The sequence below is a fragment of the Arachis stenosperma genome, chromosome 9 (genome assembly GCF_014773155.1).
Source record: "Arachis stenosperma cultivar V10309 chromosome 9, arast.V10309.gnm1.PFL2, whole genome shotgun sequence".
In the NCBI taxonomy this organism is placed as follows: Eukaryota; Viridiplantae; Streptophyta; class Magnoliopsida; order Fabales; family Fabaceae; genus Arachis; species Arachis stenosperma.
The window spans coordinates 10,971,649-11,036,995 of NC_080385.1; the positions used below are offsets into that span (position 1 = coordinate 10,971,649).

At 30.5% G+C, this 65,347-nt stretch overlaps 3 protein-coding genes and 1 long non-coding RNA gene across 4 annotated transcripts; 3 read left to right on the forward strand and 1 right to left on the reverse strand.

Moving 5' to 3' along the window:
• The first annotated feature begins 26,380 nt into the window (after positions 1-26,380).
• On the forward strand, positions 26,381-27,786 carry LOC130950626 (uncharacterized). The gene is made up of 4 exons (XM_057879178.1): positions 26,381-26,557; positions 26,923-27,117; positions 27,219-27,282; positions 27,441-27,786. Exons 2-4 carry the CDS (start codon positions 26,960-26,962, stop codon positions 27,723-27,725), a joined length of 507 nt encoding a protein of 168 aa, XP_057735161.1. The 5' UTR covers positions 26,381-26,557; positions 26,923-26,959; the 3' UTR covers positions 27,726-27,786.
• Positions 27,787-35,637: 7,851 nt separating this feature from the next.
• Positions 35,638-37,483, forward strand: LOC130947467 (uncharacterized). Its single transcript, XR_009072686.1, has 3 exons — positions 35,638-35,768; positions 37,050-37,090; positions 37,258-37,483. It is a non-coding gene; the product is annotated as an uncharacterized LOC130947467 (long non-coding RNA).
• On the reverse strand, positions 35,682-46,746 carry LOC130947465 (kinesin-like protein KIN-14D). Its single transcript, XM_057876170.1, has 21 exons — positions 46,665-46,746; positions 43,608-43,805; positions 42,914-43,071; positions 42,708-42,818; positions 42,109-42,307; positions 41,450-41,577; positions 41,262-41,345; positions 41,014-41,091; positions 40,831-40,923; positions 39,106-40,746; positions 38,933-39,014; positions 38,740-38,835; positions 38,480-38,656; positions 38,210-38,316; positions 37,921-38,099; positions 37,649-37,813; positions 37,315-37,568; positions 37,000-37,163; positions 36,311-36,409; positions 36,079-36,194; positions 35,682-35,802 (listed from the first exon to the last, which is right to left on the reverse strand). The coding sequence occupies exons 2-19, from the start codon at positions 43,702-43,704 to the stop codon at positions 36,311-36,313; spliced, it is 3,912 nt and encodes a 1,303-aa protein (XP_057732153.1). The 5' UTR covers positions 43,705-43,805; positions 46,665-46,746; the 3' UTR covers positions 35,682-35,802; positions 36,079-36,194.
• Positions 46,747-54,690: 7,944 nt separating this feature from the next.
• LOC130949044 (uncharacterized mitochondrial protein AtMg00240-like) lies at positions 54,691-55,152 on the forward strand. The gene has a single exon (XM_057877877.1). It carries the CDS (start codon positions 54,691-54,693, stop codon positions 55,150-55,152), a length of 462 nt encoding a protein of 153 aa, XP_057733860.1.
• Positions 55,153-65,347: the final 10,195 nt, after the last annotated feature.

Consider the following 65,347-nt stretch of genomic DNA (forward strand, 5'->3'; position numbering starts at 1 on the left):
CATTGTTTCCTTGTTGTCAAGTTTTTTCCTTCTCAAAAAGTTCTAAACTTTCTCGCTTTCTTACGACACAAACTCGAATAATTCAAACGTGGAATCTGTTTCAATTTCAAAACATGGTTTAATGATCATTGAAGTTTTTCTTGTGCTGTTTCTTCCTTATTGGCATAGAAGTTTTCTGCACACTAACGATGCATGTAATAACTATTTCAATTTCTTCAAGAGAAGAAAGAAAAGACAACTCATAAATAATGTCATCTTATTGTAATATAAATTACCAGTATAAATTACATCAAAATAAATAAATAAATAGTTCAGTTATGAAAATGCAACCCCTATCAACATTGTCCCAAATACATCAATCTCCATCAACCTCGATTAGGATGTGATACTAATATTCAAATACAACTAACATCAGTATTTAATTTCACCTAACAGCAACAAGTGAGCATTCATTCCCACATCTTTCAAATGCTTGGCTTCAAGCGTTCACACTCGCGTAGCCTTCTTTAGTTTCTATGAAGGGTATCTCTGACTACCAAATCAGATAGAAGAGGTAGCTGTGATATTCGCTGATTGTGCCTAAGTTGAAGACTGTCTTGCGCTGTTTGTAGAGATGGGAGGAGCTCCTTATTTTTCTTTTGTAGACCAGATTCTTTCAAACCGAGGAAGAGAGATTTGTGCACCAAGACGATGGGACTAACTCAAATACTCAATGCTTAAATTAATCCAACCATGCCTTTTGCAAATAGAACAAATTCAGGGACAAACTTTGCAAATTTTCACCTACTTGTACGACACCAATGAGAACTAACAAATTGGAATATACTCACGAAGTTCTTTAAGAATCAAGTCCAACTTTTCTCACAATAGACAATTCCTTCAACTCAACTTCACTTCACAAAGAAATTTTTTCTCAAGTAAAATAAAAAAATCTTTAATTCTAGAAAAAAAATTATTCTATTTTTATTTTTTTGGAATCTAACCTTTTTTTTTTGTTTAGGAGAAGTTCGCCCAAGTCTAGCTTAGGCGAACTTTAATATTTTAGACGAAGTTCGTCTAACTCCTCGACAAACTTCACATATTGTGTGAAGTTCGTTTAATCCACTGGCAAACTTTATTACCATACTCATCCAATTAAACACAAATTATAAATAAAAAAGATAATATCTTTTGTAAATAAAAATGTCATCTATCTCCATTGTATATCTATAATAATTTTTTTCACTTCTTAGGTATATTATTGACTATTGATATATATCTTCAAATTTTTTATACCGTATTCTTAACTATTTTTTATTTTATTTTTTTTATTATATTTATCCTTATTCTTTCATTTTATACCATATTTAAATATGCATTACACTATAAAAAATATTAATGAGTACACACGTAAAAAGTGAAAAAAAAAGTTTATAATGTAATAGATATTTATATATGACGTAAAATAGAAGAAAAAAATGTGAATATAATGAAAAAAGAAGAATAAAAATTGGTTAAGGATACAGCGTAAAGAATTTTAAAATATATGTTAATAGTCAATAACACACACATGTAAGAAGTGAAATTTTTTTTATTATAAATATAGAATGGAGGTAGATGATATTTTTATTTACAAAAATATTAGAGAACAAATTAAAATAATGTCTCTTTTAGTTGCTTAGCAGCGATGATTCTGTTATAGATGTACAAAGAAAGATTCAGTTAAAACATAAGAGTGGCATTCTAATAGGTTGTTAGGTAAAGAGTCTTGATCATATTCTAGGGTATAGAGTTGTATATATAACCTTAAATCACACATATATCACAAAATATTATTCAGTTCTCATTCTTCCTGATTCTCTACTTTTTTTCTTAAATCTTCATTTCATCTAAGATCTGTTTAAAATGTATTATTTTTTCATTTATAACTTGTGTTTAACGGGTGTAGATATGGTAGAGTTCGTCGAGGGATTAGGCGAACTTCAATTCGTCCAAAATACTAAAATTCATCTAAGATTTGGAATTGAGCTCATAAATTAAATGAGTCGAGTTTGAACTTGAATAAGCTCAATTCATTATCTCGTAAGCTAACTCGATTATATATATACATTTAGTTTATACTTTTAATATTATATATATACATATAAAATAATAATATATAATTATATATATTAATGTTCTTATTTAAAAAATTTTAATGATTTTTTATATACAAAATTAATATTTTTTTAATATATATAAGTTATAATTTATTGATAAAGAATTATAGATTATGTTTCTGTTAATTAAGTCAGCTAGTGAGCTCAAGTAGGCTCATGAGCTTTTGGTGAGTCAATCTTGAGCTTAAAAAAGAGATTCCATTGTTACTGAGTTGAGTCGTGAGACAAACTCAATTTTTGTGAGCCGATCATGAGTTTGGTCTAGCTCATCTCACTTCCAGTCCTACCATTGGCGAATCCACGCCATGCACTCATAAATCAAATAAAATTTTACTAAAGCAAGTAAGAGCCGCGAGAACTAAACTTATTCTGATACTAAATTGATACTGGAACATTTTGATCACTAATTTTAGCGCTTAACAATCTCAATATGGTAAAAATATACATAAACCTATAATTGATCAAACTAAGGATATATATAAATTAGACTTCTTATTCCTAAAAGAGCCTAAAATAAAATAAGCATAAAATTTATAACATATATTTAACTCAACTTGACTTCATAAAGAAAAAATACATAAGTTATTTATACTATTAGAGAAGAAAAAAACTTTTATGACTTATGCAGTATGAGACTAATACATAACATAAAGTTTATAATCTTAAACAATATGAAATTTATATTTTTTATTACAATTAATTAATATATTTAATCTACTAATTTTACTTGTTTCTATATAAAAAATATTCATTATTTTCTGAATTTTTATATAACATTCATTAATTACTTTTTATTTATCACAAATTCTAATGTAATATGTAAAATTTTTCTCTAAAAATTATTATTTTTCTAGAGATCTTTTTATAAAAAAATAAATTACTGAAATTAACGGTATATAAAGACATGTTGTAAGTTTTATACGATGTGTAAAGGTACCAGACTCAATCAAAAAGAAGAGGAAAGGAAGAAGGAAGATTGAGAGTGCAGAAACAGAAAAAGCAGAGAGAAGGAGAGAAAACTGAATCTGTATTGATTTGGGTTTTGTGAACAGTGAATCATCAAGCTAAGAGTTTTGGCTTGGGACTTAACTATATATACAAAGGGTAAATCCAGCTGTCATAACTAATTTCTAACACGTGCTGCAATTACAAAAACTAACTCTAACAGTAATGCCTAACTAACTGTGTTTACTAACAGCACTAGCTAACTTCACTTGGCTAACTCAACTCTATCATAACCCCTGCTGATTGGCCTTTCTGTTGTTGCTTCAGACTTGTTAACTGAACAACTCCATCATGACCCCTGCTAATTGGTCTCTCTGTTATTGCTTCATTATTCCTTTTTTAAGTTTTTAGGATGCTCCCTGACTGCTTTTTCCCTTGACTCTTCTTGATTGAGTCCAGCAACATTGAGCTTCTTCAAGTCTTCCACCATTAGCTTAGACTTGAATTCTAGAAACGCAGCACTTGGCAAGGGCTTTGTCAACACATCAGCTAGTTGTACTGTACCAGGAACATGACTAACTTGAACCACCTGTTTAGACACATAGTCTCGAATAAAGTGCAAATCAGTTTCAAAGTGCTTATACTTTGAGTGCAGAATTGGGTTGGCAGCAAGCAATACAACACTTAGATTATCACAGAACATTAAAGGGGTGTTGGGAGTTTGGCACGAAGCTCAATCATGAGATTCTTGATCCAGATTAATTCAGCCATAAGATCAGCCATAACTCTATACTCAGCTTCAGTGCTGGATCTGGTAACAGCACCTTGCTTCTTTGAGCTCCAGGAAATTAGATTTTCTCCAAGAAAAACACAGAAGCCTCCAGTGGATTTTCTGTCATCCGGATCTCCTTCCCAATCAGAGTCACTGTAGGCTCTAATGTTGTGAATGGTAGTTTTATGCAAGTGTAACCCAAAACTTGTTGTACCACTTACATATCTAAGCATCCTTTTTACTAGCTTCCAATGCTCATCTAAAGGTGTTTGCATGAACTGAGATACCTTACCAACATTATAGGCTAATTATGGTCGAGTGATGGTTAGGTACTGCAGGCTACCCACCACTGACCTGTATAGCTTTGGGTTTTTGAACACTGAACCACCAAATGCAGAGAACTTTACTGAAGAAGGCAAAGGACTCTGACATGGTTTGCAATTTTCTATATCAGCCTTCTTGAGTAGGTCTCTGACATACTTCTCTTGTGAGAGTATTAGACCACCCCCAACAGTTTTAGTGACTTGAACACCAAGAAAATAATGTAGTTTACCCATGTCTTTTAGTGCAAACTGATTGTTCAACTGCTGAATTACCAGAGAAACTGCTTCATCAGAGTCCCCTGTGATGAGTATATCATTTATATATACCAACACAATTACCACTGAGTTATGCCTAAAACTAATGAAGATAGAGACATCAGATTTTGTGGCATTAAACCCCAAGTGTTGCAAGACTGTGGACAGCTTGTGATACAAGGCCCTTGGTGCCTGCTTTAAGCCATAGAGAGCCTTTGTGAGCTTGCATAATAAGCTGCCATCACCAACTTCATAACCCTTTGGCTGTTTCATGTAGACATCATCGGCCAAGTCACCATGAAGAAAGGCATTATTTAGATCAAGTTGCCAAATTTTCTAGCTTTTGGACAGAGTCAGTGTGAGCACAATTCTGATTGAGGTAGGCTTTACCACAGGGCTGTAGGTCTCAGTAAAGTCAAAGACAGGCCTTTGAGAAAATCCTGAGCTACCAATCGAGCTTTGTATTTTTGCAGGGAGCCATCTGCATTGTACTTGGCTCGAAACACCCATCTACTCCCAACAGCTTTTCTGCCTTCAGGTAAAGTGACTAACTTCCATGTGTGATTTTTCATTAGAGCATCATACTCTGCATCCATAGCAGCCTTCCAGGCTGGGTGAGACAAGGCATCTCTCACTGTCCTAGGTTCAGTAGCAGCTAGGAGAGCTTTGGATTTGAACACCCCATTCTTACTCCTTGTGATCATTGGATAAGTGTTCAGAGGTAGGGTTTGGAGATCTGGTTGATTGTCCTTGAGGGGAAGGACAATTTCTAGGTCAAAAATAGGGACTGAAATTGGTGTGTCAGAGGGAGCTGAGGGTGCAGGGAAGGTGGAAACAGAATGACTAGAGGTATTAGAGATAGAGGGTGTTGCTGAGGTTGCTTGTGTAGGTAAAGAGTGTGAGGATAATTGAGGTTGTATATCTGCTGGTGTTTGTGACTGATTGAGCTGGTTTGAGGTATTTGACAAGGAAGGTTGTGGGAGCTGGGTTGGATATCTCTTGATAAGTAGAATGGTTGGAGACAAATGAATATCAGATGGAGCTTTTTCTGGGGTAGGGGAGGATATGAAGGTTCCAGTTTTGAAGGAAAATTGAGACTCATCAAAAACTGCATTCTTGGAACCAATTATTTTGCCTTGTGGAGTAAGGCACTTATAGCCCTTGTGAACTGCACTGTAGCCTAAGAACACACAGACTGCTGATCTAAACTCAAGTTTGTGTCTGTTGTAGGGTCACAAATGCGAAAAGCATAAACAGCTAAAGGTTTTCAACTAGGAGTAGTCACACTTCTTTCCAAATAGTTTCTCAAAGGGTGACTGATCTTTCAAGACTGGAGTAGGCAACCTGTTTATTAGGTGTATTGCCATGACAAAGGCCTCCTCCCAATATTGTATTGGCATGCCAGCTCCAGCCAGGATGGCTAAGGCTAGGCTTTCTCCACAACATGCCTATGTTTTCTCTCTACACTACCATTCTCCAGATGTTTGTGTGGACAGGAGAACCTGTGCATGATCCCTTGCACCTTTAAATCTTTAGCTAGGCTCACATATTCTGCCGCATTGTCTGATTGAAACATTTTGATTTTAGAGTTTAATTGCAGCTCAACCATTTGTTGGAAATACTTGAAAACAGATTTGAGTTGATAGTGGGTTTTAATAAGGTATAGCCAAGTAAATTTGCTGTAAGCATCAACAAAATTGGCAAAGTAAAAATTTTCATTCAAGTCAGGAATGGGTGCAAGATCCCAAATATCTGAATAAATTAGCGGTAAAAGAGCAGCATAGACAATAGTTGAAGGAGGATAAGGAAGAGCATGAGATTTACCAACGCAACAAGAATCACACAGGATTTTATTATTTGAATGAGCAGCAATATTACATGATTTCAAAACAGAAGAGACGACATTATTAGAGGCATGGCCCAATCGATTATGCTATAGAAGAAAGGGATTAGTGGTGGACACAGCTGAGATAAATGTAGCTGTCTTATTTGATGGAGTGAAGTTCAGGAATTTGTACATTCCTCTTTCAAATTTTCCATGAATAAAAACCTTTCTAGTTCCCTGAGATTTTACACAACAGCCATTAGAGTGGAACTCAAAGTAAACATTGTTATCGCAGCAGAATCTATATACACTGAGTAAGTTTTTGGTGATGTCAGGGACATGAAGTAACTTATGTAGCAAAAATTCTTTAATACTCAAATCAGTTTTAAAATAAGATTTTTCAACAAGGTTAATGTGCAAACCTGATCCGTTTCCTACAACCACCTGGTTTGTCCCTTCATAATTCTCCTTTTGCATCAGGTTTTGTTGATCAGCAGTCATGTGGTGCGTTGCATCTGAGTTTGAATACCGATTCTGGTCTTGTAATGTTGCTGGTGTGTTCAGTACGTTGCTCAAATTTTCTTGTGGTTCTTGGAGTGGCTGGGAGCTTATCCTATCACCTTGACCTCTCGGACTGTCATTTCTCTCATACCTATACCAACACGTCTTTGTTGTATGTCCAAGTTTATCGCAAACTTGGCAAACTGGTCTTTCTATCACAAATCTTGATTCTTTAGTATTAGTGAACCTGGGATCATAGCCATTCCCAAATCTTGACCCGTTGCCAAACCTCACATCATCATGGAATTGAGCCTCAGATTTGTAATTGTTGTCACTCCTATCAGACCTGTAGTTGTGATTGTTAGAACTGAACTGTTCTTGTCCGTTATAATAGTCCCTGTCATATCTGAAATTATTGCTGCTTCCATGAGTTCCTCTGGATGATCTGCCCCCTCTGCCTCTATAGTCATTTCTGAATCCTCCTCTTGTGTTGTAGCCTTGGAAATATCCTCCACCTTCGACCACATTTTCTTGTATGAATGAGTCTGACTTTCTAAACCTTTCCAGCATACTTTCATGAGTCAATAAGAGTGCTTTTAGTTCTCCAACTGTGATACTTACTGGTCTTGCTACCACTGAGGTGATAACTGTGCTGTATTCCTCAGTTGAATTATTCAAGATGGCATTGACATGATCACTTTTTCGCATAGGTTCTCCTACTGAGGCCAAGGCGTCAATTGTTCCTTTAATCGATAACACATACTCATTAACCTAACTGCCTATCTTAATTGTACTCAACTTGTTTTTCAGATGCATTATCTTAGCTCTAATTTGAGAGGAGAAGTGATCTTCTAACATTTTTCAGATTTCGTACGAGTAGATGCATCCCACCATGCAAGTTGTAAACGGTTTGGTCATTGAAGCAAGAAGCCAGGACTTCAATAGAGCATCTTGCCTCTTCCAAGTTGCAAATTCTTGAGTTACTCTTCCAGATCCATCGAACCTTGTTGGTATTCTTTCACCTGTGATGTGATGAAGCAGATCATTGCCTTCAATCGTAGAGTCAGCTTGATCTCTCCATTGTAAAAAGTTATCATCATCAAGTTTCATGAAAATCGGTAACGAGGTGAAATTCAGAGCTGCATGCGACAAATTTGTTGAATACTCAGTTACTAGGTTTTCTTCTGTCATTGCGATAAATAGATTTGAGCTCTAATACGCTCTAATACCATGTAAAGGTACCAGACTCAATCAAGAAGAAGAGGAAAGGAAGAAGGAAGATTGAGAGTGCAAAAACAGAAAAAGTAGAAAGAAGGAGAAAAAACTAAATCTATATTGATTTGGGTTTTGTGAACAGTGAATCATCAAGCTAAGAATTTTGGCTTGAGACTTAACTATATATACAAAGAGTAAATCCAGCTGTCATAACTAACTTCTAACACGTGCTGCAATTACAAAAACTAACTAACAGTAATGCCTAACTAATTGTGTTTACTAATAGCACTAGCTAACTTCACTTGGCTAACTCAAGTTTATCACAATGAATTAAAAAAAATAATATAACTATCATTCATTATCATAAAAAGACTAATTAATATTCTTTTAAGAATAAATTTATCGGAGATCAAAATTTTTATTAGCTTAATTATGAAAATATATTCTCTCAATTGTTAAAAAAGATTAAAAATGTAAAGTATGGTTTCTAATCCTTTATTATTTTCTCTCTTATATTTATTTTTTGTCGCACTTATAAAATTAATAATAAAAAATTATACTTTACTCGCTTGATTATTAAAAAAAATTGAAAGAATCCATTCCTCTTAATTATCACCTTCCTCTAAAAGATAAAAGAAACTCTCCCCACCCTATTACCAGCACCCCCCCCCCCCCCCCCAACTCTGTTGGGACGCTAGCAGTACGCAATGTCAATTAATTGATGCCGTTTGTTTTTGTTGCGCCAACCAAAATGATTATTGTACACCACTAGACGATGTTAATTATGTGTATTATATTCCTTAATTACAATTTTTTAATTTACAGTATTTTATTTTTTAAAGAATTAACTCCTTAGTTTTTAGATTTATTAAAAAACTATAAAAATATTTTATTATATAAAAAACCAATCACTATATCAACTAATATTTATTTGTATATATTTATAAATATATTAAATTACATATTTTTTATCTAAATAATTGGCTAATAGAATAATTTAATAATTCTAAAATAAACAAATTTATAATAGACAATAATTAAAATTATTTAGGTATAATAATTTTTTATGAGATATTAAAGAAGTATTTAATTTGTATATGTATTAATTAATTATTGACTAATTTTTTATGTATATATAGTATAATTAAAAAAAATTAATATATTTTGATATATTAAATTTTTAATTAATCTATAAAAAACATTTATAAGAGTACTATTTTTATGGCACCCTTACTGAATTGGAGCCAGGTTGGAGTTTTAATGGCACTGTAGTTCTTTTCATATGTTTCAAATCAAGAAAAACATTGTCTATTATGCACTACATAGTATGATAAGATGCGTTGATGTATTCTGGGACGGTGGTGCATGGATGGCCTAGGTTTCGAAGATAAGAGGTTCTGATGCTTTTTGTCTTGATGCATACTAAATGTTAATGCACGACATTGTTACTCGGTTACTCCACATACACAAGGTTCCGTTACGTCTTAGACTTGTTCATCAATAAATATTCTACTTAGTAGTTAGAATATTAGAGTCCATTTGGGAATAGGCAGAAGTTACCTTTTCTTTATTTTTAAATTATAAAAAGTGGTAATACGAATATTTAACATTATTAAAAAATTTTAATTTTTTAAAAAATTAATTTACAATTTTTTTAAAAAAAATATAAATATATGGCTTCTCATTCTTGATAAGTCATTCTATTATTTTCTTAAAAAATTGATTTTAAAATAAAAAATTTACTTTTATTTTTGTCTCTGTGAAAATATTTTTTATTTTTGCTGAAAATACTGGCCTTTTACTACTATTTTTACGTAAGGTTTTATCGGTTAGAAGTACTAAACTTTCACGTAATGATTTATCTGCTGAAAGTATTAACCTTCCAACATCATTTTAAAATAATATTCTATCTAAATCACCTACTTCATATATTTTTTTAATTATTTTTTTATTCTTTTATCATTCTATTTTTATTATTAAATTTGTATTTAACATTGTGTGTGATATGAAATTTCAGTTTTAATTTTATTTTTTTACATATAATTTTATTTTTATGTAGCTTACTATTATTTTTATAGTTAGTTATAATAAGTTCTTGAGTTATTTATCTAAACGTTACAATTTTAAAATAAGTATTTTTATAACTAAAAATTCAAATACAAAATAACTTATTTATAAACTACTATTAATAAAAATTCTTATATATTAAACTTTTTTTAAAAAAACTTATTTAAATTATTTATTCAAACTGTATCTAAAATGTTGTAATAATAGTAAAATATCTACATAATTTTTTATGTGAGAATTTTTTATTTTTGATATTGGATTAATAATGATAATTTTTCGAATTGTAAACTATTGGAGTGTTAATCACATATATAACACAATTGAAGTATACAATCTAATTTTTCGATTTTTGTACCTTTTATAATTTTTAAAAATATCAAAAATTATAATATTGGAATATATCACCCATGTATCATGGATGAAGGAAAAGTAAAAAAGATTAGCCTCTATGTAATGCGTGTTTATATGATACTTTTATTCCCTGATATGATTTATGTTTTGGCACTTGTCTGATTCTTTTACGTTTTGGTATGTCATCAGCATACATCATGTATGTATGCACACTCTCTTTAGCTAATTAAGTGGAGAATATCCAAAAATATAAATTTCTACATTTTATTTTGATTTTGACTATCTACCTAATTTAAAGTTCTCTGGTTGAAAGATTTTCTAATATTACTTACTGCTATGGTGGAAATAGGTTAGAGGAGCTTCAATTTTTTTTTTTCGTTAAATCAGTCTAATTTAAATCTATGATTATGTGTAAAAAGAAAAAAAATATTATAAACTGGATTTAAATTGTATGAAACAGGCCAGGAAAATTGAGACTGTTTGATCTGGCTTTATTTGGTTTGATATAATATAAAATTTGACTTAGAATTTTTTATAAAAGAAAAAATCTATTATTTTATAAAAAATCAAAATCCTAATAAAATTACTAAAAGAAAGTTAAAGTCATCTTGTTCCAATAAAGATGAACACTGATTGATAAAAAGAATCAAAATTTATTTTTGTTGATTGCATTAAAATTTAATATTAAATTAAAGAATAAATTATTATTTTTATCTACAAATATTTTAAATGCTAATAAACTTATTCACAAAACAATAAAATTAAATTCATATCCTAAAAAAATCAGCTTGATACAATAAAATTATTCAAAAATTTTAAATTATCCTACTTTCATCCATTACCATCAGCATCATCATCATCATTGCATATTTCTCTCTCTCCCACAACAAACAACGTTAACTTTATTTCATGTGATTAGAACAAGTTTAATTTAGGATGATAATGACGATGATAATAGGTGAGGGAAGAATAATTTAAAATTTTTGAGCAATTTTTTTTAATTTGAACAATTATTGTATAAAATTAATCTTTTATAAATATAAATATAATTTCATTATTTCTTAAATAAATTTATTAATATTTAAAATTTTTATGAATATAAAAAATAATTTACTCCATTTCTAAAATACTTCTCCATCACATGCAATTTATAAAAATTGTCAAAGACTCGGTAACATAATGCAATTTATCAACATAATGTTTAATATCTTTTCTCTTTATCGTCTTTTTCATATATAGTTTTATACTTTATTTTTTGGAACACTAGTACATACCAACTCAAAACGTTGCCGTTTCAAAAGTTGTTCTTACAGGAGAAGGTTTCGACTTTCGATACTAATAATATTAACTACGAAATGTGTGTTTGAATTAGAGTTGGCTAATCTGAAGTTTGAATAAAAGTAATTTTGTAAAATTAATTTTGAATAGAAGTGAGTTTGTGTCAATATAATTTATCTTTGGCAATTTTAAACTAAAATTGATTTTGATAAAATGAAATTGTTTAGATAATATTAATTAAAATCACTTTTAAATAGATAATTAGTTAATTACTAAAAAAATATAATATTAAATTATAATATTATTTTTTAGTATATTTAATCCTTTTTATACTTCTTTTAGTATATTTTTTATATAATATTTTTTATAAAATTTTATTTTAGTTTGTTATAATTTTTTAATAAAAATTAATATTTATTTATTAAATTAAAAATAACATATAAAATAATATATTTTAGTACTTTTTATGAGTACTTTCAATAATCTTATTTTGTTTACTATTTTGGATTCTAATTTTTTATTAATTATATTTTTATTATTATTTATAATTAATTTTTTATTTAATTTATCATTTTCAATAGGAACAATAATACATATTATAACAAATTAGAATAATAAACAATGAACAAGAATTATAATAATAAATTTTCACAATGTCAAACAAAAAAATATTCTATAATTTTATTAGTACTCTTAGTATTCTTTTATTTAGTATTATTTTGGACTGTAAAATTTTATTACTTATGATTCCATTGTTATGTATGATTAGTTTTTTATTTACTTTATCATTTTTAATAAAATCAATAATTCATATTATAATAGAATTAAAATAACAAATTTAATTAAAAAACCAAAATATAAAAAATACTAAAAAGTAAAAAAAATTTAAAATATTTGAAATGACTTGAAACAAATATGAAAATTCTTTTGGAAAAAACCAATAATGATCATCAAAGGTGAACTCACGTTGAAGTGAACGCAGAAGCAACAATTTTTTGCTTCAAGTAAACGCGCTTTTAACCTGCAAAATCACTTCTGCAGCGTTCGAGGAACTTCAACACACTTTTATCCTCTCAAACGGGTTTGTCAAACACACCCGAAATATGGGTTAATAGCCAAATTCGTCCCTAAAAATCACTCATTTTTCAAATTAATTCTCAAATAATTTTTTTAGTCATAGTAGTCTTTGAAAGATAAAATGTAAGTCAAATTAATCATTCCGTCAGTTGGATAATGACGTGTCACAAGATAATTGGTTGTCGTGTCAGGTCAGTGACACGTGTCAGCCACGTGGCAGATGTGGCGTGTTACGTGTCACTTGACATATAAAAAACTTTTTAGAATAAAAATAATCCTTAAAAATCCAAACGTAAGTTATTTTCATCCTTAAAATTTTAAAAATTAATCAAACTAGTTCTTATATAATTTTTTTCATAATATTAAATTTAAAATATTTTTTGATACTACTAATTTTAATAGAAATGTAATTGACAAATAAAAAATTAGTAATTGTATCTTTTTTTCTTAAAAAAATTTTCAATAAAATTATCTCTCTCCTTTAATTCTTCTCAAACTCTCTCTTATTCTTTTCTATTTTAAAACTTTTTTCTTACATTATTATATTTTGTTGGAATATATATATACTCAAAATTGAAATGTATATATTTGTTAACCTAAATAAAGTTATATGCCCAAAATAAAAATTTATGTATATTAACCTAAACAAAGTTATACCAGTATTTTTTCTATTATATCTTTTTTTTTCATTACGGTATTACTTACATATAGAATATAATGGTAGAGATACTTAGAGTCAAAATTTAAGAAGATCCACAAATTTTGTTTCAATTCCAAACTTTACAAAATATTAAAAATTTGTTACTTTATTATTATTATTATTATTATTATTATTATTATTATTATTATTATTATTATTATTACTAAACGAATTGCTTCTTAAGCGTAATACGTACAAAGATCATAATAATTTTTTGTGTGTTTCATATGTTTGAGATAGATTATATAATTTTTCTTTTAATTTCACAAATCAATGAGATAAAATGAAATAAGAAACATTATACCTATGCATAACACAAGCTACTCCACGAGTATATTATATAAATAGATATGCTTCGTATTAAAATAAAATTCCTTGTGTTCTAAATGAAATATTTAAAAAATTATATTAAAATATTAAAATTCAAAAAGTGATTTCACAAATCAATTTTTTAATTATTGAGTTTTACTATATAAATTAGACAATAATAAAAAATATAATTTTAAAAAATTTAAAATAATTACTATATTATTTAGTAAAATTTAAAATATTAAAATTTAAAATATATAATCAACAATAATTTGATAAACTCATTTAAATAAAAAAATTCACATAAAAAAATTACAATTTAAAAATATAAAATTTTAAAATACAACTGGCAAAATAACTTTATAAAAATTTAATTATTTTTATTATTTTATGTAAAGAGAATTTTGTTTATTAAGGTTTAAAAAATAATATTAAAATTAGTAGTATCAAAAAATATTTTAAATTTAATATAGTAAAAAAATTATATAAAGACTAGTTTGATTAATTTTTAAAATTTTAAAGATGAAAAACTTATGTCTGGACTTTTAAGGACTATTTTAATTATAAAAAAAAAACTTTTTTACATGTCAAGTGACACGCCACGTGTCACTAACTTGACACGTCAACCAATCATCTTATGGTACGTGGCACTTAACGTGACACGTCATCATCCAACTAATAGAAGGACTAATTCGACTTATATTTTATTTTTTAGAGACTAATATAACTAAAAAAATCATTTGAAAACTAATTTAAAGAATGAGTGATCTTTCAGAGACGAATTTGAGTATTAACCTAACGAAATATTTAAATGAATATTTTATCTACCAAAATTTTGCAATTTATTTTTTTATATATTAATATAATTTTAATGTAATACCTAACCATTAAATTTTATTGTATTTTTTAAAATTGTAAAAACATAATAATGCGCCTTTTTGTATTGAGAATATGTTCATTTATATTGTATATTTTAATAAAATATATAATACAAAGAAAAATATTATCAATACAAAAAAAGTTCTATTCTCGCGATTTTAAAAAACATTATAAAATTTAATAATTAATATTACACCAAAATTTTTTTAATATACATAAAAAATAGCCAAATTTTGCTCCATTTGACAATACTTCTAACGAATAAATGAATAATCAATTTTGAAGGCGTCACGTCATTAGCTGTTGTTTCTACAAGACAAGTGGACAAAAATATTTATAAAAAATTAAAATTAAAAGCTTTTTTTTGTCAAGTAAATTAAACAATTTCTAATTTTAGGTACAACACACATTCATACATTTTTGATATGCTTACTATTTTTTTTTCCTCGATAATAGAAATTGAGCCCTAAATTTTTGAGATAAGGAGGAGGCGAAATGCCTATGAACTAATACTCTTCTTTTTTTAATCAGTAAATTAGATAACTCCAAAAAAAAATATACTATGTGAAATAAGGCTTATTAGTATTGAGCATAATGAGCTACAGGCATAACTATATCAGGTTTCTTGAACCTGTTCAGCCTCTGCAACCTTGAAGGTTCTAAGCCTTGACATTGCCGAACCAATGTATACAGTGTAATCTTCATTAAGACCATCAATTATCGCTTGTATGTGATCTGAGTCAGGTACCTCATAGCCGAGAGCAAAAAGGGCGTCGACCACATTCCGAATCTTGTTCAGAAAATCAGAAACAGTTCCATTTTTCTTACATGATTTGAGTTGGGATTTCAAACTCTGAATTCGTGAAGCGGAAGCATCTTCAAAGTATTTTTCAATTCTTTCCCAAACTTCATAAAATTGTGAAAGATGAATTACCTTGTTCTTGATGCTGGTAGTCATCGATTCTACAAGCCAAGTAGTGAGAGTTAAATCTTGTAATTTCCATGTCTTGTACTTCACCGATTCAGAAGTTGTTTTGGTCGCTTCATCAGTCACGAACTGCGGCGGAATCTTGGAGCTGTATAGATGATCTTCCATGGAGAGGCTCTGAATTATTAACATAGCCGTGTGTCTCCATGTGCTATAATTGTCTTGAGTGAGTTTGTCTGAGATAGGTGAGAAGGTTTTCTTGGAAGAGTCAGAGAGGATAATCTCCATGACAAAGATGAGCAAGATTATAGGCTCTGGATACCATAAAAGAGGAATTGAAAACCTTAGAAAACTCCTCTGCAGTGAACCCAAAACAGAAAGAAATTGAGAAGAAGAGAATTCTAGAATAGAAAAGGTTTCTTGAGAAAAATGAAACAATGAATTCTATTGAAAATGTAAAATGAAAAGCACTCTAATCACGACCCAAATCTGCATTCCTTACACCTATTTATAACTCTTTTACTATCTCCTAAACAGTTCTCTCAATAATTAGCAAAAAAAAATTAACCGACCCACTTCTTATTCTTTTTCCATGAGTTCCACGAACCTTCACTTGATCTGAACACCTTTTTTGCGGGTTCTTTTTTTTGTTATGGAAATAAAAATAATATTGTAATTTTTAATGTTTTTTAAAATCGTGAAAAGTATATAAATTAGAGGGTCTAATTTCTGTATTTTAAATTTTTTAAACTTTTTTAACACAAATCGAATGGTCTAATTTGTATACATTTTATAAATTAGATGGTCTGATTTATATACCTCTACAAATCAGACAGTCTGATTTATGTACTTCTAAACATTAAATGGTCTAATTTTTATACTTCTAATAATTAAACAGTACAATTTTTACTTCTCTAATTAACCGATTCTACATTTAAAAATAATATTTTAATAATTTATATTTTAAAAAAATATCATTACTATTTTAATATTAAAAATAAAAAATTCTTTTTTTTTTTGCCGAACACAAGAAAGAAAAAAGAGGCAAGTTAGTTAAATTTGTGAGACGAATTTTATTTTTAACGATTATAAGAGAGTTTTTACTTTTAATGAATATTTTGTCGCCTGAAATGATCTTATATGTATATTATATTATTTTTAGACACTCTAATATTTGAAAGAGAAATAAAAATTGAAAAAATAAAAATTGAAATAAGTCTTAATATTATATTTAGAGTAAAGTAAAAGACAAAAATTAAAATAAGAATAAAATTTTAATTTAATTTATACAAAAGAATAAAATTAGAATAAATTAATTAAAATAAAAGTATTTTAGATATCAAATATTATTAAAATTTAAGTTTCTGTTTTCAAAAATTTAGTCTCTATATCTTTACATTTTAAAAATATTAAAATACTAAAATTTTAAAAATAAAAATAAAATTTTAATATAAATTTTTAAACCAATAAATATTTTCCAATTTTTCAATCTCTCTCAATATCTCAAAACAAACTCTTGGACTCACCTGCCATACACAAACAACGAACAACTAACAACTGTGAGGTCGAAATTGACAATTAATTAGAAGTGTCAAATAGAGTAAAGCTTTGGTGGATAAAATGTTCATTTAAAACTTTCATGGTGAATATTATCAGCACAAAAATCTTTTGTAAACTTTTCTCTTGTTACCTTCTCTACAGCTAAAGGTCGTAGATTTAGTTCTATGGATTTAATTTATGTACTTTCCGCTCTCTTTTTTTCGTTGTTGAAATTATAGGAAAATGATTGCGTTGTTTACTTTAATCATTTATTAACCGTAAAAATTTCATCATATAAATAAAACTAAAATTTATTTTAAATATTAAAAAATAAATTAAACTATATTAAATAAAAATAATTTTAAAATTCTTCACAAATATTAGACAGCAAAATTTATATTTTATCCTAAAAATAAATCAACTTGAGGGCAAAATTGTATGCATGGTAAGATAGGTACATGGAAGGTTTAGATCCAATTTGGCAAAATAGTTTAATTAAGCTATTTTTAAAAAAATAGTTTAAATAATAAATAATTATATTAAAAGTAATTTATAAATAAATTATTTTGTATTTAGATTTTTAGTTTTAAAAATATTTATTTTATAGAAATGTGATAAAAAATAGTAGTACTATAAGAGAAGTTTTTTTTTTAACTTTTCTAGAAACTCTTAAATATTTTTTTAAAAAAACTGTAATTTAATTTTAAAAATTGTACTAAACATTAATATTACTACTTTTTATAAGTCAAAAACTCAAAAAAATTATTTTTAAAACTTTTCAAACGGCCCTTAGTCAGAATAAAAAAAGGCATTTGCTTATCTAATTTAAAAAAATTTTAACCAACGATTTTTAGTAATTTTAATTAATAATTAGTTAGTATAAATAATAAATTATTTTTAAAAATAAATTTTATTAATTTATATATATAAATTTTAATAAATATAATAAATTATATATCTTATGTATATAAATTTTTATAAATATAAATATAAATATAAATTATTTATTAATTAATTAAATACTAATTCAAAATAATAATATTTATTAGATATAAAAAATTGTTATATTTAATTGAGAAAATATAAGAAGTTAATGAAATATTTATACAATATGTACAATAAAAATTTAAAAAATATTAGAGATATAACTATTAGTATTATCTTTTTTATCGGCTAAAATTTTTGAAATGAGTGATATTATAATATAGTAATAAAATTCTAGATCCAAAAAGTTATCTTTAATGAACTCTAAATCCATTGTATATATTATAGGAAAGCTTTCACATATACCACACCACTTTAGTGGAAATCTGCTATTCCATGTACGGTCCGTTTTTAAGTTAATCATTTGTTTTTTACTGTACATGGAAATTATCAAAAAATTCCTAAAATGACAAAAAAAAAACTAATCTAATACGCAGCTTTCATGCCACGTTGAATTGAGATTGCAGCGAATTGAGCCAAATTATTATTCTAATGGCTTGAAGTTATTGGATAGCATTTCGAACTTACAGAGCTGGCCAAATCCTGAAAAAATTATTGTAAATTATTTTGCTATAATTTTACCTTTTTTTCTCACTTGTGTCCAATCATAATTTTTTTACAATATAATTATCTTTCAAATAAAATTTAAAAGAAATACTAAAAAATATTAAAATTTATTATTTTTATTATTAATTAATAAAATAAAATATGCTGTTAAATTATTAAACTAAAATAATTGGATCAATAGTCAAAATAACGATAAAAAAAATAATAAATTTTAATTAGGAGTGTTAGGGTCAATAGATTTTGTGATCTATAGTCATTAATTAGTTATCATTAATATTTTTAATGATGTGAATTTACATCTAATAGTGTGAAATTACTTATTTTTTTTTTGTTAGTTAAATACTAACCAAATTTTAATAAAAGTACTAGCCTCCTAAACTTTTTCAATTATCCTCTAACACTCTAACAATTTTCAAAATTCAATACACATTTATTAATACAGTACTTTTTACCATCCGGAATAATTAAAATAAGAATTTAATTAACTTATGTTATAAAAATAAGGACACATTTTAAAAAAATAACAATAGATTTTTTTAATACTTTTAATGTATTTAATGCATTGAAAATATAAAAATAAATTATTTTTGTAATAATTTTTATAAAATATATATTTTTTAATTTTTATGGTATGCTTAATTTATGTTCTTAAGACACAAATTAGCAAAATTTTTACAATAATACTACACAAATAAAATAATAAAATTTATATATTTAGGATAATTCACATAAACAATTCAAATGCACTTTAATATTACATTAATGTCTTAAAATAAAAAAAGGTAATTCTTTATATCTGATTTACTTGTAAGTTTTACTAGGTATGCTTTATATATTACTTTTGGGCAACCCTCTCAACAACTAAGAAATCCATTCGAAAAATAAAGAGACTAGCTAGTTGAAGTAATGAGCTCCTAATATACCAATATTGGGGCTCATTACTTCAATCGAAATAATAAAAAATTATTTGGTCTTTTTAGTTAGAGCAATTACTTAGAAATACATTTTTTGAAATATCTCTTCCTATCTGATAAAAAAGGATCCCATGATCTTGAACTGATCTTACCTGGGATTGCAAATTTTAAGTTTGTCTATGAAGAACAGATCTAATTATATTAGTGTCTATAATGGATTACTTTTGTATAATACTAATCGATAGGGTCTCATTGGTAATTGCTACAAGATCTCGTACATTAGAATCCATAATTATGGTTATGTATCCGAGTCCATTAATATGGAACATTCTCCTTTTCAAGTGAAATCTCCTAGTATATGAAAGAGTGAAAAAGTGCTTTCGTTGTTGTAGAATAAGAAGTCTTCGTATCTTAATGCATGTATTTAATTTATTTGGAGCTATTAGAGAGGGATCCACTTTTTGGGGAATATGAGTTAAAACAATAACAAGAATATTTTTAGTGGGACATCTTTCATAATTGCTGGAGAGATAGTTCACTAATAGACCGAGAGATAAGTAATTCGACTCATTCATATCCATTGGATAATGGAGATGGAATAGCCGTTGGTTGGTTAGGACATCCTAGCTTTAGAGAAAAAGAGGAGCGTAAACTTTTTGTAAGATGTATGCTTACTTTAATTTTTTTGGGACATTTTCAGTTGTTTTGATCATGGTTCTGAAAATCAAACCGGACCGGTTGGTTCAACCGGAATAACAAGGAACCGGTCACCTAACCGGTCCGGGTAAGGTCAGAAACTGTCTGGCAAAAAACCAATAAAAAAATCGGTCGAACCGGAAGTTAACTGGTGAACCGGAAGAACCGTCCCGTTTTTTAGCGATTTTTGGTTTGAAAGTAAAAGTGCTAAACGGCGTCGTTTTGTCTCTTGAGAAAAAAAAAAAAGAAAAGGCTAAACGCGGCGTAATAATACGGGCAGTACAGAAGGCTCCCTCTCCCTTCACTTTCACAATTCACACAACCTAAACCTTATCAGAGAACTCAGACAAGAGCAACCCCCACCAACAGCTGCTTCTCACCCTCTTCTCCTCATCGTGGAACATCGCCGTCGCTCGCGCCGCTCACTTTACCGTCGCACGTTGCTCATCTTGTGGAGGAGGAAGAAAGAGGAGGAAGGAAGCTGATGGTGGTTATGGTGTGTTTGCCGGCGGCAGTGGAGGTGGTCGCGGCGGCGTTCGGGTCAGAGGCTGGGAGAAGAAACAGTGAGAGGGAGAGGAAGAGAAGGAAGAAAGGGGAAGAAAAGAGGAAGAAACAGTGGAGGCGGTCGGCGGCGTTCGAGTGTTGCTGCATGCTTCTTCAATGTCGTCGGTGGTAAAATCTTCGACTCTAACTTGGTCATTCTTCCCTGATTTGAGTTTCTAATTACTAGCAGTAGCCAGCAAGTTTGCAGCTCCCCTGATCTGAGATCTAGCGGTATCACGGCGGCCAGATTTGAGATCTACCTTTCTTTCTCGTTCACCCACTACTCTATCAATCTGAGATCTGTTTATTTTTTCTTAATGCAGAGTTCAATTTTTGAATTCCTGCTGTTGTCAATATGAGAAATCTTTTCTTTCTTGCTGTTGTGGAAATTATAATCCCTAGGATTTGGAGTTGAGTTAGCATGATTTTTTGTGGAATCTTGATCTGGAAGAAGCGTTAGAAGCATGCGTTTTTTGTAATTTCAGAGCAATTCAAATTGTATATGAGTGTTTATGGTGGTTCTTGAAGTCTGCAGTGTTGAATCTTGGATTTGGTTGCTTTTGGAGGAAATGTTAGAGGTCAAGGATATTCCTAGGTAAGTTTGGAAAGAAGAAGAACATTTTTTTTTTGCATTTTGTGTCTTAAGACTTGTTCTTGTTCTGATGATGTTCTGTATCAATATTTGAGAGACAACTAGTATGAGCTGAACTCTCTATTGCTAAGATCAGTCTTCTGAAACCAAATTTCAGGCCCTTTAATTAAACCGGTTCAACTACGGTTTGATCCCGATTAACTATTGAACCGTTGAACCAGTTACTTAACCGGTTCAACGACCGGTCCGATTTTCGTAACCTTGGTTTTGATAGACGGAGACAGAATTATTAGAGCCGATATTCCTTTTCGAAGTATAGTATTAAACAGGTAAATGTAAATTGCTTCTGCAGAATAAATGTAAAAACTAAAAAAGATAATTAATTCAATAAAATATAAATTATAATGTCATAACCATTTCTTTATCCACATCCACAAATTTATTTAATTTCTATTCATATTTTGTGTTGTGAACAAACATTTTTATTAATATGACGATAATAGAAAAAAATTAATGCATTATAAAAATATCGACGACTAGGCTGTCGATTTTAATATTTTATTTTTAATTTTTTTTAGCACTATCGACAGCAAGCCGTCGAAAATTATCGACGGCAAAAATAGCCGTCGATTTTTTGCGTCGAAAAAAATGCTTTTTCTTGTAGTGATTTATATAATTTTTATTTTTTATATTTTTAATATATAAATATTATAATTGGATGATTTTATATTCTACTTTAAAATTTTTTTATGATGTTAAAATTATTATTTATTAGATATTAAATAAGTTCATTAAATAAGTATATTTTACATATTTTATCCAATACTTAATAAAATAAATTAATTAACAAAAAATAAAAATAGATATTTTTATATCTTATAAGAATAAAGATAACTTCTTTATTTGACAAGAATTTATTAATATTTTTTAATTAAAAAAATTAATCATGATTATATGTATTATTAAATATATAATATTATATTTGATTGTAAAAATTTTTAATTTTTTATTTATTAAAATTTTAGATGCATCCTATTCAAAATTTTTTTATAGATAAATTGTGATAAGAAACTGGGTACTAAATTTATCATAAAGATCCATAACAGTACTAAAATTTAATAACACAAATTACACTAAACAATCACCAAGATTTAGTAAGGAGTGACATAGCTACTAAATCATAGTATGCAGTAGATTCTCATTATTTAGTATATTTATGTAAAAAAATAAGTATATACAATTATTTTTACCGAATCAACCACTTACAATCATTTATACAATCTTTAAATATATCATTTGAGGTTAGAGATGAGAATAAGTTAAGGCAAACTGATCCAAAAATTCAAGTTCAGGTCATTAAATTCACAATCTGAACTTAAACTCGCGAATTGATTTAAATAATAATATAAATATAATCAATAATTTTATATATAAATAAATTATAACTTATATATATTATTTATCTATCAATTATAATTTATTTTTATATTAAATTTTACATAAAAAGATGACTATAAAATTTTATAACAAAACATTAATTAAATTTATTACGTTTTACTTAGTTCATCTTTTATTCAACTTCTAATAAAATAAAAAAATATTTCAATTTAGATATGACAAAAATAAAAACCGATGCACACTCGTTTTAATAGACTTCAGTACTAAAAAACTCGGGAATTGGGGACCTAAGGTGGGGCAATGGACTCCCAAAAGTTTTAAAAAGTTTTTAGTAGTTAGTAATATTAGTTTAATTATATGTTAATATGTAAGTGTGTGTTAGTATGTAGTGTCTACTTATGAAATTTTTTGTTAATGTATTATAACGACGGATTAGTATAATAATTTTTATCAATTTATGAGTAGTGTATAATTAAAAATAATATAAATTAATAACTAAAAAATTTAAATAATAAAAATATTAGTCCAATATTTTAGTTGAGACTCAAGATTATTTTTTTGTGTGTTTATATTTATTATTTCTTGTACAAATGCTTTGATATCTTAAATGTTTATATAATTATTTTTTTATAAATTTATGGTTTAATATACTTTTTGAATTGGATTTGAGTCATGCTTAGTGTAGATTTAACTTGGTATGAAGACATAATTTATAAATAAAATATTCATTTTAAAGTGAAACTAATAAAAAAATATTATAATTTTATATTGTAATTGATATTTTTATAATATATAATATTATTTTTATTTTAAAATAATTTTTATATAAATATTATATAATTATTAAATATAATCTTTAAAAGTAAAATTTTAAAAATTTATTATATAAAATTTACAAAATTATATATATTGAATTGACCTAATATAAATTGTTGTTTTTATATTAAGTTAGACTAAATTTGAATATTTAAAATAAATCTAACAAAATATTAATATTTTATTGTAATACATTCATCACTGTTACAAATTACAATAATTTACAGAGTATTTTGTTTTCATATCTAAGGTCCATGAAACCATTAAAAAAAAATCTTTAACCCAATATTTTCCAATCGGCTCCCCAGGCAATTAGGCAACCGACTTCCCACTATCGACAATGGTTTGATGCGTTTAGGAAAACACAAGAGTAATTCCGTAATTGACAACATGGTGTTTTTGGATAAGGGTATCACAGGTTGAAGGTTTTTCTTGCACTCCCTTTTTATAGAGTATATTGCAGATTTCTAACAATCAATCATGTCCATTACAATATTTTAATATAGATCTGAATGCCCACAAATAATGGAATAACAGATTTTCAATAAAGTGATATGGTACATCTGAAAATTTTCCTATATTATATACTACTGGAAAGTTATCAGGTGTACTTAGGAACATCGGTGTTCCAGTTGTTTTAACCGTTGATTTTAATTAATATATATTATATATATCTTTTATAATTTAGATCAACGGTTAAAACAACTGAAACACCGATATTCCCGGTACACCTGATAACCTTCCTATACTACTATACTTAGATCATTAACTCCGTAATAGTATTCTACGAAAATGGAAGGAAGATCATGAACCGTACCGTCATGGTGGAGAGAGGTGCATGAATGAAGGAGGGACAAAAAAGAGAAAACACATCACAACACAACATAACACCTCACCTTGTCCCTTTCCCTTTGGATGTTGGATCAGATCGGATGTCTCTCTCTCTCTCTCTCTCTCCCAATTAAAGTCCACCCCTCACCCTACCACATTTGGAATTTTCGTTATTCTCGTGCGCTATAAATATTATAAAATAAACATATATTTTAAAAAATATAATATCATTCTTATTTTTTATGGTGTTTAAAGAATAATGTCTAATTTGTTAAAAAACTAAGATTAATATTTAATTTAAAAAAGAATAAATAATTTTTAAAAATTTAAAAATTTATTATAAAAATAAATTAAATAAAAAGAAAATATTAACTTATAAATATTATAAAATTAATTATTTTTATGAGGTGTATGCTACGTTAAAGAGTGAAAATAATAAAAAGATAAAAATCTTTTTTAATAGACAATCAAAAGAAAATAATTAGGAGTCTTAATTTGTATTCTCAATTATATTTCTAACTTTTAAATAAAAAAGGTTTTGAATTTTTTATTTTTTTGATTTTTTTAAATTTAGCTAATATTTGTCTTTATAAATATTAGTGGATAAATTTAATTTTTTTATAATAAATAAAAAATAAATATATTAAAAATTTAAATTTTTTATATTTCTGATAATTTTTTTTAATTTATAATCTTAATACGTATCTTTAGAATATAAAATAAATAAATTCTTTTTAAAAAAAATAACATATATATTTAAATTTTTAATCTTTTAATTATTAAAAAAATAATTAAAAAAATAAATTAAGATTCTCAATTATTACTCAATAGCTAAATACTTTTTAAAATAATGTGTTCTTTTAATTTTATAAAATATTTAAAGTAATAGAAATGATATTATTTATTCTCTAAATTTTATTATTATTGTAATTATAATTTGTCATTATTGATGAAGCATTTAAAACTTTCATAAAATGTAAATATTCATCTCTACCCCCAAAATGATAATAATAAGGCAGAAGTTTGAAGAATTTTGAATTTTAAGTATATTTTATTACTATTACTATATATATTGGTATAATAAAAAATAATGTATAATTATATATAGATATATTAATTTTTCTATTATATCACTTTTTTAAATAAGGATTATTTAATATTAGAATTGGTATAATATAAGTATTCATTTTTTATTGTACTTAAAAATATATACTATTTTTTTCGTGTCCTAAAAATATGTACTAATGCTTAGTAACTATTATATTGAAATATAGAAATAATAGATCTATTACAATATTTTTTAAAATTTTCAGTTATTATTAAACAAAGGAACATACACTACTACATTAATTGATAAATTTATATTATATATGTAATTAGAAACTAATAAATCAATAACATATTAATACTAGACAAAAATTTTATTTAGTGACTACCGCATTTAAAATGTATTAAATTAAATAATAGTGCTAATGAAAATTGCATTCATAATTTATTTATGCTGTTACTTTTTTTATACCCTAATATTTTGAAATCGGTCCCAAATTTAAAGCAATTTCCTTTATTTGATAAAAAAAAATGAAAAGACTAACACAATTTATTATTTTCAGTTATTATTAAATTATTAATATTTAAAAGTATAAAATAAAATATATTATTAAATTATTAAATTAAAAAAATTAAGTTAAAAATTAAAAATAACGACAAAATCAATAAATTTTGATAGTTATTTAGTTTTTTTTTTTTTGATAAATTATCTCTCTGAATTCTCTTATATACTTTTTTCACATGTTCAATTCAATAATGACTGTTATGATTCTTCACGTCACATAGAGAATCCAATGTCCAAATCATCAATCCAACAATGGACAAGTGAGGTCCTACGGTAAAATCTATGTACCTCGTTGTATCTTAGCATTGCAACTGATTTTTTTAATATTATTTTGGTCATAGCACACTCTCTCTATGAATACCCCTTCCCAATCTCTCTTTTCTCCTTTCTCTGTGTCTCTTTGTTCTTTTTCTTTGTAGCTCCCAAATTTTGTGTCTTCCATTTTCTTCTTCCCTTCCTCCTCTTTCCTCAGAGCCTCAGAGGTTTCTCTGAGGTAGCTCAGGTACCCTCCATATCCTTTTTTTTTTACCAGCAGAACTTTATCTTATTTTGTTTGAAGAGATTTTGAACTGAGGTTGTTTTTCTTTTTAATTTTATCTGGGTGTGTGTAAAAATTCCAAAGCTTGAGCCTTTTTGGGGTTCTTCATGTTCTGAACAAGATTTTAGAACAAGGGTGTCTTTCATATTTGGCTTTTAAACTCTCAAATCTTACATCTTTTTGAGGTTTCTTCAAATTATGAGCAACTGGGTTTTTTTTCCCCAAAAAAGTTTTTTGCGTGGGATTTGGTTATGGTTTTGTCTAATTTGTAAGGGAAAAACAATAAGGAAAAAAGAGAAGAAAAAATTAATTTCCATTTTGAACTGCAGGTGTTCTTTGTCAAGATCTCTGAATTTTCACAGAAAGATGAACCAGTGTGGGTATTTGCAAAAGAACGCCTTTGGAAGCTGCGAGGAGATGAGGATGGAATCAGTGGTTTGCCCTAAGCCTCGTAGATTGGGTCTTTTGAACCACTCTTCCTTTGATAATCATGTCAGACCCTTCAGGCCAACACCTTTTATCAAGTAAAATCCCCAAATTCCCTCTTTTTAACCTAATTTTGTTGTTAATTTATTGTTTTATTCAATCAATTCTTGTAAAAATTCTGACTTTCTATGTGTTTCAGCTACCAATCAGAGATCGAAGATTCAGAAGCTGGGGCAGAACTTCTGGATATCATTTTCCCCAAGGTTAATCTCCATCTTCAAATGGGAAAATTTTGTTTTTTAATATATAAAAAGATAATTTTTAGTTAATCAAATATGCATCACAGATCAATCACTTCATAGATTTATATAATTATGGTTTGGAGGTTTTTAATAATTAGGGTTGCTTCAAATTTTTTCAGGGAAGCTGCTATCCTGAAAGATCTGGGTGCCAGGTGGCATCATCACCACCACCTTATTTCTGTGGATCTCCACCAAGCAGAGCCTCAAACCCTGTGATCCAAGATGAGCAATTTGGTAACAATTATAGTCCATTTTCCTTGGCACCTCAATCCCCATCTGCTTCTTCATCAGCAAGAGGCTGTGTTAGGAGGAAGTTTGGTCACTCACCAGCTGCAGTGAGAATTGAAGGTTTTGATTGCCTCAGCAGGGATAGGAGCAACTGCAGCATTTCTGCTGTTGCATAATTTCAATTTTCAAACATAGAAGAAAAAAAAAAAGGGAAAAAGAGAACCCCTTTTAAGGGAAGCACAGAAGAGAAGGCAGGGAGAATCTACATCTAATCTTAATTAATTGAATGTTGTTAATGTATCATATGTATATATATAAATGGTCTGTTTCTGTTTCATGAGTTTTAAGGTGTCATGTATAATTGAGATGGTGAGAGAGAATTTTGTAATTTTGTTGTTTCTCCTTTCTTGAAGAATAAAAGAGAGGACAAGAAGCAAGGGAGAAAGGGGAAAAAAGGGTGTGTCTCAAAACCTTCTTTTTCTCTTTCTCTCTTGTTAGGTTTATTAATGGAGTCTTTTTAGATATTTTGGAACTCTTATTGGAGTTTCAATGAGAGTCTGTAACTGTCATGTGTTTTGAAGACTCAGATCCTCCTTCTGTAATTGTAATTTGGAGGAAATTTGAGGATTAATCTCTGAAAATCTTGTGTAAAATATAATTTCTTTTTGTGGGTGCCCTTTTTGAAGGTGTGCTCATTTGCTCAAATCTTCAAAGAAAATATTTGTTTATACTTGCTATTATTCATAGTGTTCTTCCATGATTGACGGGCTTGGTTTTGAATGAAGAATATATTTGTTTAATGATAAAGAAAAGTAATAAAAAGGAATAAGTAATTGGTTTATTAGAATATTAGGAAGCTTCAAAGTTCATAGCCGGCATGTTATATGGTCAGATTTGGTTGGCTACTTTAGTAGTATTTTAATTTTAAAGTAAAAAATATTATTTGTATATTAAAATATTTATAAATATATATTATTTAATTTATTTTTAATATGTATTTTTATATTTTAATATATATTTTAAATAATATTATATATTTAAATTTTTTATTAAATTTAATTAAGTTGATTTAACATAATTCTATGATTAATATTGTTTTAAATTTAGTTAGATTTAATTTATAAAAAAATTTTGATATATAATATTATTTATATATTTTATATATTAATAATTAATTTTAACAGCTGATTTTTAATGCATCTTTAACATGGTTGTATAAAGTTTTGTTTAATAAATGTCTCTTAGATTCATTGGATAGATACTAAGTATGAGACTTTAGAGGGTTGGTGTTTGATGAATGGAAAGGGCGTTAAAGACTGTGTGGATGGTGTGAAAAGGAGGAAGAGAATAGATGTGGATATGTATATAGGATGTGGCAAGCACCACTGAAAAATTGCAGCAAGAAAAATGTTTATCGTATGTGGTTATGTCATTCTAGTGTCATGTAGGATTGTATTTATACTTTTTTAATATATATTTAAATATTAAATTATGAGATTTATTAATCATTTATACTTTTACGGAGTGTGTTTGTTTATTTTTGGTTAACTCAGCTAGATCTCGTGATCTTAACTGAATTTGTTTATCTTTTTGGAAAATCAGTATTTCTGTATTTGGTTAATAGTCAAAGAGTAGCACAAGGGTTGAGAGGAATCCAAAAATATTTTATTTTGGTTTAATCGGATCGAACATGGCAATCCAAACATCAATCCGATCCCGGTTGCCTGATTAGACCCAGTAAGAAAATTCCTTTTGGGGTTGGACCCAATCTCGACTCAATCAGGCTGGGTTTTACGAGTTAAATTCCAAAATGATCAATGAGATTGGCGTTTTGCAATAAAATCGTCCATGAGATTTCAATTGTACCAATTATGTTCCTGATATTGAAAAAAATGCACCATATTAGTCCCTGACCTATTTTTCATTGACAACGTGATGACATGGTATGATGACGTGGACTGTAAGTGACACGTGTCATCTCATGATTTGACCACGTGTAATGATATGATGTGGTGACTAATGACACGTGGCATGCTGACGTGGATGGTTGTGCCACGTGTCACAATGTTATTTGGCCACGTGTCCGGTTGTGTCACGTGTGGCAACAGTATTCATCCACGTGTCATCCATTATGCCATCGTTGTATATGCACCAAATTAGTCACTCACTTTGCATTAAATGACTCATTTTAGTCCCTGAAATTGAATGTCGTGCACTAAACTAGTCCCTTCACCAATTTTTTCTCATTTTTTTAAATTTAAAATTTTAATATCTTGGATACACTAATTTCAATTCTATTTTTTTATATATCGTTTAAATACAAGTGCTTTTATAAAAATTTTTAAGATTTTAGTTTTAATTATATAATTTTTTAATTATATAATTTCAACTCCAAGATGGCGGCTATTAGAGGTATCCGCAAGAAAAAAATATTTTATAAAAGTAATGAAAGAGGTCGGAGATGGTAGTGAAGGTGTTTGAAAAACCTTCACGTCAACTCCAAGTCGGGGATTAGGGTATTTGCAAGAGAAAAAATATTTTATAAAAACACTTTTATTTGAAAAACATGTGAAAAAATAAAATTGAAATTAATGCATTAAAAAATATTGAGAATTTTGAATTTATCGAAAAAAATGAGAAAAAACTGGTGAAGGCAGTGACGGATCCAGCAAATTTTATCAGTGGGACAAAAAATATATATAATATAATAATAATTTTTATAATTATACTATAGTAGCACTAATGTGTTGTTTTGGCTTCATAAGTGCTTCACATTTTTTCCAAACTTGATTTTGAGCACTATCATGAATCCCAATATGAGTTTGTAATCTCTCCTTTTTTTCCAATTTGAAAAGCCATTGGTTACAAAAGCATTGCCACCTTCAATCTCAGGTTTCATAAGATAACAACAAAGACAAAAAAAACAGCATCTTTTGATATACTATACTCTAACCGATTGCCATAATCATCAAACCAATCAGGATTAAATCTTCGAAAAGAAGAACCACAAGTAGTTTGAGGAAAATCATGAGTCCTTGGTTGACAAGGACCTTTTTGCAAATATACACATCTAACTTTGTCTCTGTCATTCGGATGATAACATAAAATCTTTGGTCGTTGTCCTGGATCTGCTATGAGACCTTCTACTTCGAATTCTAAAAACCTCCTCTTGTTAGAAGAGGTCGATGAATTATTTTGGGATCCAATTTCCAATGATAAAGTTCTTTTGAAATATTTCTCCATTATTAATAGAATAAAATTATAAACCTAAATTAATTAATTAATAAAATTAATTCACAATTTTACACAAATTTACAAAAATATCTCAATATACAAAAATAATTAACAAATAAATAAATAAAACTAAAATATCAATTACATCATCACAACAAATTTAATCACAAATTCACAGTTCCTAAACCAACTATATCAAATTATCAATTATCAAACCATGAAGCAAATGAGCAAAAACCTGAATGAAGCAACTAATCAGGGACAATGTGCTAACTAAGTAACTATTAATTATTATTTAGTCACATAAAAATATAACACTCCAACTGTCTAGAACTTGAATCTCATCATCTCAATGAACATAATACCACCTAACCTAACCAATGCTCGTTAACAAGAACATAATCTCATTATCTCATTATCTCATTAACAAGAAAACCAACACGGCAACACAATACCACCTAACCTAACCAATGCCATGTTACACAAAGTCACAGTCTCATTCCTTATTTCCTTTATTCTCATTCCTTATTTCCTTTATTCTGAATCTCCACGACCCCACCCCAAAATCTTATTTATTTATAATATAAATATGCTATAAATCTATAATTAATTGGTTACAGCTTACAGGTAAATTTAAAATTATTTGATATTTATCACTCTTGAAAGTTGAAAGGTTGATTTGGGTTTCCAAATCCTAATTATATACCAAGAGCAAGAGGCAAAGTGCAAGACTAAACTCCAAGACCAGGAGAACGATCCAGTAGCGGTGCGACACCAGCAGCAACAGAGAAGAGGATCGTACCCCAAGAAAGAAGAACCAGAAGTCCAAAAGAGATTGATGTTTGCTGAAGAAGAAGGTAGAACCGCAGAAGTAGAACCAGACGCTGAACTGCCAAGTGCCGAAGCCGGAAGGAAAGAATGCAGAAGAAGAACAGCGGCAGAACCACACAAATCACAAGCAGTCAAGTAGTGACGCAAAAGAAGGCAGAATTTGAAAACTACCAGATGCGGTGCAGCGGCGATGCAAGGAGAAACCGACGGTCGATGGACTGGCGGAGACGCAGAGTGGCGGGCTGGCGACAGTAACTCTAGAGCCTGGAGGAGTGGAGGCTGGAGGCTGGAGGCTTGGAGCACTTAGGAATTTCAGATTTGAAGAGAAAGGAGGAAGAAGCAGCATCAGGGATTTGGAACTTTGGACTAGCGGGGGCAAAATTAATTATATAGTGGGGGCAATTATGGTATTTCACTCAGAATTACTATTTATTTTTTCAAATCTCACTGGGGGCAGTTGCCCCCACTAGCTTATAAATAAAACCGTCCCTGGGTGAAGGGACTAGTTTGGTGTACGACATTCAATTTCAGGGACTAAAATGAGTCACTTAATGCAAAATGAGGGACTAATTTGGTGCATATACAACGATGACATAATGGATGACACGTGGACGGATACTGTTGCGACACGTGGCACAACCGGACACATGGCCAAAAAACATTATGACACGTGGCACAACCATCCACGTGTCACTGGTCACCACATCATCATATCATTACACGTGGCCAAATCATGAAGTGACACGTGTCACTTACAGTTCACGTCATCATGCCATGTCATCACGTCGTTAATGAAAAATAGGTTAGGGACTAATATGGTGCATTTTTTTCAATCTCAGCGACGTAATTGGTGCAATTGAAATCTCAGAGACGATTTTAGTGCAAAACGCCAATCTCAGAGACCATTTTGGGATTTAACTCTACGTGACCGAGTCCACACTGGACTAGATTTTGTACATTTCTACCTACAAGTATGTTTAGGACTTTTTGAAATCAATAATTCTTCACATTCATATAAAAAATCTAACTAAATTATCCAAGTACTTCCCAAATTACCTAAAATACATGCACACCCCTCTCTCCTTCCTATTAATATAACAGAATTACGTAAACCTTTTTTTCAACGTTAACGATTTGGATCTGCAATATATGTTGCTCATCATTTTTTTTCTTTTTTCTTCTCTTATGCTCATTGTTCTTTTCTGCTACTCGTCCTTCTTCTTCATATTCTTCTTCATTTTCTTCTTTGATTTGTGGATTTATCTTCTTTATTTTCAAATTTCAATATTCTATCAAAATAATAAATGATTTAACTTCAAATTAGTTGAATGAGAGCGATTTGGATTATCCTTCTAAAACGAATCAAGCCAACGAGGTTTGGATTATTTTTTGAATAGAATTGAATGAAATACAATCGTTAAATTGAATTGAATTGAATGTATGCAGGTGTTCTGAATTAAATTGAATTGAATTGATAATCTCTAAATTGTAGACACAGGTGTTTTGAATTTTATTTTATATAATGGATAATGTTCCGTCCATTTAGTACTATACAATTGTTTCACTATAATGACGTCTTCAGTTCATTCTGCAGAAAGCTGTTTTCAATTTGATTTTATATAATAGATAATGTTTCGTTCATTTAGTACTATATAATTGTTTCACCTTAATAATATGTTTGATTCATTCTGCAGATCAGGTGTGTTGTGGATGAACAATTTATCTCAAAATGATTTTATTGATAAAATAAAATAAAATAAAATAATAAAAACCAAAATATATAGTTTTATTAGTAACACAACAATAACGCGTTAAGCAGTGAGTATAGTGAAAGATGAATATAAATTAATTACAATAGAAATAAAATTACAAAGTAAAGGCACAATACAAACGTATGTATGTTAAAAGCCACTAAAAATAAAATCCTCAAACTGATGTCGTCGTTGCTAATATTAATAATATGCAAATATTGTATAATTCCTTCTGAATTTCATTAGCTCAATAACACATGTCGCAGATCCACCAGCAGAAGGCAAAGAAGCTGCATCAATCGTAACAGTTTCATAAGAAATTAACTATTTTTTATTTTTTATTTTTTTGCAATTTTATTATAAAATATGTGTATTTGTAAATATAAAATATAATTTTTGAAAATAATAAAAATATTAATAATTTAATTTGGACCTATTTAAAAAATAAAAATGATATATTTTGTTATTATTTAGACCGACTTTAATTAATTTATATCTCATTTGTATTTTAAATTTTAAATTAATAACTTTGTTTGTTTATTTCACTAAATCACTCATCTTTTCTATTATTTTGAAACTGTCCATCTTCTCTGATATTTAAGACTTTTTATCTTTTCTATTATTTGAAACGTTCTATTCTAAGAGTTTAGTATAAACAAATAAAGTTATTAATTTAAAATTTAAAATATAAATGAAATATAAATGAATAAAAATCGATCTAAATAATAACAAAATATATAAATTTTTATTTTTTAAAAATTATATTTTTATATTTATAAATACACTATATCTCGTTTTTTCAAATTCTATATTTTTCATTTGCAAAGGAAATAAAGTCAAATAAAATCATATCTTATTTGCAGTATAAAAAAGATATAAGCAATCTTAATTGATTTATATTATAAACCAAATATGTAAAAAGTTAGAAATTGGTAAATATGCTATAAATTATTTATTTAAAAAAAATCCTAGAAAAGGAGAAGTAAAACAAAATACATTTTCTTATACTTTCCCTGATTTTGTGTATCCATGAATAATTTTATATCACCTAAGATATCAACATCAATTGCTAGAAACATGTGTTTGTTACTTGCTTTGTTTTGATGTTAAGGAGGAGGTTGAGACGGTGGCGGCTTGTATAGTGGTCTTATGTGTTTGTTTGGTTGTTGACGTGACTCATCATCATATCAAAATATTTCCATGCTTCAAGATTATATTTAATAAGTTTTTGAGAAACCTTCATAAAATGTTTTTTACCGAGTATAATTTCTAAAAATAAATACAAAGAGTAAATGAAAATATTTTTTATTTTATTAAATATCTTTTAAAATATTTAAATATTTATTGTTTAATTTATTTTAATAATAAATGAAATAAAAAATATAATTTATAACTAATTTTAGATAGTCAAATAGTTTACTCAGTTATCTGATTAAACAAGTATAAAAAATTTTAAATTTTTTTTTATACAATAATTTATTAGTTAACGATAAATTTTTAAATAAAATTCAAATAGAGAGTAAAAAATAAAAAAAAATATTTTTTTTTAAATATTAGTACAAATGAATAGGGACCATCTAAGCTGAATTGAGAAGTTACGTGGTGGTTTCTGCTTTTGATGTTTTTTGGGGTGGAGCTACAGCTACTTGTGCTGGCTTACACCGTTTGCCAAGCTGTAACAAGGAACATTGTTTGCGCCTACGGAATGGGGAATGAAATTTTGCATGAAAACGACTTTCACCGAAAGCAGGAAAATTTGGATTTGAATAATCTAATCTACATTTTCTTTCATAAGGACACGATATTATCATTATCATGTTATTGAAAAAGGAGATGCAAACTAGAAAGTAGCAACTAGGTGTAAAGGATATTGCCTAATTTGACTTAATTTCCGTGATGATAGTGAAAGGTCAATTTGTCAAATGGCATGGAAGAGTGTATTTTATTTGTTTTTATTTCTTTTTTCTCTTTCAAGAAGGGAATACTTGCAAGGAACAAATGATTTTGAAAGGAATTAGCATTAGGCATTATTTGTTTTATTCTCAAATTATTCATTTCTTTTGGCATGCTCTATGTTATTATGATAAACTGGTTTATTATTCTAATAGATTAATAATAATATATTTGATCAATTGCCTCCGAAAGATTCATAATTGATAGATGTTACAACTTACAATGTCTAAAATTATTACAATATTCACAAAAAGGTACCAATGCTAAAAATAAGTGTTGAGAGTAATTGACAAAAAAAGAAAAAAAAATCCTATTTACATGAATGGATACGTGTATTTTACACAGGTGTAAAATGGTATGAAACTGCAACTCTTGTGAAAATGGATCCTCTCAGCTGAGATTCTGATTTTAACATAACCCCTACTTTATGCTACTGTTTTGGAGCTACAGGTTGGTCTTTACAAAAGCTACTTTTTTTAAATACCTGAAATGAAAATTTGTGAACAAAGTTGACACATTTATCAACAGAGTTTCTAAGTTGAAGTAATAGAAAATTTTTCTTATGATTTAATTTTAATGTCTGTCAGTATAAAGCAGTTGTACACATACATCAAATTATATAATACCACGACAGCAAAAATAACCACTTTTCACATCAACCACATGAATTGTCATTTAAGAGAATGAATGTAATTGGCCAATTGTATTAAACTTAAACTATTTTCTTATTAATAATATGTAGCACCCAAGCAATACTTACTTCTCTGCATAGTATCTAATGATTTTATGCCTTCAATGAGAGTGGAAGTTTCAGAGGATCCATAAGTTTTTTGTACAAGAAGAATATCATTGTCACAAATGCTACTTAATCAAAATCTGCATCAGAAAATAATAAACTCATTTAAGATGGTTATTACTTCAGCTTTTATGGTTTGATTTCTCTGAATAATTCTACCACCTGCTGAACTCTTTGGGTTTCAAAAGATCCTTACCTATTCTGGGGTAGGCTTGTCAGATTTCAGATCTTTAAGTAATTGCAGCCTCTCAATCTCCTCATCTTTTGACAAAATAGTGTCCCTTAGAGAAGCCACCTGCACAAGATGAAAAAAAATTAGTCACTGTTATTCTTTCTAGAGCGCCCAAAGGTGCACAAAGGAAAAAAAGAGTTTCAAATGGTCTAGATGACTCTCTTGATAAGTTCATAAACCAATGTAATCATTTCAAACAGTGTCATTCATTGGAGAATGTATATATGTTTTCATGTGATGACATTTTTATGTGACAACATTTATATATAGCCATGGATGGATTAAACATCATACAAGGCAAAATGATGCTAACCCAGGCTTGGTTGCTTCACATCAAAGTCAAACTAGTCATCTTTTATACACATATTTATAAAGTGTAACATGGACAGATAAAGAAGCATCACAACGGATCCCACTGAACTTAGGGTTAGGGAGGTTAATATGATTCACCATAATTTTTATTGCTTGATTTCAGTGGTTTATAATTGGAGATGTTGTTTATAATGGCTTGAATAGTTTTGTGAGCTTCTGCTTCCAAAGTATACAATGAAAGTAGACGAAAATCAATACTAAATTAATTGAAAGGCTTGTGATGCATTCATAAGATGATGGAAGGTATGTATATGTAATAAACTAATAATCAAGTTAAGCACCTGCTCCATTAATTCTCTGACATCTTTCCCATCTTTGGTACTTTTTGCAGCTCCTAACTCAATACCAGAAACTCTCTCAGCAAACTTCAAGGTACTTAGAGATTCCGAATATGACTTTACATCTGAATTGATTTGTACCAACATGAGTGTCTTTGCATGACCACCTGTGCAGTAAAATCGAAGTCATCAATTGTAACCACAAGAGATTATAAAATGTAAAGCCATGAAGTAACTTGAGGAATTTTTTTCTACTTTCAGCTGCTACTTGCAAAGCAAGGCCTGTAGAAATTAAGAAATGAAGAACGATGATTTTACCAAGGGAAGATTGCAGAAGTTGAGTAAGCTTGCTATTTCTGTATGGCACATGAGCATTCTTTTGAGCAAGAGCAAAGATGACATCTCCAAGAGCAGATAGTGATTTGTTGATATGCTGTGCTTCCTTAAGTCGATCACCAGTCACTTCAGACCGATCTACCCTCTCACTTCCAGCCAAATCAACCAAATGAAGGTTGCCTTGAAGAGTAGAACCAGACTTCATGTCTACTCCACGAACATTAATCGATACCACACTGTCCACATAAGTTCATTGAGTTTCACCAAACTAGAAAGTTCTCAATGTTTGATGCCTAGGAAAGGAGAAATAAAAAACCTGTGAGAACGGCTACTTCTTTCATTCATAGAAGTTGCACTTTTGGCTCTATTTTTCAGGCCAATGTCCATCAGCTTTATGACATCCGCGGTTGATTTTACAAGTTGCATGCTAGCATCAGGTACTGCTAAGCCATTTGGTTGGGAGTGAGTCAATATCCCAACCGTGTGCAAATGAAGGAAACCATGTAAGGAAGAAAAAAAACAAATAAAAATTATCAACTACAAGTTCATGCAAAGAATAAAATTCCACATATTAATAGAAAAGGATATTTTTTTGGAGTAGATTCAGACGTCAACAGATCTCGCACTTGTTCATTGTATATTTCAATCACTTGAACCCCAATTTCATAGGAAATGGTGCTCTGTCTGATAGTTGCTATGCTGAAAAGGTCATTCAAAGCTCGATAGTTAACACCAACACTCTCAGCTGTTGCACCATTTGGACCACTCTGACGAAAAAGCATAAGAACAAAGACAAAATGAAATCTTATATCATGATGAATTTATTTGACTAGCATGGTGCAATAAGATGAAAATCACTATGTGCATAAGGCCATACCATTGTGTAAGTTTTCCCAGAACCAGTTTGGCCATAAGCAAATATGCATACGTTGTACCCGTCGAGTACTGATCGTATAAAGGCTTGAATGTCATTGTATACATCAGCTGCATCACTCGGAGTTGAATAGTATAAATTAGTGCAGCATCATTGGTGTTAAAATAAACAAATAAGAAGAAACTGGATAGAGGTATTGTTATGATGCCAAAATACTCATCAATCAGAAGCTAGGTGGTAACTAAAGGGCAATATAAAAGATTAGAAATAAACCTTGAGTTGCAGTTGGACCAAAGACCTTGTTAAACTTAAATGTTCTAAGGGCTTCTTTCCCTTGTTTGGAAGGATTTGCCACAACCAACTCGGTTTCACCATAGTGTTCCACAATAGATTGTTTCTCCTTTTGTCCTGGGAGAAATGGTCTAACTCTGCAATATACTCTAATATTTCCTATATCATAGATAAGTTTTGTGTGAATTCACAATACACGTCCATTCATTTAATTTTTATTGTACAAATACTAATGGTGTCACCTTTTAATTCTTGAATGTCATTGAACATCTTCCGATTTTCCGCAAGAACTACCTGATAGTTCTCAGCTGCATCTACCAATGGTTTAAGATTTACACCTACACAAGTTACAACAAAATGATCAGATAGTGCTTATCCCATATAGATAAAAAAAAATGGAGGGGATTTTAAAATGAGATTAGTAACAAAGCTTACCTAATCGCTTAAACTCTTCTGCATAAAATGGTTGCTCATTTAGCACATGCTGCTTAACAGTTTCCCAAGACAATTTCAAGACCTGGATTTTTGAAAATTTTCTAAGTTGTAAGATTTGAAATGATGTAAATAAATAAATAAAAAAACTGACATTAACACATTTGTAATTTTACCTTGATCGAACTAAGCTGAAAAGTTGTAGCTTTCTGAAATTGGATAACTTTTAGGTTCCACTTTTGATATTCGGACTCATAAGAGGCCTCATTCTCTCTAATCTTATTACTTAATGATTCCAACTGATGCTCATATTCTTGTGACTTCTCTTTCAGTTCTCCTTTAGCACCCTTGATTTCTGCTTCCAACTGTGAGCACTGTAAATCATAAGTTTTTTTTGTTGTTTCTAGATCTTTCGTCAGCCTAGCAATATCTTGGTTACTATTTTTCAATGCCTCTTCTAATTCTTGCTTCTTTGTCGAAAGTTCTGCATTTTTCTTTTCTAGATCATTCACCTGTTTAGTAACATCTTGATTATCTTTTTTCAATGTTTCTATTTCTTGTTTCAATGCTGAAATTTCCATGGTTTTATTCTCAAGATCTTTCTTCAGCTTAGCAATATCTTGGTTACCATTTTTCAGCGTTTCTTCTAATTCTCGTTTCTTTGTTGAAAGTTCTGTATTTTTATTTTCTAGGTCCTTCACAAGCTTAGTAACATTTTGATTATCTTTTTTCAATGTTTCTATTTCTTGCTTCGATGCCGAAATTTCTGTTCTTTTATTTTCCAGATCTGTCATCAGCTTAGCAATATCTTGGTTACCATTTTTCAATGTGTCTTCTAGTTCTTGCTTCCTTGTTGAAATTTCAGTGTTTTTATTTTCTAGATCCTTCATCAGCCTAGTAACATCTTGGTTATCTTTTTTCAATGTTTCTATTTCTTGCTTCAATGTTGAAATCTCCATGCTTTTATTTTCCAGATCCTTCATCATCCTAGCAACATCTTGGTTATCTTTTTTCAGTGTCTCTATTTCTTGCTTCAATGCTGAAATCTCCAGGCTTTTATTTTCCAGATCCTTCATCAGCCTAGCAATATCTTGGTTACCATTTTTCATTGTGTTTTCTAATTCTTGCTTCTTTGTTGAAATTTCTGCTTTTTTATTTTCTAGATCATTCATCAGCCTAGCAACATCTTGGTTACCTTTTTTCAATGTTTCTATTTCTTGCTTCAATGTTGAAATTTCTGTGCTTTTATTTTCCAAATCTTTCATCAGCCCAGCAACATCTTGATTTCCTTTTCTCAATGCTTCTAGTTCTTGCTTCATCGTTGCAATTTCTATTTTTTTGCTTTCCAGATCTTTTGTCAACATAGCAACATCCTCGTCATCACTCTTTATTATTCCTACTTCTTGTTTCAAAGCCGAAAATTCCAACCTTTTATTTTCCATCTCTTCCACAACCTTAGTAAGGTCTTGGTTGCCTTTCTTCATTGTTTCTAGCTCTTTCTTCAATGTCGAAATTTCCATGTTTTTATCTTCCATCTCTTTCACAGAGCTAGTAACATCTTGGCTACCTTTCTTCATTATTTCGAGCTCTTGCTTCAATTTTGAAATGTCCATGTTTTTATTTTCCAGCTCTTTCATCAACCGAATTACCTCTTGGTTATCTTCCGACTTTGTCTCCTCTTTAGCCTTTTCAGACTGTATTGATTCAAAAGCCTTCTTTTCTTCCATTTTAGTCACCTCACTCTGTTCCTTTGGCTGCACGATTGCACTCGTAACTGCAGTCTGTTGCTGTTGCCGAATAGGGCTTCGAACCCCAACCTACAAGAAAAAGTTCTTGATTTTACTAATATACAAAGTGCCTAAGAATCTATAGATAAACTAATTAACAATTTGAGGTAGTACCTCATTGTCTTCCCTTGCTCCAGAAGCAAGAACCTCAAGTACTCTAATTCTTGATTGATACTTTTCTTCGCGAGCCTTAAAAAGATTATTTTGCTGAAGCCAGAGGGTAAAAACATGATATGAGGAAGCAAACTGAGAAAACCAAAACTATATAGCTCTTAAAATACAATATAAGTGACTCACTGTTTTTAAATGATCTGCTTGAGTCGATATGCGCCGCTCAATCTCCTGGACAACTTTTCTCAACAAGACAGCCACGCGCTGAGATGCAATTATATTGTCAGACAAACAATCATTTTCATTCAAAAGGTTTCTCATGCAACTTTTGGTTATAATATGTTTCAAGCCTTTACGGTAAGATAAACACACAATATATACAAGAGCATTGCTGTATAACTTTAACTGCAAAAGCCTTCAAGGCTATACCATACATGGGGTATTTCACTATTTCTTCTTTCAACACTTTCTTCCAAAATAGCGTTCACAACACTCAAAAGTGATTGAGTAGGAGCATTCTGCAAAAGTAGGTGCTGAAAGAAATTAGTGATGCATCAAACCAGCAAAATCATGTAAACAATTGGTCAATATGAAGATGACAAAAAGATTCTTTAGATTTTACATTTAAACTGGTAGATTTCATCAGTTCTGAGATTTTGGCAGCAGGAAGTTCAGCATAGCTTCCATGTTTCATTTGAAACACCTCGTGAAATTTATGACCTACATGGTGTAATAATGCAGCCGATGGCTCTGCAGAAGAGAAACACTATTTAATCTGGTTAAGCACAAAATATGAGATATTTATTTTCATAAGTATAGATGTCCTTAACACAGGCAAAGCTGTAACTTATTAGTTATTACTTTGTTCTTATCAGTTTCTCTTTCATTTTCTTGTTTTATGTGTGAGTACGAGTTTTTAAAGAAAATAAATCTTGAGTTACATGTCAATCATCCTAGTCTGTAAAGATTAAACCTCATTGAGCACTTGTAAAAATTATTTCTTATGGTTTTTACCCTGAATTGTGTTTTCAGTGTCATAATTTGCTTGACGTTTATCTTCTAACTTGGTCTTCCTTGATATGCTCCTGACATATTTCTTTACTATAGCGGAATATACGCAAACAGGGATAATAAATTTTATTGTTAATATAACCGTGAGAATGTTAAGGAAACTTCATACTCATGCATATCTCACAATCTCCATATGCATTAACGCATGTGCGCGCACACTCACACACACAAAGGAGGGAGAGGCTGAGTTAGGATCAAAAGTCAGCATACCAGCCATTACCGGACTACGCAAAACACTTTGGAACTTTGATTCTGATGGGTTCTTCCTCTGGTCACCCCCATGTGATGAAGGTGAACTCATGATGGATCTGACTTTGGAATTAGTCATAGAAATATTGTCTCCCCAAGCATTCTGTAAACTTTTGGCTCTAAGTGTTAAAAGACAATCCACAACAGACTTCATATGGCCCTGTAATTTAAAAGAGAAGGTGGTAACCAGGGAGAACAAAACTAGTGTAATACATAAGACTGTGAAGGTGCTAGAGAGTCAGTTTCTACAAGAATCTGTTTGAAAGAATTCTATTGAAAATTGTTGCCATTTTATGTTTCTGACTATAGTATTGCTCTAAAATTATGAACCAAAAAATAGATGTAAAAGTGTCTGATATGCTCTATTGATGATTACAGTTTTGGGACTGCCTCTACTGCAAATTAGGGCCTACTTAGTTGTTTTGGTATCCATTTACTGTTTTCACTTTTCCCTTCAGAAAATTTTGAAAACAGAAAATACAGAAAACCAAAAAACAATTAAGCTTTTAGTTTTCATGTATAGACACATTGAAATCCATAAGAAGTCATCTCTCTTATACCTTCTCTAGGTCAGATATTTCAAACTTGGGCATGCCCAATGCATCTATGGCTTTCAGGAATCTCTTAACATTCTCTGACTTTGCTGACGGAGAATTATCAAATTCACTGACCTACAAATAGAAAAAGTAAACCGATTGAGCCAACACAACATAAAAAATCAAGTTGCCAATAAAAGTTGAAACAATAGCAAGGTGAATGTTGTTACCTCACTTACTGAACCAGGTCGTAGCTTGTTCATTATTTGACATAAAATTGTACCATTGTTCAAGCATACTCTTAGCTCATCATCTGTGATATTTACCGGCAAGTTCAACGTTGGAAGAAGACTATTTAGCCACTGGACCAAAAGCATTCGGTGCTTGGCTGAAATTCATTCAAACCGAAGGAGATTAGCATATCAATTAAATGCAACAGAAAATTACTAAGAGGCATATTCAAGATAGGATTTCAAGCAGATGATTTTGTTCTTTATTTCAAAAAGCCTTTCATATCTGGATTTGCGGACATAAAAAGACATCAAATGGGACAAATTGGGATAATCAAAGGCAAACAAATTTTGGTTTGGTTCCATCCTATACATGTTTGAGAGCTGGAGTCCATTTGATGTCACAAAAATGGGTTATTGCTGTAAAATATAGTCCCTTTGGATTTTTATTTGAAGATGCATGTTAAGTTGATCATGCTTGGAGTGAGTCGCGCACCTAACCCACTCATAGATAGGCGTGGTGCCCGCCATGGGCAACTACCAAGGAGTGAGTCAAGCAATATGTTGCGAGTTGAGGAATCACTTTTCTTATTTGAAACATAAAAGAAAACCAAGGAATCATTTTTCTTATTTGAAACATAAAAAAGCACCATTCATTACTCTCAATTCTCAAAGGATAATGCTGTCCCCGTACCTTCAACTTCACCAAAATTGATTCCATTGAAGTTGGCACTTGAAGAGTGGCCCAGATTCCTGGGTTCTGTTGAGTGGTTTTCAGATTGGGGCTTCATCACTTGAGGGTGCACACACCACTTCAGATATCCATGGAGATAATATTTCTAAAACAAGTTCCCATAAGTGTGATCATGTCACACAAGAAAACCCTTGAAACCTGCTGAAATTCATATTAATGACAAATAAAACCAATCAAAATCATTGCCTTTATTGACACTCCAGATTAAATTATGTACATTACATTCAATTCAACGCAACATCATCATTCACAAACCCTTCACACTTCCAGTTTTATTCATTTAACAAAATCCATGCATTAAATTATTTGGAAGAAAGAAAACATATTCTCGGTGAAAAAGAAAAATTATCCTACATTGTATTCAGATAAATTGTAAAAGAACAGCAAAATTCAGCTGAAATTACAAAGGCATTGTGTTTTAAATTCAAGAAAACTAAGAATCCAAAGAACACGTTCCAAATTTGACCAAGCTCATTGTGACTTAAAAGAATGTGGTATAATGCGAATGAGAAGTAAAGAAATTGAAGCGAAGTAATCAAACCTTGAAAGTGGAAACAGTGAGAACCGTGTTGAATCAAAGATTCTTGTTTTGGAAGGTAAACTCATCAAGAAATTAAGAAACATGCATTGGAAAATTTTTGTACGTAAAGATGAGTGTGATTATTTATGGAGTGAGAGTTCCGAGAAGATAGGAGAGCAAAATTCTCTACGTCACAATCGAATTTAGGGAGAAGCTTCAAACATAAAAAATCAATGAATGATTGTTAATGAATGCAATGCACGCATGCAACACCCGCCAAAAAAACGAAACGTTTCGTTGATGCTTGCCACGCGTCCTGGCCCAAAAAGAAGCATGAATTGGGCCTGGGCCTGGGCCTGATGAATAAATCACATACTCACAATGCTCTAGAAAATAGAAAATACACTTCCGAATTCCCATGATAAATGCACTTGGTTTTTCAAATTGAATATATGATAACTCTAATAAAGATAAAAGGATTGCTTTAACGAAATTCAAGGGATGTTTGAAAGAAAATATAAATTAGGGCAATTTACTATAATAATTAATAAATAAACTGCTTTCTAATATTATCAGATTAACAGATATTAAAATACATTTTTTTCATAAATTATGTAAACTATGACAGGAGATTTGTGGTTTACAAATATACGTAAACCGCTATTTACGTTCTAGAAAAAAAAAAGTATAAACTGCACGATATGGGTGTCGAGGTTTATGTGTAAATGAGTAGTGTGTATAAATCGCGACAGGTGAATCACATTACTTTATTGTATATGTATAATTTTTTTTATATAAGTTTATGTACTAGTCATTTTACAAATATTTTGTGATTTTGTGATGAGTAAAAAATTTTAAGAGTAAAATTATTAAAAAAATAATTTATTTACAATAAAATTAATGTGATTAAGTGTAATTTACTTAGATGTGATTAAAAAATAATTGAATAGTTATGTATCGTAAAAATTGATATTATTGAAGAATAAAATTAAATTTTATTTCTATGTATCATTTTTGTCCCCAACGTGTTCGTCCTATTTAAGTCTCTAACGTTTTAAAATCGTCTCACTTTTGTCACGTCGTCAATTTCGTTAACAGATTTCTCACGGCAGGACAACATTGAGTCAAGTTTGAAACGTTAGGAATTTAAATAGGACGATTCAAACGTTAGGAACAACTTTAAAACTTACCCCAAACGTTAAGGACAAAAACGATGCTTTACTCTATTATTATGATACTTTTAATGTAGATGTTTATTATATTTAATTAATACTTTATATTTTCATTAAATAATAATATGTAATAAAATAATTAATGGTGAGAGTTATGGTTTTAATTTTTATTTTTTAAAATTATTTTACTAAAATTTTATTAGTTAATTTTTAAGTTTTTGCCAAATAATTAAAACTGATGATGTGGTATCATTACAAAAAGAAACATAACTTATATTTAATGTATAAAAAGTTTAGTATCAATTTTTATATAATAAAAATAGATAACTAGATAAATAGATTTTTTTAGATTTCTTTTTTATTATTATATTTTTAACTGCCTATTGATTCCTCAATAAAATCCATTAATTGCTTGCATTGTTAACAAAAACTCAATAAATACAGATACAAAATATTGCATTATAAAGAATTTTAAATAGGCGACGTAACTAAGAGTAGAAATGAGACCATATCCTATGAGTTTAGATATTAACTCTAGTAGAACTTTATGACAATACTTTGTGGAGAGTTGTGGACATATTCCAATTCAATTGTTATCTCAAAAGGTTTTCAAAGAAATATACTTGATTTAAGGTGAAACTCAAATTCTTATAGATACTATATATTAATACAAATATTGTTCAATATTTCTTAGATTTTTCTTTTAACTTTTTTTATAATTTAAAACATGTAGGAAATTGTTGTATATTTTTATGTGTTTCAAATTTCATTTGACACAGAAGAAAATTGTGGAACTATAAAATTTTATATAGATTGGAGTGTAATGTTTATTTACTAAAGAAATTCAAGTGCAATGATGACTTTTCACACATATACACGAGTTGTCTTTGTATATTTTTGGTTTCTTATTTTAAACATGACTTAAAAATTATTAAAGATAGTGTCTCACACAATTCGTAATGAATTTGTTCTAATATACTTTTGATTTATTTGTCTACAAAATTTATTCACATTAAAAGTAACTAAAATGTTTGTTTAAAATATATACTTTCCAACTACAAATAGTACATTAAAATTATTCACAAAACATTCTTATAAATAAGACTTTACTAGTTTATACCTTTTTATTCAACTCTCAACTATCAAGACTTACCAGGGAAGAAGAGAAGAACAAGCCCCAGCTCATAATCATCCAAAAACAAAATGAAAAAAAAAGAAAAAGAAAAATACAGACACACCTTTATCAAATCAATATTCAATAACACATTTACTGAAGCTTGATTAGCAATAAATTAAAATAATTACCGTGCCAAAGTGGAGCTTCAACTTTCAATTGGCCATCTCCTTAATTTCTCATTCCAGTGTTCTTACTTTAGCTTCCTTTTTGTTGAAGAGTTGTAATGCTATCTACCAACTTAGCTTCATCGATATTTGATGTTGTATGTTACTTACTTGCTTGTTTGCTTTATTGCAAGAAACTTCCCTTTTTGTACTCTCCTTGTCTCCATGTTTTCATCATGAAGGTAACTCTCCATCTCAATAATCATTTCATGTTTTTGTATTTTTTTTAATCTATCTCAATTAATTAAAGAATCAGTCTGTGGGTCTATATATTTTTACTAAATTTTTAATTAAGTCATTATATATAATTTTTTAATAGTCTTTACACTATTTTTAATTTTATAATTAGGTCTTTTTTAGTATATATAAAAAATATTAGAGTTAATTGAATATTTCTTTACAAATTGAAGGTATTAATAATTAAAAAATTAACTAAATTTTTTACCACATATATTTTAAAAAATATATTCTATTAATTTTAACATTTTTTATATGAAAAGAATCTAATTATAAAATTAAAAATAGTATAAAAATTAATTAAAAAAATATAAAAATTAAATTAAAAATTTAATAAAATTATAAGAATTAACATAATAATTAAACCTTAATTAAACTATAGATATCTTGCCATATTACTGGAAATTTGACCCAATTCTCAATTAAAAAAAAAAAGAAAAAGTTTTACAAGAATGATATATTTTTTTTTTTATAAGACTCCTATATGATATCTAATCGTTGCTTGACCGTTTAAGACATTATTATCTTAGGGCGGGCTTGCTAATGCTTATTCTAGAAGTTTTTGATAAATTAAAAAATTAGATATATTTTAAAAAAATTAACAAGTCTAATATAATTTAATATTTAATGATTTTTTAATTTAAAAATGACTCTTAAACTATATTCATCTCTATTATAATCATTTTAAAATCAGAAGAAATTTTATCAAATATTATTATTGTAGTTTGTATTTATTGAAAGTAGCTTCTATTTTAAACCTAATATTATTGCCAAATTTTTTAAAGAACAAAACATAAATAATTTTGAGCAAGTCTCTAAAAAAAATAAAATAGCGAATACGTTATCGAGAAAAAAAATTACAAAGCAAGTCTTTTTGAAAGCTTAAATAGTTAGAGTTATACAGATGTGCGAAAAAATTGTAACGTTAGATACGATTTGTTCTTCTATCAAGGACAAATTTATCATAATCATTCTTCGGTGTCTTTATTTATATTTTTTATCTCATGGTGGTCTGTGAGTCCAATGCAAAATTTTTTAAAAAACTTAGTATTGTTTAAAAAAAAAAACTATAAGTTCATCGTAAAATTTTTCAAATATCTTAAAAGTGACAACAATATTAGACTCTGTTACCTAAATCAATTAGTCATATATAATAGTAATCAAATTAGTCAGTTAAAAAGTGCTAAGGTGGAATACCAACTAGATAATTAGTTATATAACTTGATTTAGGAGGTAGTATATATAGCTGAAAATTAAATGTAATATTATTGGAAATTTTTTGCAATTAGAATGTGAGATGCGGGAGTGATGAAATTGTAGCAGTTGCACATACTTTCCTTTGCATTAAGTTTTGTGAGGATCTACCCTTCCATTTTTTTAAACTCACCAATTTTAATATTGTGCGGTGAACGTGGAAGGAAAATCACAATGAATGGTTGAGGAACTTCGAAAGAAGCTCATAGAACAAACTCTTGATTCTCTTCTTCTTGTGAATTCGTTTTCCCTTTAAGATTCTTTGATTATTTCTTCTCCGTCTTCTTCTTCGTTCTTCTCATCTAAATTCTTGTCCTCTTCATTCGAACTCAATCAATAGAGATTGATGAGATTTGTGTTGTCATGCACCGATTCAGTATAGACAAACATTTTCGATCAGCGAGATCGAGGGAGGAAGCTCTTTGAATCTGCATCAACAAGATTCATTGATTCGAATCTCAAATTAGGGTTTGCGATCAAGAAGCGATGGAACTTCGAACAAATTTGTCGTTCTTTCAATAGATATACATGCATTAGCTACATTGGTGAATCAAATCAATACGATAAATCAGTCAAACACAAACAAAGCTCAGACAAATCCAACATTAGACCTGATGAGTCCTTATTTTTTACATCCTGGAAAAATCCAGGATTAGCCATAGTTACAGTTACCATGGTAGGAAATAATTTTCAAAAGTGGAAAACAGACATGTGGAGAGCGCTGAAATCCAAAAACAAGATAAAATTTGTTGATGGCTCAATCCAAAGGCCGGCAGAGGATGATGTGTTGTTTGAAGCGTGGGACCATTGCAATACACACATTATTTCTTGGATTAATCATTCTTTAAGCCCTGAAATTGGTCAAAGCGTCATGTGGATAAACTCAGTTGAGGAATTGTGGAAAGAATTAAGGTACAAATACAGTAATGGTGATGTGTATAGGATAGCATAATTGGAGGAAGAATTGTTTGCAACTAAGCAAGGAGATGCGTCAATGACTACCTACTACACCAAGCTCAAGTCGATTTGGGAGGAGTTGGAGAATCTGCGGCCAATCCCAAGCTGCTCAAGGTGCCCTGGGAAGTGCAATTGTGAATTGAGCATAATGATAGGTTACAAAGAAGAATCAGGGACAGTGAGGTTCCTAAGAGGTCTAAATGAGCATTTTTCAACTGCAAGGTCTCAGATTATGTTATCGAAGCCATTACCCAAGGTGGATGCAGTGTTTGCCTCTCTTTTACAATAAGAGAGATAGCTGAACATGAATGAAGGAATAGAGAAGAAGGCGCTGCTAGTCAATTCCAGAAATGATGTCGGTAATAGAAGCATAAGGGAAAGAGGTAGAGGCAGAGGAAAGAAGAAAAGGCTATGAAAATAATGCGAAAGCTGGACGAGGATCCAAACAATGTACATACTGTGGCAAGAATGGCCACTTGGCAGACACATGCTACAAAAAGCATGGCTTTCTCCCTCATTTCAAGAATAATAGAGCCATGATCAATAATATGGTTGCTGAAGAGAACAATGATGAAGTAAGTAACCAATCTCAAAGGGAAGAATTTGGTAAATCTGAGCCATATTTCACCTTAGAGCAAAGAGAGGCATTGCTAGCTCTCCTAAACCAACAAGATGCACACCCAACGTATAGCATAAACCAAATTGTTACCACAACTCTTCCATCAAACCAAGGTATCTCTTACATAATGTCAATTTTAGTTTTCAGTCCCAAATCCTGGGTCGTCGATTTAGGAGCAACTAATCATGTTTCATATATTAAAAATTTATTTCAAAAATCACATCCGATTCAACCTGTGTTAGTTAGCATGCCTGATGGCACAAACACACTAGTTAATACTGCAGGCACGATTGTGTTCTCTGATTAATTTTATTTGCTGAATGTCTTTTATATTCCAAACTTTAAATTCAGTTTGATATCAGTATCAAAACTAACAGCAGATTTAAAATGCAAACTGATTTTTGATGAAAATGAGTGTGAAATCCAGGACAAGACTACCAAGAGTACAATTGGTGTAGCTGAACAACGGAGAAGACTCTATACTTTTGAGGACCTAACACCTATTCAAACTACATCACAAGCTACATCCATATCTTTAGCATCTACACTGTCTGCACAACACACACAAATAGAGCATTGTGCACTATGGCATCTTATATTAGGACATCTGCCAAATGATAAGATTGCTGTTATGAAAAAAGAATACAAAAACTTAGATTTTTCAATTTGTAATAAACCTTGTGATTTTTGTCATTATGCAAAGCAAAAGCGGTTGCCATTTATGACAAGAATCTCTAAGAGTATGAATATCTTTGATATTGTACACATTAACATTTGGGGTCTCATCAATACCATTTTTATTTCGGGTTTTAAATATTTTTTGACTATTGTGGATGATAAAAGTCGATTCACTTGGTTATATTTTATGAAATTGAAAAGTGAAGCTAGTGAATTAGTCAAGAATTTTGTCAAAATGATTGAAACTCAATTTGGAGTGACAATTAAAAAAATCTGAACTGATAATGGACATGAATTTAAATTGAATAAATTCTATGCATCCAAAAGCATCATCCACTAAACCACTTGTGTAGAAACTTCCTAACAAAATGGCATTGTAGAAAGGAAACATCAACATATTTAGAAGTTGCTAGAGCCTTGATGTTTCATTCTAACATGCCAAAAAAATTTTAGAATTTTGCAGTAAGGCATTCAGTTCATGTCATAATTCCCAGTGTTATTGAAAAATCATTCTCCCTATGAGATTTTAAAAGAAAAACAACCTGACATATCTTACCTTAAAGTGTTTGGATGTCTAGGATTTGCTTCAACAAAATTAGCATATAGATCGAAATTAGAACAAAAGGCAGTAAAATGTGTATATTGTTAACGGGTATATTTTATATGATACAACAAGTAGAAATATATTAATCTCAAGGGATGTATTTTTTTATAAAAATATATTTCCATTTTCATTGGAAAGTTCAAAAACAAATGACACTATCACAAATTCTGCACCATCCACATTACACAATTATGCATTTGATGATCCATTCCCTGAATCTCATAGTAGTATTTTCATGCATTACTATCACCTAATCAATTATTCCAATATATCATCATGAGCATGACATATCTGAATGCTTACCTGCATCCGTAAGGTTGAATAATTCACCATTCATTAGTGTTGTATCTGAGACATCTCAGGTTATTAAGAAATCTACAAGAGATAGAAAGCGTCCTGCATATTTAGAGAATTATCATTGCATACCTACTGTGTCAGTAGGGCTGGCAATGAGTAGGGTAGGGTAGGGTTTGGACCCTACCCTAACCCTACCCGCGGGTTGAAAATTTTATTAAAACTCTACCCTACCCTACTCGCTGGTTGAAAATCTCTCAACCCTAACCCTATCCGCACCATAAAATTCTAAACCCTACCCTACCCTACCCTACCCGCAGAAATATCAAATTTTTTCAAAGTAAATATAAAATTCAATCATTTCGAATTTTATACTATTAATAACATAAAAAATAAAAAACTAATATTCTAAATTACTAAATTAACTAACTAGTTTTAGTGGTTGTTCACTTATTATAAGTCATTACTTAAGGGAGGTTGTGGGTTCAACTTTCACTTCCTTCACTATATACCTAATTTTTATAAAATATGTGTTATATATAAGGTGCGGGTAGGGTAGGGTACACCCTAAACCCGTACCCTACCCTACCCGTAGGCATACCCGGACCGTACCCTACCCTATCCGAACGGGTTGGACTGGGTTGGGTACCTGCGGGTAGGGTATGAATTGCCAGCCCTATGTGTCCGTGGATTCATACACCAATTGTTCTTCAAATTTAGATCTTAATTCACATGAATCTCAACAATTTTTCTTTGAAAATTTTGAAAACATGCTACATGAGCAAACAACAAATTTTTTTATCAGTCCACAATTATGTTTTTTGAGTCAGAATCACCTTTTCCCCTTCTTCCCATTGATGCTTCTACCATTTTATCTACCACACACACTTCTCAACCTAAATCCACAGAGCCAAAATGCTATGCTGAGGCCATCTGTGATCCTAGTTGGCAGGAGGCTATTAATTCTGAACTGACTGCTCTAAGAAAAAATAGAACTTAGACTCTTACCAAACTTCCTAATGGGAAGAAAGCTTTAAAATGCAAATAGGTCTTTAGGCTAAAACTGAAGCCTGATGGTTCAGTTGATCATCACAAGGCCAGGGTGGTTGCTCAGGGATTTACCCAAACTGCTGGGGTAGATTATTTTGAGACATATAGTCCTATGGTAAAGATGAACACCTTCCTAAATTCTCATGACTATTGCTACAGTGAGGGGCTGGTTCGTCCATCAATTGGACGTCAACACAGATATTTTGCATGGTGAATTAGCTGAGGAAGTGTATATGCACCCACCACAAGGACTTGCTCTGCCCTCACCAGACTTGGTTTGCAAATTAGATCGTTCCCTTTATGGCTTGAAGCAAGCTAGTAGACAATAAAATACCAAGTTGTGCACCACTCTGCTTAATGCTGGATTTTCTCAATCAAGACATGATTATAATCTCTTCACCAAGTCATCTAATGGCAGATTCACCGCTATTTTAGTCTATGTAGATGATTTAATATTGGCCGGAGATGATTTGAATGAAATTACCTTCTTCAAATAGCACCTTGATGAGCGGATAATTTATACGCTTTTTGGCATTGTTTTTAGATTGTTTTTAGTATGATCTAGTTACTTTTAGGGATGTTTTCATTAGTTTTTATGTTAAATTCATATTTCTGGACTTTACTATGAGTTTGTGTGTTTTTCTGTGATTTCAGGTAATTTCTAGCTGAAATTGAGGGACCTGAGCAAAACTCTGATAAGGAGGCGAACAAAGGACTGCTGATGCTATTAGAATCTGACCTCCCTGCACTCAAAATGGATTTTCTGGAGCTACAGAACTCCAAATGGCGCTCTCTCAACGGCGTTGGAAAGTATACATTCAGAGCTTTCCAGCAATATATAATAGTCCATACTTTATTTGGGAATTGATGACGTAAACTGGCGCTCAACGCCAGTTCCATGTTGCTGTCTGGAGTCAAACGCCAGAAACACGTCACGACCCGGAGTTGAACGCCCAAAACACGTTACAACTTAGCGTTCAACTCCAAAAGAAGCCTCAGCTCGTGGATAGATCAAGCTCAGCCCAAACATACACCAAGTGGGCCCCGGAAGTGGATTTATGCATCAATTACTTACTCCTGTAAACCCTAGTGGCTAGTTTATTATAAATAGGACTATTTACTATTGTATTAGTCATCTTTTGGCCATTCGGTCTTTTGATCATTTAGGGGGCTGGCCATTCGGCCATGCCTGAATCTTCATCACTTATGTATTTTCAACGGTGGAGTTTCTACACACCATAGATTAAGGGTGTGGAGCTCTACTGTACCTCAAGTTTTAATGCAATTACTACTATTTTCTATTCAATTCTCTTTATTCCTATTCTAAGATATTCGTTGCACTTCAACTTGATGAATGTGATGATCCGTGACACTCATCATCATTCTCACCTATGAACACGCGTGACTGACAACCACTTCCGTTCTACCTTAGACCGGGTGCATATCTCTTGGATTCCTTAATCAGAATCTTCGTAGTATAAGCTAGAATTGATGGCGGCATTCATGAGAATCCGGAAAGTCTAAACCTTGTCTGTGGTATTCCGAGTAGGATTTTGGGATTGAATGACTGTGACGAGCTTCAAACTCCTGAAGGCTGGGCGTTAGTGACAGACGCAAAAGAATCAAGGGATTCTATTCCAACCTGATTGAGAACCGACAGATGATTAGCCGTGCTGTGACAGAGCATTTGGACCTTTTTCACTGAGAGGATGGAATGTAGCCATTGACAACGGTGATACCCTACATACAGCTTGCCATGGAAAGGAGTAAGAAGGATTGAAGGAAGGCAGTAGGAAAGCAGAGATCCAAAAGGGACAATTCATCTCCATGCACTTATCTGAAATTCCCACCATTAATTTACATAAGTATTTCTATCCTATTTTATTTATCTTTTAATTATCTAATCTCCCATAACCACATGGATTAGCCTGACTGAGATTTACAAGATGACCATAGCTTGCTTCATACCAACAATCTCTGTGGGATCGACCCTTACTCACGTAAGGTATTACTTGGACGACCCAGTGCACTTGCTGGTTAGTTGTGCGAAGTTGTGAACCATGGCATTGACACCAAGTTTTTTGGCGCCATTGCCAGGGAAAGAAAAAGCAATGAATTTTACAAAATGCAATAACATATGAATCACAATTTCGTGCACCACACCTGCATGACATCTTCAAGATCAAGGACATTGGAGAGTTACAATTATTTTTGGAGTTAGAGGTAGTTTGAAGTAAGAGGGGATTGCAATTTGTCAAAGAAAGTATTACATCGACCTCCTCAAAGACTACGGGCTAATGGAAGGCAAGGCAGTGTCAACTCCAATGGAATATACCATCAAACTAACAAAGAGTACTGGAACTCCTCTAAACTCAGTGTCAGAGTATAGAAGACTAGTTGAAAGATTGTTATATCTAACCAACACAAGACCAGATATAGGATATGCAGTTGGAAGACTAAGCCAATTTTTAGAATGTGCTACTGACAAGCACTTTGAAGCAGCCATAAGGGTACTCAAGTATCTCAAGAATGAGCCAGTATTGGGATTGATGTTCTCATCTCAAACAGATTTAGAGCCCACTGGTTTCTCGGACAGCAACTGGGGTACATGCTCAGACACTAGAAGATCTATATCGAGCTATTGTTTCTTCATAGGAACAGCTATTGTATCATGGAAAAGTAAGAAGCAAAATATAGTGGCAGTGTCATCGTGTGAAGTAGAATATAGGGCTCTTGCCATGGCAACTATGGAAGCATAGTGGATTACTTACATTCTAGAAGACATGCAAGTAAAGTTGGACAAACCGATTGCAGTTATACTGTGACAGCCAATCAGCACTACACATTGCGACCAATCTGGTGTTTCATGAGAGAACTAATAGCATAGATATAGATTATCATGTAGTGAGGGATAAATGGCAAGAACAAATAATCAAGTTGCTGCCAATCACCACGACTAACCAAACAGCTGATGTGCTAACTAAGGAATTGGCTCCCACTGTTTCAGAAATGTTGCAGCAAACTCAGAATGGTGAATGTCACCGATTCTGGTTTGAGACGGGGTGTTACCTAAACCAATTCTTCATGTATAATAGTAGTCAAATTAGTCAGTTAGAGAGTGCTGAAGTGGAATACCAACTAGATAATTAGTTGTGCAACTTGATTTAGGACCTAGTATATATAGCTGAAAATGTAATATTGTTGGGAATTTTTTGCAATCAGAATGTGAGATACGGGAGTGATGGAGGTGTAGCAGTTGCACATACCCTCCTCTGCATCAAGCTTCGTGAGGTTCTTTCCTTCCATTTTTCTTTGAACTCACCAATTTTAATAGACTCACTCCTTGTATTATTTCATATTTTCAGTTTTTTTGGCGGAATCAATGTGATTGGGCTGAAAAGATAATGCAATGGATTTTGTATAAGAAAAAAAATTGAAGTAGTAATGAATTCTTTTGACAAAGAAAAAAGGTAATGAATTTCATGCGACAAAAAGAAGCAAATTTGCAGAAGATGGAAGATTTGTAGGTCTCTCATCAAGCTGCACCAGAATTCAGATCTCATAAATGGTATATAGAAGTTTTTCTTATGTGTGTGTGTGTGATAAGTATATAGTGTAAGAAAAAAAAGTAGTAAATTTATTTTTGTTTTTGTTTACAAACTTATGTGTTTGTAATAATGATTAGGTATACCATTAGCTACCTAGCAACTCAAAATGAGGTCAAAATAATGGAATATTTGATAAACGAAAATCGTACTTTGCCAAGTGAACTCTTTACATGAGTTTATACTTTGATGTGTGTGTATGTCTGCCTGTATGATACTAAAGAGAAGACTTAACTATCAAAAATATCCCCGAAAGTATTTTGACATCGACAAAAACGATCTCAATTTTTATTATCAATAAAAATAACCTTAATTAATTAAAAAACGTGTCAAAATTGTCCATCTATAAAGATAGGCATGGTTCGTTAATGTTCTAGTATGATGTGGAAAATGAAGTAACTTATATGACAAGCAGATTAATAACGTGGCTGGCACCCTCTTTACTGATCTCTTTCTAATTTTCTCTCTCCTTCTCCCTTCTCTTCTCTCACTCACCCATCCTCTAACTCACTGTCTGTAGCATTTCTGTCAATCATGACTAGGGGTGGTAGACAAGGAAGTCCGTCCTGCCAAAAATCCGTCCTCTAGCGGGCTAGTCCGCCCTACCCTACCTAATGAGGTGGTCCTGAAATCTCATCCCGCCCCGCCTAACGGCGAGCTAGCGGGCCAAGTCTGCCAAATCTCTTTTTTTATTATTAAATATTAAACAATATATATAATTTCATAACTATTTTAATAAAATTATAATTTCTAAAGACATAAAAAATTATAATTTATAAATTCACAAACATTAAAGTCTTTAAAATTATAAATATGTAATAAACATAATCGTAAACCAAGTTTTTTAAAATAAAATAATAAAATCAATATTGTCCAAAGCAAAATAAATATTATCTAAAACATATAATTAAACATCTACACGTTTAAAACATAATCAATCAAACGTAAAATATAATCCAAAACACTAAATTAAAACATTTTCAAAAAATGTCCCTAGCAAAAAAAAGCGCTGGGCCCTCCGGGGAGGCCCACCAAAGCCCGTAGTTTAAGCGGTATGGGTTAAGCGGGCTTTCAAAGTGTGACGATCTCAATTTTTCAGCCCGGACTGCCTTTTTTTGTGGGTTACACAGGCCGGCCCAACGGATTTAGACTTGTTTGCCACCCCTAACTATGACAGATCCGTCGATGAACCAGCATCTCTTTTTCCTCTTTTATTTTTCCGCATTCGCTTTTCCTCTCTCATATCCTAACCATCAACACATCCATCAAAACTCTTATCCTCATTTTACAGTATCTTCTTCTTAATTAAATTAGGTTTTTACCATGATAAAAAATTATGGTTTAATGAAATATTCTGTTGCTAAATTGAAAATGTCCTAACTTTTTCTGAATTTCTAATTATCTCTCTCTTTCTATTTTCATAAAGACAAAATTAACTCTCTCACTTGTCTTTCTCCTCTCTGTCTCCCTCCTCTACTCCCGCTTCTTCGTTTCCTACCCTCATTCCTTCCACTCCTACTGCACCCCTCCTTCTCCCTTCATCTTCTCCGATTCCACTCTCACTCCTTTCAACTTTGCCGCACCCTTTTATGGTATTTTGGTCTTTGTTAGTTTGATATTTAAAAATTATTGACTGACTTCTATTGCTTTTGTTATATACATTTTAATACAAAATCTAACTGCAATGTACTTACATTTGATCATAATATGACTTGAACAAAATAAAAATTATAACAGAAGATGTACTCATCATTAGTACCATGAAACAAAAAAATTTCATTAAATATATCCCATTTCAGTAGCATATTATTATACGCATTTGCTAATAGAAAGAGTCCGACACTTATGCGATTACTAGTTGAAAATTTGTACAAAATGTTGAGATGCATTTTGTTCATTTACTGGACGATAAGAACTACAGCTTCCTATCAACGTTTTCGTTTAAAGAATATGAGCATGACTATTCTTTGGTGGCGAGTTATTTTTTTTCATCTTGTAAATCATGTTGTCTATTACCGTGTTGGAACAACATATGTACTACATGGGAAAATGAATCTACCAAAGTAAGATGTCAAAGCTTTGTGGTTGGTAGCTCGATTTTGGTGGAAGATTAAAATCTTGTATATTTTGTTGCATTTTTTTGTGTATATTCTAATATCCAATTCCTTTTATCTCTTTCCTAAAACAAAGACGGGGAAGAATTCTTGTTTTTGTTCTTGAAGATAGAGAACTTAAACTAATTACTCAAATGGAGACTAAAGGAGCTATTTATTGTCCGAATAATTTCAATGATAAATTACATGCTACTATTAGTAAAAGTGTAAAACTATTCTTCTATACCAGTGGATTACAAGGAACCTTGACTGACTTCTTGACGAGAGCGGGATTTATGGCAGTGCGGTCGACGGTATCAACAGTGGAGGAGGAAGCAGAGACCTCGATGGCAGATACTGGAGGATGTAGCAGAGAGAGATTGCGTGCTGGGTCGGTTTAGATGAGGTGGTCCGGCTGAGGCTGAAAAAACAATGAGAGGGAAGGGCGGCTAGTTGAGTGATTTTAAGAATAAACGATGGGTATAGTGGTAAATTCACTCTTTCTTAACGTTTTTGGTAATGTTTATTGTCTAGAAGGACCTAATAAAAAAAATATTGGTTCAAGAACCTAATTAAAAAAAAAAAGTGTAAAAACCTAATAAAAAATTTGGTAAAACTATAGAGACCAATAAAATAATTAAAACTACTAAAAATTAGAATTATTTTTACCAACACCAAAATATTTCAAGAACGATTTTGGCAATTAACCCCTAAAGAGAATATTTTAAGAAGCATCAATATTTTGATCTTCTTATTTGTTTAGAGTATACTACTCGAATATTTTTAAAAATATTTATAAAAATAATTTTAAAATTAATTTGTATATTTTAAAGTAAAAAAATATAATTTTATATATTAATAAATATTAATATCTTATTCTTAACTTATATTATCATTTTAAATACTAAAAATAATTTTAGCAAGCATAATTTTTATAGCGCATATTTATTAACTCTAAGAATATTTAAATCATCTTTAAAATTAACTAATAAATTACTTTAAAAAAAGCTTTACAAATAGAAACTAGACCTTAGTTGTTTTGGATATGCTGTATTTTGGAGAGATATTCCCAAACTATTACGTATTAGCTTCCTTCATTTTGAATATTTGATCATTTTTCATATAAGACCAATTACAACTCTAACATCATCTACTATATTAAAAGCTTGATGCCCTCATTGCTTCTTTGGTCTGTTCGTAGGTCAAAATTTTGTAAAAATCAAGAAAAATAGAACAAGACGATGAAAGAGAATATGGTGATGGGTGATGTTGGTAGTGGCGTTACTTGCAGCGTGGTGTTGCTGTTGGGCGTGGTAGTGGATCTTTAAGGAATTGGAGAGTTGAGTTGACTTTCGATGGAGGAGGACGAGAGAGTATTCCTACCCGAATCCGAATCTACAGCTACCCGCACCTATTTAATCACTAATTAAATATAAATTAATGGAGTGAACATTTAATTATTATTAAATCTATAATATTTATAAATCGTGTATTTCACTGTATTTTCAAAAATGATTAACTTCTTATTTTATCATTTTACTAACTTTTTTTATTTTAAAAGATCTTGATCCAATTTTGTCAATAGTTGTTTGAATTTTAACTTTTTTATAATTGTTTTATAAATTTTGAAATATAATTTTTTATGTTGGATTTTAGATGTTACAAGGGCGGATATCTGCTTAAACATATTAAGATGCAAAATTTTATTACCCACAAAAAATATTGAGACAAGTAGGACAAAATGAGTTGATAAGATGAAAATCCACTCTTATCCATTTTATTGCCAATTCTAAGAAAAAAGTGTAGGAAAAAAGAAAGGACAAAGAAGATAAATAAAATTATGTCCTTTTAGATTTACTATGCGAGGTCAATACATAATTAACTATAATACCTTAATATTTTTAAATTTGGCTTAAATTTTATTTGAATTATATTAGTTGTTGATATTCAAATTTTATAAAATTTTTAAAATAAAATTTTTATATAAAATAATTTGTATAAAAGTGAATAATTTGTTTTTATTTTTTTAAAAGCTATTTAAAAATAAGAGTCTTGATCATGATCATTATTATTAATTAAGAAATATAAGTAGACTTAGTAATAATAACACGGAAGATATGCATACTAAACTATAAAAAAAAAAATAATAACAAATTTTACTCATATCAAATAATCATATAAAGAAAACAAAAATAAACATCACGCCACAATTGTAATCATTTTATAATGATCAAACAAGATCACTGAGAATCTTAACTCACACTTTTTGTAATTATGATAAAAACAATCGTCTATCTCCATCCTTAATATAAATTTGAGTAAGAGCTTGACTTTCCGTGTCTACGTCCTTGATATCCAGGTCCTAATCATCTTGCAGTGTACTGGTCTTTTTAAGTCAATCGAATAGCACATTGCTTTCAGTTGTATCATTCCTGTTGATGGTACAGAGAGAGAGAGATGAAAAATAAAGATATCTCAATAATTTATTTATATGATGTCATCGTATATATCTCCAACCACTTCGCGTTTTAAAATAAAAATAATGATGATGCAATGTTATTCAATTATTATTTTCAAAAGTTCTTGTTAGTCGAGAATAGTGTGACTTTTAGATACTTCTCATTTACTTATGTTACGACTCATGTGGCTCATTATTGAAATGACTATAATGTTAAATCATACAGAATGTAAATATAAAAACCTTTACTTAATTTTTTTTGACATTCTCCTAACTTCTCCTTACTTGAACTGAAAAGATATCTTATTGATATAAACTCTAAAGTGATGCATGAAATTGATCTTAACTTTTTTTAAACATTCTTTTAACATTATTTTGCTTTGGGGTGGTATTGACTATTGAGGTCAAACAGATATAAACTTGATAGGAGTCCCCTTCCCATTCTGAAAGTTCTTATCCAAAAGCTTGTCCATCACCTTCCTTTATTGATGGATCTCTTCAATTATGTCATCTTTGGAGTCACCTTCCCTTACCGAAAGATCATTCCTCAGTTCTTTATTGCATATAAGATGATTATTATAATGCATAATGTGTATGTAGTAAAAAGACATTATATCATGACCCGCAATGATAACATCCATATTCACAAACATTTAATATATGATGCATAAAATAGTATATAACTCGTACCTCCAGGTGGAAAATTCGTAGAAATCTTATATATATTCTAAGTAGGCAAGATATATTAGCGAAGAAAGACTTGTTCCATGGTTAGATTTTGAGTGTGTTTTAATATAGGTGTTAGGTATGAGTTTTTGGCTAAGGGATAGAATTTATTTTTTAAAGTACATGCATAAGATTAAGATTTAGAGTGATTAAGATTTGGTTAGAAGCCAATAGATCATAAACCATTAATAAAACAATACGAGGAACAAATAAATGATGAGTAATGTTGACTGAAATGTCCTATTCGATAAAACTTAATATAAATATAGAGGTTATGGAAGATATGGATCCAATGCAAATATCTGAGTTTATGTTGGCTTTATTAAAAAGAAAATTTTTATATTTTCGATCTATGTAGTAGCATAGTTCAAGGAGGATTTATACTCTAATAATATATGAATGAAATTTGTGAATAGTTTGATGAAGAATTTCAAATAAGAGTGAGAAACTGAAAAAAATAAGGTTTTTTTATAATAAAGTGGAGGAAGTATATGAATGATGATCTATACAGACACTAGAAGATAGACGAGATTGATCACCTATCATTTTTGTATAGAAAAGAGGAATAGAGTGAGAAAAAAACTTAAATGGCTTTTAGGTACGTGCAGATTGTGTTAGGAGAATCTAACTCGCGTTTAGGGATAATTATTAGCCGATATCTTGCTTTGCTTGTTATGAGTGTTATTTATTTACTATAGTTAGTTGGTTAGCCTTATTTAGAGAGGAATTTTTCTATTAGGTTTTGTTAGTGGTTTGTTGATATGAGATGGCATGTGTATGTATATGTGTATATATATATTTCACATCCAAGCTAATAAAGTAGCAGTAGAAAATCATTTTTTTCAATACCAATTCTGGTTTTAACATGATATCAGAAGAATTTCTCATACTGCTCTACATTTTTCTCTGATTCTCTTCTCTCTTTCTTGAATCCTTCTTTCCTCTTCTTCTATTCTCTTCTCCCTTCTCTCCAACCTTCAATTTTTTTTTCTGCAATGGCCGCGATCGATGAAGCCGATCCTTTTCTACTTCATTCTTCCGATCAACCAAACCTTGCCTTGGTCATGCAAGTGTTCACCAGTACAATTATCCTTCATAGAAGAGATCGATGGAAATGCCGCTTAATGGAAAGAACAAGCTTGGATTCGTTGACGGCACGATTTTGCCACCTAAGGAAGGTACGTTTCATCCTTCCAAGCTCTGTTGGTGTCATCTGAACGACATCGTCAACACCTGGATTCTCAATTTTGTTTTCAAGGAGATCACATCGAGCTTGATCTTTGTTGGTTTTGCTCATGAGATTTGGACAGATTTAGGTCACCGATTTCAGTAAAAGAACGGTCCTCGAATCTATGAACTTCGAAAAGAGTTAATCAATCTGAAATAAGATTCTCTCTCTGTCTCTTAGTTTTTTACTAAGCTAAAGTGTGTGTGAGAGGAATTATGCCATTTCTGACCTTCAGTACTCTACAATTGTGGTGGTGTTTGTGATTTTTTAGCTCATGCTGATGAGAAATATGTTTTCGTATTCTTGATGGGATTGAATAATGTGTACCATCAAGTTCGTAGCCAAATTCTGTTAATGAAGCATTTGCCTAGTATCTCTGAAGTTTTCTTGCTAATCGTTCAAGAAGAGTGACAACGAAGACTAACTCTTGCTCCTCCAACAAGTAATGAGACACAACTGACTTTTGCCGTGAAGAACACAAAGTCCAACTCCAAGATCCGGCAAGGGAAGAAAGATAAGCCGCTCTGTGCTCACTGTGGTTTACTCGGTCATACCAAGGACAAATGCTACAAGTTACATGGTTATCTACCTAATTACAAGAAACAATGTTCAGCTATAATTCGGGTCAACCGTGTGGACACAAGTCAGGACATTCCTCTTCAACTCACTTCTCAATAGTATCAACAATTAATATCACTCCTCTTTGCATAAGTTTCATCCATAATTCTCCCTATTATCACTGCTGAAGCTTCAAGCGCGGGGGAAGGTAAACTCTTCTCTGCCGCTTTAATTTCTGCACTTGGAGTTAAATTTTGGATCGTAGATTTTGGCGCTACTTGTCATGTGACTTGTACTTTGGACAATTTTAAACCTTCAATTTGGTTCGCAAATAAGTTTATGGTTCTCCCTAATCATACTTGCATACCTGTACTTGCTTCTAGATCTATTTTCTTATCTCAAACTCTCATGCTCACTGAAGTGTTATATGTGCTTTCGTTCAAAATTAATCTGATTTCAGTGAATTCCTTGTTGCTAAAGTAATATTTTTGTATTCTTCTTTCTAATGTTGGTTTTGTGATTCAGGACCACCTGAACTCCAAGATGATTGGAAAAAGTGAATTGAAACACGGATTTTATGTTTACATACACACACCACTTTCTGTGACTAAGGGTGTCAATGTTAATGAACCAGCATGTAATAATGTCGATTGTGACAATACGTTAGCTATTTCTAATTCTTGTAATGCAATAAGTGCAAAATTATGGCATCATCGATTAGGCCCCTTTCTTTTCCTATTTTGCAGCATTTGCCTTTAAATTGTAATTCTTCAACTTCTAATGAAAATTTATCGTGTGACATATGGCTTTTGTCCAAGTAAAAATGGTTTCCATTTGTTTCCAACAATAAACAGGAGTTTGAATGCTTTTTATTGATACACTACGATACTTGGGGTCCTTACCACGTTGCTACGCATTTGGGGGAGCGATATTTTCTCATTTTGGTAGATGATCATAGCCGATATACCTGGATTTACTTGTTGAAAGCCAAATCTAATGTTGCTACCATCATTAAAGAATTTTTTGCAATGGTTCTCACTCAGTTTGGCTATGTAATTAAGAAGATTCGGTCCGACAATGCACCTAAGTTGTCTCTTACTGATTTTCTAAAATCAAGAGGTTCTCTACACCAATTCAGTTGTGTTGAGCGACCACAACAAAATTCAGTGGTGGAACAGAAGCATCAACACATTTTAAATGTGGTAAGGAGCTTGTATTATCAATCAGGTGTCCCAATTTATCTTTGGGGAGAATGTGTTGCTACAACAACTTTTTTTTTATCAATAGATCCCCTTCTTTATCCTTGGCTGGAAGTCTCCTTATCAATTACTTTATAATAAGGTACTTGCATATGAAGACTTGAAGGTGTTTGGATGCCTTACTTATACTTTAACTTTGCCTTCTTCTAGAAACAAGTTCTCACCAAGAGCCATTCCAGCAGTTTTCCTTGGCTACCCGAGAGGTTACAAAAGGTACAATCTCTTGATCTCAAGAATAGAAAGTTCTTTATTTCTAGGGATGTGATTTTTCACGAATTGAATTTTTCCTTCAAGGTTGGTAACACTTATTCTTCCTTACATGATCCTTTTGATGATCATGTCCTTACTAAGCCACTTGAAGTTTCTCTTAATACACCTCAACCCATTGCTCCTACTACGCCCGTTCCTATTCTGACACAGCCACTAGCTGAGACCCCCACAACCGTTGAGAAGAAGTCGAAAACTCCATGGGTGCCTACTTATCTTGCAGACTACCGTTGCAACAATGTGGTGAATCCTTTGCATTACAAGAATATGGCTGATTAGCTACCACAATAAGAGTTATAAAATTATCGCTAATCTAACGCAGAATATAATTTGTGACAGATTAGCTACCGCCTAGCAACTAATACTTTTCTCACTAATTACAAGTCGCAGATCAGTGAGGCAAACACAATAGTCGCTAATTCATTGAAAAGCTTTTTTAGCTACCGAATAGATAGTCGCAAATCCATCACTAAAGTAAAAGCTAATTCCATATAAAAAATAGACTAAACAGTAGTCGCTAATTAGCAACAAACTTTACTAGAGTAGAGTCATCGCTAAATGCAAGCTAACTTCATAGACGAAATAGAATGCTTAGTTGACGCTAATTAGCGAGAAATTTTTTCGAATCTAACTCGTCGCAAGTTGTCCGCTAATATGATCGCAAATCTGTCACATTTTGTAGCAAATCTATAGCTAATCTTTGAAAATCCTTAATTAAATTTGTAGGAATGTTGTCGCTAAATCAAAGCTATTCGAAATG

Bases quoted from the DNA above. Each gene is read 5' to 3' on its own strand.
- LOC130947465 (XM_057876170.1), bottom strand. From the start codon at position 43,704: ATGAAGCCCCAATCTGAAAACCACTCAACAGAACCCAGGAATCTGGGC. The intron at 38,657-38,739 runs GTGACACCATTA...TCTATGATATAG, and splicing joins TGACATTCAAGAATTAAAAG to GAAATATTAGAGTATATTGC. The intron at 37,814-37,920 runs ATATCCTTTTCT...TCATTTGCACAC, and splicing joins TCTGAATCTACTCCAAAAAA to GGTTGGGATATTGACTCACT.
- LOC130949044 (XM_057877877.1), top strand. From the start codon at position 54,691: ATGGAAGGCAAGGCAGTGTCAACTCCAATGGAATATACCATCAAACTA.
- LOC130950626 (XM_057879178.1), top strand. From the start codon at position 26,960: ATGAACCAGTGTGGGTATTTGCAAAAGAACGCCTTTGGAAGCTGCGAG. The intron at 27,118-27,218 runs GTAAAATCCCCA...TATGTGTTTCAG, and splicing joins AGGCCAACACCTTTTATCAA to CTACCAATCAGAGATCGAAG. The intron at 27,283-27,440 runs GTTAATCTCCAT...AAATTTTTTCAG, and splicing joins TGGATATCATTTTCCCCAAG to GGAAGCTGCTATCCTGAAAG.